Source organism: Myotis nattereri (genome assembly GCF_964212035.1).
Source record: "Myotis nattereri genome assembly, chromosome: 2".
In the NCBI taxonomy this organism is placed as follows: domain Eukaryota; kingdom Metazoa; phylum Chordata; class Mammalia; order Chiroptera; family Vespertilionidae; genus Myotis; species Myotis nattereri.
In genome coordinates this window covers 71553990-71626078 of record NC_138076.1, presented here as the reverse complement: position 1 = coordinate 71626078, position 72089 = coordinate 71553990, and the positions used below count along the sequence as shown (strand labels likewise).

The following is a 72089-nucleotide window of genomic DNA, read 5'->3' as shown; positions in this document are numbered from 1 at the left end:
TTCTCTCCAGCGAAGTTCTTCTGTCTCTAGAGAACGTTCTGTGTAGGTTCTGTGCCAATTTCTGTCTCTCTCTGTTCTGTCTTCTTACATCTGTATTTATACCAGTTGATTCCAATCCTATCAATCTCTATTTCAAAGGTTAGGGCGTTTCTTATCTCCATTCCAAGGAGTAAAGATTATGTAGCTTAAGCATGATTGTTCGTAGTTAAAGTGATTAATTTCCCACCTGGCACTTAGTTAAGAGGTTTTATTCCCTCCCTAACTTCAGGGGAAAATCCCTACCTGGGGAAACAACCTTTCTCAGAGACCTTGGTTAAAACACATAGTGCCAAGAAGGTGAGCAAACATATTAAGAACAGTGTGCCATATATGCCAGGTCCCTTGAAACAGCAAGCATGGACCGGCTCCCGGCATATTTATTTATTTATTTATTTATTTATTTATTTATTTATTTATTCATTCATTCATTCCTCACCTGAGAGAGTCAAAAAGTGAGGGAAAGACAGAGAGAAATATCGATGTGAGAGAAACACATCAATTGGTTGCCTCCTACACACAACTGGACCATGGCCCAAGCCATGGAGGAGCCTGCAACTGAGGTACGTGCCCTTGTCTGGAATATAACTCAGGAGCCCACCCTCTATCCACTGAGCCAAACTGGCTAGGGCTGGTATTTCTGCACCCCGACTATTTGATTTTTTTAAGAATTCCCAATATTTGTGTAAGCCTCTAAGTCCTGTATTGCATTTCTTCCTACTCATAAGAACCTCTTTTTGCTGCTGCTGCTCTTCCTCCTTCTTCTTCATCTTCATCATTTTTTATATTCTTTTTCATCTTCCTTTTTTGTCTTCATCATCTTTGTTTTTCTTTTATAAGAAGTCAAGACTAATTCAAAAGCTAATCCAGATTTTAATTGATTGCTCATAAGTGTTGGCACTTTGCCAATCACATATTTCTTGCAACTTTCCTTCCTTTGTTTTAGTTATTCAACAAGTAGATATTAAGTCCTTACTAAGTTTTTTAAATATCCTAGGCATCTGCAGTACAGGATAGTGCCATACAATGGTGTTTTGGTAATGACAGATCACATGTATGAGGTGGTCCCATAAGATCATAATGGAGTGAAAAAGTCCTGATGTCTTAGGCATCATAGCATCATAGTGTAACATATTATGGTACAATAATAATGTCTAATCATTCACATTTACACACCACTCACTCAAGGACTCACCCAGAGCAACTTCCAATCTTTCAAGCTCTGCTTATGATAAGTGTCCTATACAGGCATTCCATTTTTTATTGTTGAAAGTATTACATACATCCCCCTTTTCCCCCATTGACCTCTTCTAGCACTGCCCACGCCCCCTCACTCCAGGCTTCCCCACACTACTGTCTGTGTCCGTGGGTTATGCATATCTGCATACAAGTTCTCTCTTCCTACCCACCCACCCTGCTTTCCCTCTGAGATTCGCCAGTCTGTCTGGGCTTCTATGTCTCTGGATCTATTTTGTTCATCAGTTTATTTTGTTCATTAGATTCCACATATGAGTGAGATCATGTGATACTTGTCTTTGGCTTATTCCTGTGAAATATGAAATAATGACACTTTTATCAGACACTCTATCCTTTAATTCATCCATAGTCATTCCTAGTTCTGTTAATTGATCTCGAATGTATTACTTTGGGAAACTCCAGAGATCTCAATCTCTCCTTAAATTCTAGTCATAGAATCTCTTTCACTCTCATCCTGGAGGTCTTACCTCCTAAAATCATAAAATAACTAAGAAGGTAGAAAGACACAGTGAAAAATATGATTGCCATCTACTCATGCTCAATCTGTGTTCTAGCTCTTCCAAATTCCCAAATCTAAAATACAAAATCTTATTTTATATTCTATGGAATCTTTATTCAGATTCTGGTGTTGGTTTCCTTAGACACTTTTTCTTTATAAATCCTCACCTGAGTACATTTTTATTGAATTTTTTAGAGAGAAGGAGGGGGAGAGAGAGAGAGAGAGAGAGAGAGAGAGAGAGAGAGAGAGAGAGAGAGAGAGAGAAACAGACATTGATGTGAAATAGAAACATCAATCAATTGCCTTCCATATGCACCCTGTCCGGGGATTGAACTGCAGTTTAGGTATGTTCCCTAACCAGGAATTAAACCTGCAACCTTTTTGGTATACAGGACAATGCTCCAACCAACTGAGCAACCTGGCTAGTCTGTTTCCTTAAACACTTTAGCGGTTCTCAACCTGTGGGTCACAACCCCTTTGGCGGTCGAACGACCCTTTCACAGAGGTCACCTAAGACCATCCTGCATATCGGATATTTACATTATGATTCATAACAGTAGTAACATTACAGTTATGAAGTAGCAACGAAAATAATTTTATGGTTGGGTCACAACATGAGGAACTGTATTTAAAGGGCCAGAAGATTGAGAACCACTGAGATTATTTTTCTAATGACTGGAGCTTCCTATGCAATTCAGATAATCTATTACTCACCTAGGAAGATAAAAAGAGAAAGTGGTAAAGAGATAAATATATTACAGAATTTTCATTGAAATAAAAAATAATTTAAATGAATTAATTATCTAAGTCAAAGCAAACAAGGAAACAAACAAGCCAACAATAATCCTCTGCCCAGCAGCTGATGCTCAGTGGTTGAGCATGCATGGTTTGATTCTAGGTCAGGGCACATGCAGTCTCAATGCCCAGTAGGGGACATTCAGAAGACTGCTGATCCATTGATGTTTCTATCTTCCTATCCCTCACTCTTCTTCTCTAAAAATCAGTAAAAACATTTTTAAAATCCATCAACATACAGAAGGCCCTTTTTTCCAAAGAATTTATGTCTTCATTCTCATTTTTAAAATTAATCACTCTGCCATAGGTTTAATGTGATATATTTTTATTTTAACTACCTTTCAATAAAACACAATAAATTGTATAACCTTAGAATGAATTTCAAATGTATATGCATTTTAAAGTTTACCTAATTTAAAATTGTGATATTAGTTAATATAGCTTTTAATTTAATTTTTAGGAAATGTGAAATTTTGAAAAGATATAAAACAAATCATTGGGAAACATGAAAGAAATATATTCAATTTATGAGGAGTATCATGTGCCTCTTCTTTTCTGGAGTACAAAAAAATATTATATACTAACCTGCTCATCTTTACAGTTGTGGAACATGCATTGTAAAGAATCTTTCTGAGCAATGCCAGTTTGTTTAGAAATATTTGAATCTTAACCTCAAATGAACACAAACAATAAATAAAATTAAGAGTTTGTAATGTGTTTGTGAATGTTTGTACACATGTATGTACTTAAACTATTTTAACTCCCAGTTAGTTAATTCACATAGTCTTTAGTTCATCATTTTTCCATTCCTCTTATAGTAGACAATGGTGTTTGTCTATGCAGCTTCTATATCTAATTTCTTCTCCCTTAATAGATCTTATTTATTTGTTAAAATGAGTCTACTAGATAACTAAATCACTTACACAGTTTTTGAAAAGACACTCTAAGGGTTGGGAAGAGGGATGAAGGGGTAGAGCACCACTTTTTTTATGGCAGTGAAACTATTCTGCATGATACTTCAATGGTCGGTACAGGATATTATGCAGTTGGCAAAACCATAAATCTGTACAATAAAGAGTGAACACTAATACAAATAATGAAGTTATTAATAGTGTATCTATTAGTTTCTCAATTATAAAAACATTACACATAAATGCAAGATATAAAAATGAGAGAAACTGAGGATGAGCGGAGTATATGAGAACTATGAGTAGTCTTTGTTCAAGTTTTCATCATGGCTTCTTCAAATTCATTTTTTATATAATTCTTAATTTTATTATTTTTGTTTCATGTTTATTTTTACATATGTAGTAATATCAAATATCAACACAGAAAAATATACATAACATATCACACAAAATGGAGATAATACTAAATTTGTATGTAAAATCCATTAAATCATTATGTCATAAATTTATTACAAATAACATCCAATTTTTGTATAATTTTAAGTAATGCAATTTTTGCTTTCATTTATTTTTGCCATGTACAAAATTGTATCATGACTTCCATATTATCTACATTTATTTAGAAGCAGTAGAATATTTTCTATGAGTATATTTGCATTATTTAGATTTAAGATTGTGATAAGACAACTCCAGAATAGAATGTGCAGACAGGAAAGAAGAATTGTTTTGCTCAGCAAATTCTGCTTTCTTGAAAAGGCTTATTGAATACTTGGTGAAGTGAAAACTAAATTAAATAATTCACTGTCAGGTAACAGATGTTTAAAAAGATTAGGCACAGTAGTTAGATACACATATAGAAAACCCACATGCATAAAACTCTAATGATTCAGTGTCTATGTGCTCTTTTTGGTTAAAGATTCATATGCTTGTAGCCAAAGTAGCACTAAACAGAAAAAGCTAAAATGAAACGTGAAAAATAAAAGAAATAATATTAATTAACAAGAAATATGTCATATGCATATTCTTTTCTAGATTTGTATTTTGAATTAACCTGCTTGTTTCAACAGTCTGACGGATGCCCAATTTCCCAAAGGTAATCACATCATTCCTGCATTTAAGGTCAAATGAGTTTGATAGTAAACCCAGATTCAGAATCTTCAGATTTGGCCTGGGGGTCAAAAACTTTGCTGCCTCATGATGTGGAGAAACAAAATGAGGACTAAAACTAAATTGTGAGACAATCTCTTTGGGTTGACTCTTTTTTATAAGTTGTTTTGTTTTGTTTTGTTTTTTTCAATCCTCAGCTGAAGATATGTTTTTATTGATTTTTAGAGAGAGAAGAAGGGAGAGAAACATCAATGTGACAGAGAAACATCAATCAGCTGCTTTCCATGTGTACCCCAACTGAAAATCAATGGAATCCACAGTCTAGGTATGTGCCCTGACTTGGAATCGACCCTGCACCCTTGGTGTATACTGTATAGGATGACGCTCTGACTAACTTAGTCCCCTGGGCCAGGACTCTTTAAAAAAAAAAATGTTTTTAATGATTTGAGAGAGAGAGAGAGAGAGAGAGAGAGAGAGAGAGGAAGGAAGAAGGAAAGAGAACCATGGATCTTCTGCCTCTTGCATTCTCCCTACGGGGGATCAAGCCCACAGCACGGGCATGTGCCTTAACTGAGAATTGAACAGGAAACCTCTTGGTGTATAGGATGATGCTCAACCAACTGAACCACACTGGCCAGGACATGGGTTGACTCTTGATACACTGTCTGGGACAAGGGATTCTCATTCCCCTAAGTGGGTGCTTTGTAGCTGAACTTGTGATAGTACCAGAAGCTCCCAAGATATTCCAACAGCTAAGTATGAACATAATAACATCTTCCTTAGGGTTTTCAGTTGTTGGTGGCTGCAATCAACAGCAGTTGTGTAAGTGGCTACTACTAAATCTTAGATTCTCTGGAGTTGAAACATACCATATACCTAACCTGTTAATTCTTTCTTATATTTTCCCAAAGAAAATGAAAAAAAATAGGTGTTAGTCTACTGGACCATGGGACTCCTTTGAACAGAAGGTGGAAAAAATAGGGTCTCAGGTAGCCTATGCATTCAACATGTACAAAGCTGTTCTTGCTAGTAAGTGACCCAATCCAATGAATGACAACATTTTGAATGTGTTCTCTCAAAAAGACTTGGATATTATTTGGAAGTAACTTTTTCCTCACTGAAAAGTTATCGCTTTGGGTATATAATTATCCTTACAAAATTAACATTTAAAATTTAATGTATATATTGTTTACTTATTGGTCCTTACTTGATTTTCTTATAAAGTATGGAGAAGAATGCATTATAAATATTAGAGTCAAATATAAAAATGAGCCATAAGCTCATCTTTTTTAAAATAGTCACCTAAATTTTCAATTCAGGTTGACTGTTTATATATTATACCATTTGTACCATCCAGGAGATAGTTATTCTTTCCCAAATTACTAAAGTTGCCTGTGGCTTCATATACCTTGCAGACTTTTGCAATATAAAAAAAACATAAAATGCACTAGTGTGAACATAAACAAGTGAGTAAAATTAAGACCCAAATATGAAATGAACAAAAGAAAAATCACATATGATGCTCTATGACAATTATAAAATGTTTTATTTTGTATGTCCTTTAAATCATTATTTTATGTACATATTACACGATTATAAACATGTTTTGCATATAGTTGCATAATAGATTTTATTTAATATTCCATATGTATGTATGTGTGTGTGTGTATATATATATATATATATATATTCAGTGATGTGCATGCTAACAAAGACTGCATAGTACTCAAGAGAATAAATATATAAACATCATATTTTGTTCCTAATTCTACTTACAATTATCTTAGTATTGTATTAAATTTACTCATTTTTAACAAATTTCTCAATGCACATTCAAATGTATTTTGTAATTAATTTATATATTTTATCTGAGCAAGTAATTAAATGTTTACCTCAGGTTAAGAGCTTTCTGGGACTGAAGAATAACAGTTTGAACACTCTGACTTTTGTTCCCCTTATATGCTGTACAACCTGCCTAAACCATGACCTGTTTTCCCTCACTGTGAAAATGAAGTCATACAATATATACGTCTTTTGTGTGTGTGTTCTTCTCAGTCTAATGGCATGAAATCCATTCATGCTATTGCAATTTACTGTTGTTGTTTTTATTTTTTAACTGCTGAGTAGCGTTCCATGGTATAGATACCAGTTTGTTTATCTATTCATCTGTTGGTGGATATCTCAGTTATTTCCAGCCCGGGCTATTATAAATAAAGTTGTCATGACAGTTTGTATAAAAGTTTGTTGTGTTATTGTTGTTTCCTCTATGTATCTGTTTTCATTTCTCTTTGGTGAATGCCTGGGGTATACAATTTTTGCATTATATAATGGCTGTATATTTAACTAAAGAAAGTATCAAACTGTTTTTCCAAAGTTGTTGTTATAATTTAGGGGTTATAACAGTAATGTTTGAGAGATCCAATTATTCTAAAACCTAGCCAAATTTTGGTATTATGACTCTTTTAGTTATGACTCTTAAAATATTTTCTCAGTGTGCTTTTAATTTTCTTTGACCTCATGACAAATGACATTAAGAATTTTTATTGTATTTATTTGGCTTATAATTGTAGTTAATATACATTATAACTATTGTTAGAGTTGATTTATTAATATTTTTGTTAATATTTTTTGAGAATTTGTTGCCTATGTTCTTGAAGAATAACATTTGCTCACATGATTTCTGTCAGCTTTTGGTGTCCAGGTAATACTGTCTTTCTTTTTATAAAATGAATTGAAAAGGGCCTTGAAGGTGGGAGGGAGCGTCCGTGAGACGGTGTGTTTACTTGGTCAAGCGAGCTGGGGCTCTGAGACTCCGGTGAGGTGTCCTCCGTCTGACTTTTCCGAGGCCAAATTGTGTGGGACGATATGAGGACCGCACCACCCTGGTTGCACGCTACGTGGCAAAGTGCTGCCCCTTGCTCAGCCGTGCCAGTGTCGCCGTGTGCGGGAGCTCCAGCTGCAGGCGAGCACGGGGGTATGTGCCCTCTTCCGCATAACCCGCATCCGCATAACCCGCATCCGCATAACTGTCGGAGGATCTCAGCACCAGCTCAACCATGTGGACCCCGGATGAGATTGTGCGCCTGTGTTACGAGCACTGTGGGAGCAGCTGCCCAAGCCGGGGGAGCCTGAGCCCAGCCGGGAACGGACGTTCCTAGCAGCCGTGGTGAAGGTACAGCCTATAGCTGGCCAAGCCTGTGACTGTCCTGACAAACAGGTGCAAGTGACAAAGGAAGTTGTCTCAATGGGAACAGGAACAAATGCATAGGCCAGTCCAAAATGAGGAAAAGCAGAGAGATCCTCAATGATAGCTGAGGTCATAGCTAGAAGGAGTTTCCAAAGGTACCTTCTCCATCAACTTCACTTGGCAGCCACCCTGAAGGTAAAAGCATCTTTATCCCAGGAACTCAGAGAAGACGGTGGAAACTCAGACCAGACCTTTTGTTTTTAATTGTCTCCAGCCATACGCCCTGTGGGGATGCCTCCATCAGCCCAATGCTCGAGTTTGAAGATCAGCCTTGCTATCCTGTCAGTAGAGATTGGGCCCATAACTTATCAATGGAAGCCAGTGGTAACCTGGAAGCTACTGAAGATGAAAGGAAATGTGAAGACCCGGACAGTCCCGTGACCAAAAAAATGAGGCTTGAACCCGGAACTCCTGACAGAAAAGTCACCAACGGTGTGGCTCACCATCAGAGTTTTGGCAATCAGGGAAGTGGCCCCGTTCCACCAAGTGTCAGCAGCTCTAATGTCACCTCAGAGGAACTGGCCACTGTCACTGGGATGGTCCCCAGTGGTGCCAAAGTGGTGCATGTTTATAGGACAGGAGCCAAGTGTGTGCTTGGCCACGTTGGAGACTCAGGGAAGCCTGGTGCTGCGTATGACCGGGTACAGCTGCTCCGAGAGAAGCCAGGCGGGGAGACAGGACTTGCTCCATGTCCTGCAGGGACAAGTTGACACGGTGGAATGTCCACAGATGCCAGGGGTCACTGTTGATGCACTTCCTAGAAGAGCCTGTCTACCTGGCAGCTGTGGTCATCGGGAAGTGCCCATACAGCCAGGAAGCCATGCAGAGAGCACTAGTTAGGAGGTGTCAGAATGTCTCCTCTTTACCCAAAGGCTTTGGAGTTCAAGAAGTAAAAATACAGCAGTCGGATTGACTGTTTGAGCAGAGCTGCTGTGCAGTGCAGGCAAAAAGGGCTGACAGTCCAGGGCCACCTGTTCCTTGTGGAGCAGCCATCAGCTGGAGTGCAGTTCCTGAGCAGCCATTGGATGTTTCTGCCAATGGCTTTCCGCAGGGAACAACAAAGAAGGGAATCAGAAGCCTTCAGGCCAGATCTCGAATCGGCAAAGTGGAACTCTAGATTATTCCAGGAGCTGCTTAGCAGTATTTCAGAGGACAAGTGGCCAGATTCCCTCAGGGTGCGGAAGCTAGAAACATACCAGGAGTACAAGGAGGCTGTATCTGCTTACCAGGAAGCCTGGAGTGCACTCCTGAAGCAGGCATTTGGATCCTGGATCAGAAACCCCCCCAGATTACCACCAGTTTAAAGGAGAAGAGAAAGTCTGCAAAGAGCTTGCTGGTAGCAAGATATTTTCCAGCCCTTCATGCTGGACCGTATTTTTCCCTTTGTGCTGGATAAGCCTTAGCTTTTCTTGAGGCTGAATGAGGACAAAAAGTCTGCCTTCTACCAGAGCAACATCTCTCTTCTGTGCAAGAGGGATGGAACTCCGGAACATGGAACAATCTATACTTGACTGAAGCAGCTGTCTGCTAAAATGGAATCTCACTAATGACCTTCGCATCTCTCTGTCCTGGCTTGCTTTTGTTGCTTCTCTAAAATATGGACTAAGAATTTGAAATACTACAACACTTTAAAAGTGATGCTCTGCTTTCTATTCCTACATTAATTCAGCAAATGTACTGGGGCTGAGATGATGTTTTAATCTCTGCGAGTTCTAGAGCTTTGCCTCGCATAGTGGACGTATATTTCATATACCCAGCCTTTCTTCCTTCGGAGAGCCACCCTTTCCTGCTCAGTGGGAAACTCTATGCAACCATGAGACTTGGTTGAAGCAAACCTTATTCCTGGCTCCAGGAATGTGAGTTAGCCCTGGACAGTCCTGGAACTATTGCCAGAGCTATCAGGAAAGATTCTCTCTCCTCTTGTATCAGGAGCTGTAAGGGCCACATAATCTTGGAACTTGCCCTCCACATAAAGTCAGCCAGCTTGAGAATTAAGAATGAAAACAAAGAATGAAACAGCCAAGAGAATCAAAGCTCTGGTGACCTTGTTTGGATGCCTGAAGCTAGTGCCCACCGTGGACTTCAGTTATGTGAGATAAATTCCTATTGTTTTGAGTAGGCCTAGCTGATCCCAGAGAGACTGCTCCTCCCAGGACTAGCCTGTTCCTACAGATAGTAAGACTCATCTGTGAGTCTATCTTTTATATACAAACCAACCAATCCAGAGCTCACACTCAAACCAGCTGGGGTCTCACACTCTGGGCCACCTTCTACCTGCCCTAACCGCCCCCCGGGCCAGGTACCAGAAAGGTAGGGACAGCCTCTGTGCCTCAGCATACACTGAAATTAGTCAAACTAGCCACCCCCAAGCCTGCTTCTATGTCCTGCCCCATCTTTCCCCATCACATAATGACTCTTGCCCACACTTCCTTCTCACTCCCTCTGCCTCCTGGTGCCTCCCCATGTTGCTCCTTGTGCCACAGCATGCTGCCTCCTCCTACATTTTATTTATTTTTAATTTTTTTCTTTATTGATAAGGTATTACATATGTGTCTTTATCCCCCCCATTGCCGCCCCCACCCCCTCTCCTCAATTTTAAAACTCTCCCAGTGGAGTCACATGCATCCAGCAGTAAATTCTCCCAACAACAAAGTGTAACAGTACTTTCAAACTGTTGCCAATCAGGGAAGCTCACCTGAGCTTTGGGTGCTAATACCCTATGATGCACAAAGCATCCAACCTTCCACAACAAAGAGTTATCTGCCCTGAAAGGTCAACAGTGCTGAGGTTGAGACACTCTGCCACAGGGATTGTGTTTTAAAGTCACTTGGCATAGGTCCTCTAGTTATTACCCTAAATTTACACACAGTTAATTTTGTTTCATTTTATTTTCAGCTATTGGTGGACATTTCATTCTTTCCTTTGGAAATGCTTTGTGAATAAACTACATAAAATATTTTGTACTTTTGCCAATAGATTTAGAAGTGGGATTTGCTGAATCAAAGGGTAAATGAACATATAATTTTGCTTTACTTAAATATGTATTCAAAATTTTGTTTCTAAATATGAGTGCAAAAAATAAAGCAAAATGCAAGAAAGCATTATAACATTTCATTTGTACAAAAACAAACAAACAAACAAAAAAACAATGAGCCTTTGCTGGTTTGGCTCAATGGATAGGGTGTCAGCCTGTGGAATGAAGGGTCCCAGGTTCGATTCAGGTCAAGGGCACATGCCCGGATTGCGGGCTCCATCCCCAGTGGGGGGCGTGCAGGAGGCAGCCAATTAATGGTTCTCTCTCATCATTAATGTTTCTATCTCTCCCTCTCCCTTTCTCTCTGAAATCAATAAAAATATATATATTTTTATCGCTTCTCGGCCTTTTGGCTAAGATCAAGTGTAGTATCTGTTCTTATCAGTTTAATATATATATTTTTAAAAGAATGAATTTTTTTAAAAATATATATTTTTTTAAAAAATGAATTGAAAAGAATCTAATTTTATTTTTATTATCTGAAAGAATTTCTATGTTATCAATATTGTTTATTAACCCAAAATGTTTGCTAGAAGTCACCAGTGACACTATATAGGCATTGAATTTTCTTTATGAGAATATACTTGACTTAATAAATTTATTGGCTATAGGGATATTTATATTTTCTTTCTTCTTCATCTAGTTTTGTTGTGTTTTTTAAGGACTTATTCATTTCCTTTATGATGGCAATATTTTTAATATGGTTTTGATCATAGTATTTCTTTTTTGTGTTTTAATGTCTGTAGGGTTTTTAGTGGTAACCTCTTCCATTACTGATAATAGCACTTGATGGATGTGTGCACATGCATATGTGTGCTTCTCTTTTTCTTTATTTACTAGAGGCCCAGTGCACAAAATTTGTGCGGGGGGGGGGGGGCGCCCCTCAGCCCAGCCTGCCCCCTCTCACAATCCAGGAGCCCTCAGGAGATGTCCTACTGATGGCTTAGGCCTACTCCCTCTGGTAAGTGAGCCTAAGCCACAGTCTGACCTCCCTCTGGGGGAGGTGACTGGCTGCAGCCACCAAGGTGTTTTCATCAACACAAACTCCAGTCCTCTCACCACGAAGAAATGACAACTTTCTTTAGGCATTTTCAACATGTCTCTTTCATAGGATATGACATTTCTCACCTGAGAATATTTTTCCATTGACTTTTAGAGAGCATGGAAGAGAGAGGAAAAGATAGAAACATCAATGTGAGAGGCACACTTCAATTGGTTGCTTCCTACATGAGCCTTGACCTGGGGCCCGGCCAGGGAGAAGCCTGCAACCTAGGTACCTGCCCTTGATCAGAATCGAACCCGGACCCTGCATTGGGCAGGCTGAGGCTCAATCCACTGAGCCAAACCGGCTAGGGCAGGATATGACATTTCTTAGCCCCTCTAGCAGTGAACCTTCATTTTTTCCTCCTGGAGTGAGGTGGAAAAACCCTAGATAACCTTCTTGGATTCTTATTACCCGAGTTACCAAGAATACTGCAAGTGGCATATAGGGAGCTTAGCCAATGGTCGGTCAGAAAAGGTGTTTCCTCTGCAGCTCCCACGCAGAGGCAGGACTGCTGGCACGCCGCAGATGCTAGGGTTGGTGGCTGGTCCCCCTGCATGTTGTGTCTTTGCTCTGGCCCCCCTTCGTGTTTTGTCTCCACTCCGGCCCCAGCAGCCCAGTGCCACGGCCACTGGGGCTGGGGGCCGGCCCCTCTTCATGTTGTGTCTTCACTCCAGGCCACCACCCTCCTCCTGAGCCGGTCATGACTGCAATGGTGTTCTGGCTAATTTGCATATTACCTCTCTCTCTCTCTCTCTCTCTCTCTCTCTCTCTATATATATATATATATATATATATATAGAGAGAGAGAGAGAGAGAGAGAGAGAGAGAGGTAATAGAAATATATATATATATATATATATATATATATATATATATATATATATTTCTAGTTTATCTGTTTTATGGGATTTTTTCCAATAACTCAATTTTTGCTTTAAAATATTGCTTTTACTTATTTTGGTTTTAATTCACTTTTCTTTTTCTTATTATTAGCAATCCATTACATTATGAACTTTAAACCTTTCTACTTTCCCAAGATAGTTAAGGATATAATTTCTCCACTAAGTGTTGCTTTATCTATATCCTGTTTACCTTAGATGGGGGGGTTATAAAGGGGTAGGGCATATAAAGGACTCATTTCCTGCAAATAACTTGAGGAGGCCAGGCAAAAGTGAGGTGAAGGCCTGGGATGGGGCAGAAGCTGAGTGGAGTAGGGTAAAGCGAGGGGAAATGGGTGGCATCTTTAATGCTCTCAACAATAAAAATGTTGTGTGCTTTTTTTTAAGTGAAGGAGATACCTTGTCCTTTCACAGCGTTCCTAACAGAGCATAAATTAAAATCTGACCTTTATTATCTCTGTTCTATACTTCACTTTGTAGCAGGCACTTTTTGGTAAGTATTATGTAGTCTCACCCTGCCAATGTGTAGCAATCCTCTACTAAGAACTCACAGAGAATAGGTAAATACTTTTTTCTTTTGAACCTCTCCCTCCCTTTCATAGTTCCTTCTATTCTAGTCTCTGTCCCTTAGATTACAGATGTGTCTCCATCCCCAGCTCTGATCTGTGCCTCCTTTATTTAGTGAGACTGTTCTTTTGAGCTTGTAATTTTGAATCTAAAGATCTAAAATTTCTGCAGTTGGAGAGCCAGGGTAGTAATGGGGTTATTTTCATGAGTTTTCCTTCTTATGAATCACAATTTTATTGTTACTGTTGATTCAAAGCAGTTATATCAAATATTTTGTTCAGTTTTATGATTTTTTAGTTTGTGGTACTAGTCCAATATTATCTAGCCCATCATAGTGGGCCAATACCTGTTACTCTTTCGTAGCTGGAAGCAGATGTCTCTAAAAGACTTTAATTGCTTGATTTAAGGAAAATGAGGACATCTGTAATAGTTTAAACAATAAAAATAAAGTTAAAATTTTAAAAAGATCTAAAAGAAACTTAAGGCAGTGAGGTTAATTATGACTTATTATTACACATATTACAAAATTAGCAAGTAGATAATTATTACAATTCTATTGCAATTTATTTTTCCAATATCTAAATTTTTACACTTTCCCAACTGAACAAATACAATAATAGTACTGTAATGAACTAAACCCTCTGTTTCATTTTTTCCTCAGTGATATTATATAAATTGTATTATATAATATCACTGAGGAAAAAAATATACTCAAGGAGAAAGAAAACTTTCATACATTTAAGAAATGCACTAGTATGAAATGTTATAGGTTACATGAGTGGTGACTTTAATTTATACGTGGTAATTTGATTCACCTACAAAGACACTAAAATCTTTAATAGAACTTTCTCTGCCATTATTATTTATGATTCATAAAGTGATGTCAATGGAAATCATGTCTCAGAAAGGTTAACATGCAGATAAATTTATGCCTTGAAGAACTTATACTTTTAAATCTTTTCAACAAGCTTCCCACCACCCAACACCAGGGCACTCATTAGGACAGAAAGCTTGTGAACACTGTCCTATTTGGCCTTAACAGTATAAGGAAGTCTAACTAAATGATATCTTTAATATAAATAAAAGTGTATTTTTAAATATGAAAACAAAATTTATAATACTCTGATGGATCTACATTATCTTCTTAGGCTCAAAGTAGGATATAAATATTAACTGAATGGTTTATGGTACAGCAACAGAGGAATCTTTTTACGTTAAATCTTCTTTTCTTTCTTTTAACGATGACAACTAGAGCAGGAAGTAGAGAAAGAACAACTCCTCTGGTACATGCACATTGGACTGCAGTAAATGAATTTGATTTTTGCCTGCACTTATATAGCTTAATAAGGATCCTTTTGCCCTTTTACTTACTGCTGTTTTGAATTAATGCTGTCTTTGAGTAAATATAATGAATCAGAATAATTCAAAATTTCACAGAAACTAAAATTTTCTTGCCAAATATTGGAATCAATATGACAACTCTAAAGTTCAGAGTAAGTTGGAAAACACACTCTTAAAAAATACATTAAGAATGTGCAAAATCCTTTTTTCAATTTAATTCTTTTCAGTGAGTTGTATGAAAAATCCTACTTAATGCTTTATCACTTAAAATAATATGGCTTCTATTCTTTAAAATGTGTAAGTGGAGAGTCTAGTTTTCCCTGTAGCTACATGAAAAGTTCTCTTTCAAGAAAATATTAAACCATTTTTAGGAGTTACAAAGAGAGAACAAAATTATCTCACTCTACGGAGAGTTTCTTAGCCCATTGCCTTGAGGGTATGAAAAACCCTCTATCGCAGGCAACACAGGAAGGAGGCACAGAAGACAAGGTTTAGGAATCAGTGAAAAAAGCAGGCGTGTGGGCCATCTACTCTTGTTTCTACAAAGAGTGATCCACCTTTTTTTTAGGCATTCCAGGCTCCTATCTTCTTTATTCCCTGCTTAACATCATGGGACTAAGAACAGGGACCCTAGCACAACTAACTAGAGTTGGAGATACTAGTTTGATGATCAGAGATGTTAAATCTTGTGTTTCTTATTACATTTTGTAAAGTGAGATTTTTTAAAGAATACGTTTAATAAAATTACATTCTGTTCACGCTATCTTGACTTCACCTTTCTTCTGGAGTGCTTCCTCCCATTCGACTGGCATGGTAAATTGGAAATAAAGTATTCTTTAACTCAGGAGGGCTCTCTTAAGTAATGGGGGGGAATTTAGGCCAGCTGTGTGCTGGTATTTGGACAAAAAATTATCTTGGTGCTGTATTCCTGAAGTTCGTTATGCTGCCCTCCATTCTTTTTCTGTCCATATAGTTGTAAAACTTCAAGGGCCAATATTAAGATCTAGGACAGTGATGGTGAACCTATGACACACGTGTCAGAGGTGACACGCGAACTCATTTTTTTGGTTGATTTTTCTTTGTTAAATGGCATTTAAATATATAAAATAAATATCAAAAATATAAATCTTTATTTTACTATGGTTGAAAATATCAAAAAATTTCTATATGTGACACGACACCAGAGTTAAGTTAGGGTTTTTCAAAATGCTGACACGCCGAGCTCAAAAGGTTCGCCATCACTGATCTAGGACTAACTAAATGCTTAGAACATCAAGGTCAGAATTAGAATTGACTACACTTGAGTTTTCATTTCAAGGTTTAGGGATAAAGCATTCTAATAATGAACAGTATGCTTTTGTTTGGAAGATCCCCTATGCTGTTGTATTCCTATATCTGTGGTGGATGGAGGTAAATGGAGAATTTAGAGACTATAGGAACCTGACATTGCTAAAATTCTTTACTGTAGAAAAGCTAACAAGAGAAGTCAGTGCACATTATTAACTTTATGTTAATATCATGTTTTTTACATATGAGAATGTTTTTCTAAATTAGCTGTGAGAACTATGAAGTTAAATCTCCAGGATGGTAATGATATAAATTCTGAAACATAACACTTGCCAAAGTTTTAAAAAGCCCCATAATAAAACCTTATAATAAAAAAAAATGCTAAAATCTGTTTTATTTATTTTAATATATTGAGGCACATTCAAATAAAATATAAATGGCTACTATATGTTGCACAATGTAATATTAAATGTAGGTAAATTATAAAATATTTCATGCAATGTGATATTTTTAAAAATATAATTAAAATTTATGTGTGCTATGTATAACTATTAACGTCTTCAAAAGCCTTGCATACAGTGATATGTAAAATATTTAATGTATAGTATTTTGTTGATTTTTGAGCTCTACATTTTCTTACATTTTGCCATTCCTAATGTCAAGGTAAGTTTAATAATAGATAGTGTATCATAGTTTAATAGACAGAATTTTTCTTTTTTTAAGTCAATGGATCTCATAAAATATTATTCTCAATCAGAATTTTCCCATTTCCACCTGATAGCAAAACAATATCTAGTCACTTTTTCTAACTCAAGAACAATTCTCCTGTATTTCCTGTTTTAGGTATTCCTGTCCGTGCTTCTCATCCTGGAAGTGCTTGTGCTCCCCAGAGTTGTTTGTCAATGTCTGGAGGCATTTTGTTGGTCAATATGGTGTCCCAAATTATCTGTTCTCAAATGCCAATAATGCCAAGCTGGAGAAACCCTGGCAAGAAACTTCTCAGCAAACCTGTCCCAGGTAATCATTCAGACCTTGAGGTGTAGGTCGCATATGTGAGATTGTTGTTTGTACCACTCCAGACCAGAACGAACAAATGAAACAACAACACAACCTTCTCAACTCATTGGAAGTGGTAAGGTAAAACATACCAACTGCGACACAATTTTTACTGAAATGGGGGATTTTTAACTTTGTTTCTTTGGATCACCTGGGTGGGTATGACAATGCTGATGCCTTAGTCCCCCCTCCAGGCATTCTGAGGTAGTTCGCCTGGAGAATGTAGTCATTCTGGGCCTTAGGATATTTTAAAGCTCCCCAAGTGACAATGTGGTCAAGATTAAGAAGCACTTCCATATTGATACTGAATTTTTGGACTGGAACCTGGATTCTTTGTCCGCCGGAATAGAAGAATGAGTCCACGGACAGAAAGTGGTATAGCAAAGGTGAAAATTTATTGAAGAACAAGTACAGACTCCCACGTAGGGAGGGGGAAAAGGGTCTAACTGAGTCCCTTTTCTCTACAGCTTATAAAGGCTGCAGTTTCTGTCCTGATATCCCCTCTGATTGGTCAATATTCCCCTTCAAATTGGTCACTATAGCAACCCCTGAGCTCAAAGGTCAAACCTCACTTGGGACATGTGAGGCTCTTCTCCCTCATTGTTCTAATTCTTTCTGGGCTGTCTTCCTTCTCTTCATTTTGTAAATATAGACCTTTCTTGGCTACTTCAGTTCCCTTGTTTTATGGAAATATGCCTATTGCTGCTTCCTTGTTTTATGAAGATGTAACTGTACCTGGCTTCCTTGTGTTATGGAAATGTACCTCCTCCCAGTCTGCAGCCCCATACTTTTCCATGGACCCCAATTCTACAAAACCCCTAAGCCTGCCTATCTTACCCCAAAATTCCTGCTACACTATGGTCTATTTTTGATAACCATCTGGAAAACATGTTTCAGCAGAGTCAACTGACTTTTGAATTTCTTTATTATGAAGATGATGACTTTTGAACCTGTAAGCTTAATCAAATGGCTTTTATCCACTAATTTTTTGAAAACTTCATAGTGGAAGAAATAGTGATCCCAATTCTTATAGTCTGGGTGAAACGCTTAAAAAAGAAAATATTGGGGATTTGATGCTATATATGTTGCTGCTCACAAATGTCACACAGTTAGTGGAGGATAAAAAAAAAACATATCTTATTTTTTTTAAAAATGCCCAATTCCTAAGAGGTTACTATGATTTTGGGTAGTGCAATTATTTTTCATTATGGTTTTTGTAATGGAAAGTTATAAAAATAATATAATAGTTTTAGTGATTCTTGTAATTAAAGAATTTTTTCTTATAGTTTTTGTATATTTCAATTTTTATTTTGTTTTCGTATAGTCATTTTCCATGTAATAACAGCTTTTGAATAAAAATAATGATATATATAGTCATTCAAAAGCTGCTATGTTTACACAGAAAATGATTCAGTGTTTTATGCATCTATATCAGAGTGAATGACAGTGTTATTAGTTGAAAGGTAGAAATGTGATAAATTATTTGAGGAATTAATTGATTAATTTGAAGTAAGTTATATTGTCTTACTTGCTAGTAAGATATTTTAGTGGATGGCACCATTAGACAGTTAGAAATTTGCTTGTAATGTTTATATGATTAATGTAAATTTGGTAATCTTGTGAAGCCAAATGGTGTTAAAGATTTAACAATAAGAGATAATATATTCTTCAGTGGAAAACATAAAATGAGAGAAGAGAAATGGTAAGAAACATGATTTGGAGTATTCTGCATTTGTGTAGTGGGAGGTGGAGGAGGAAGTAAACATACTTAAGGAACAATCAGAATTTATGGAGCATGGTTGTCACTTGCTACAGAGGTAATTGGCAAATTCTACAAGGAAATTTAAAATGATGACAAAATAAGTTAGGGGATTGACTTTGGTATATAGAAAGTTGTTGGTGACATTTTTTTTAATCCTCACCTGAGGGCATGAATTTTATAGATTTTAGAGAAAGAGGAAGGGAGATGGAGAGAGAGAGGAAAAGACATAGATGTGAGAGTGAAACATTGATTACCTTCCTCACATGTCTGGGCTAGGGCTGGATCCCACAACCTAGGTATGTGTTCCCACTGAAATCAAGCCCACAACCTTTACTGTGTACAAGATGACGCTCCAAACACTTGAGCCACACCAGCCAGGGCAGTTGTTGGTGACTTTTGAGACAATAGTTCTATAAATGGGTGAGTAAATTGAAAAAGCAAGAGAAAATGAGTGACTAAATTGAGTTCCTATGTACATGTGTGTTCTATAATACGAAAGGGAAAAGGCAAAGCAGTTTGAGATGATTTGTATGCAAATAGAATATACATTTCCTTTTACACTTGTTTTAGTCCCAATTTTAATATATATATATATATATATATATATATATATATATATATATATATATATATTATAGTGTACACAGGGCATATTTGTGAGAAAAAGGCAAGGGGCCAGTAAAAGCTATAAAAATGAAGATTAAAAAATTAGGCAAATATGTGATATGTATATCCCAAATACATATTTAATATCAAGAGTTACTAGTGCAGGTTTGTGAGAAGCATTGGGGATTCCTCAGCTTTGTTTAGAAATTGGCTGGCCACTGTGGAGGTCATGCATGGCTCCATTCCCATCCCCATAGGGGGCATTCAGGAAGCAAGAAGCACCTGATCTATGATTCTCTTTCATCACAGATGTTTCTATCTCTCTCCCTCTCCTTTCTTCTCTGAAATCAATAAAAAAATATTTTAAAAAATTTTTAAGTAAATTTACTTCCTTGGAAGATAAAAATATGGTGAAGATGCAATTTTAAATGTTATTTTAGAGGCAATATAATCTAAAAGTGAATATCTTTTATGGAATTCATTTTAAGTTTATCTGCATTAAATGCCTACCACAACCCAGACGAAGTATGAATACTGGGGATACAATGTAATGCTTATTTGTCCACAAATGCCATGTAGTTCAGCAGAGGATGCCAAGAAGTTCTATTTTTTTAAGATAAAGTTTCAATGTGTGGACTGATACTATGATTTTGCATTTAAGATGGACTTAAATTTACTTTTATGTATTCAAATCTGTTCTTCACAATTGTTATTTGTTCTTGTATATGAATGAAAAGGTTTAACAAATTTTTGGAGGAAAAACTAAATGTTTATGCTCATGGCATTTTTAACTTGCCAAAAATCTAATATTTCAAAACTAGAAAGTAAATGATGAATCTTAATATATTTTCTCTCTTGGCAAATAATGAGAAATACAGCTCTGAAATGTTTTCCTGCTGTGTGAAGCAAAGGCTTTCCTCCCAGGTGGGATCATGGCTGAGGTTTTCAGAAATGCATAATTAACTCCAAACACTTTAAAGGGGAAGCCAAAGTACATTTTGATAGACTTGTTCATGGTATTTTTCCCTTATGAGCCCCATTCTCCTACCATCTGAATACTACTTATTATTTCCTCTGTTGCCTATGGGAAATAACACTCAGCTGTTGATCAAACTGAAACTAATTAAACATTTCTGTGTGAAATGTTATGTCTATAGAATCAAAGAAAAATTAGACAAGACAGATGATATTGCAAAGTACGAAGTCTCCAAAATATGTCAAAATACACAAAAAATGTCTAAAATATCAAATACATTTACTTCCTAAATTTAATATTTAATTGATTTAATTTGCTATTTTTTTTAATCTTGCCGCAACCATGATTTAAGATTACACATAATCTATCAATGGGGATGAAAACAGTAGAGAACAATGAAAACCAGACTCTTCATAATTTAAAAAAGAAGCAAGCAGTGGTACTTAGAAAGGTTTTGAAGTCAGAGTAACTGGAAGGTAAACATTGTCTTTCCACATTACTATTGGTTGTAGGTGTTGGGCAATTTTTATAAGTTTTTTCACAAAAGAAAATATGAGATGGTAGTGAACATCAAGGACATTTTTTTTTGTATTGTTTATATAATCAACAGTGTAAGTAAATATTGGTTGTTAATCCTATATAATAAAGCCTAATATGCTAAGTGTCTGGTTGACCAGTTGGCCGTTCAACCAAAGCATAATATGCTAATGATATGCTAAGGCTGCTCAACCACTCACTATGACGTTCACTGACCACCTGTGCAGAAAGTTGACCAACCAGTCACTATGGCATGAACTGACCACCAGGGGCAGGTGCTCTGACTGGTAGGTTAGCTTGCTGCCAATCGGAACTGAGCGAGATGAGCCAGATATGTCCTGGACCCCTTCCTCAGTCCCTTCCTGGCTGGCCAATTTCCCGTGTCCCTCCTTTGTCCCAATTGTGCACCGGTGGAGTCCCTTGGCCTGGCTGCACCCTCTCGCAATCTGGAACCCCTCGGGGGATGTCGGAGAGCTGGTTTTGGCCCTATCCTTTCTGCATTGAATTGCCCTGACATTTTTGTCAAAAATCAATTGACCATATATGTGTGAGTCTATTTCTGAAGTGTCTATTCAATTACATTGAATGATTTGTGTACCCTTTCAACAATAATACACTATATTGATTTCGGCAGATTGAGATTAAATCTCTCAATTTTCCCTTATTTTTAAAATGTTAGGTCACAACCTCCTCAGGAGCTTTGCAGTATAATCCAAAACTGGCCCCTACGTGCTGAGGGCAGGGTGAGATCAAATAAAAAGGCAGATCATTTCAGATTTGTAGGTGGCAATTTAATAAGCAAGGAGATTTACTTAGAAGACTTGTCTTGGCAACCACAAGATGAATAGTTGTCTGCACCCACATGCCAAATCTCACAGGCATGTAGAGGCCTTATATAGAGGTCATGTACACATGGGGACTTAACTGGGTTCAACTATCACACAGGGACTTAGTCTCATACCCAATCTAGATGGTCTCATCACTGTAATTTCTATCTTGAGGCTGTGTCTGTGGGCAACTTCTAGCCTATTGGAGCAAACAATTGCTTGAATTCAATTAACAGGTCAAACTGTTACGTCTTCTGATGACCTTTCCAACACAAAATTATTTACATTTTCCTTGTTCATTTGTTTTTCCACGCAAATTTTGTAATTAAATGTCAATGCCCACAAATCCTGCTGGCAACTTGACTGTTTGTAGAGCAGGGAGCATCACAGAGTGTCGTGGAGCCTCATGGGGTGGCATGGGGCATCACGGAGCATCAGACATGGCCCTGACCGCAGGCTAGGCTTAGGGACCCTACTTGAGCATGATTTCGTGTGCTGGGCCTCTAATATATATATTTATATTAGGGGCCCGGTGCACGAAATTCGTGCACTGGGTGTGTGTGTGGGGGGTGTCCCTCAGCCCAGCCTGCCCCCTCTCACATACTGGGAGCCCTCAGGCGTTGACCCCCATCACCCTCCGATCGCCTGATCGGCCCCTTGACCAGGCCTGAGGCCTCCGGCAGAGGTGTCAGGCCTGGGCAGGGGACCCCCAGCTCCCCGAGGTTGCAGGCTCCGCCCCTGCCCAGGCCTAACGCCTCTGGCCTAGGCATCCGGCCCAGGCAGCGGGGACCTGCAGTGGCAACGGGGGGCGCCGCGATCGTGGGCTTCGCTTTAGGCCCAGGCAAGGGACCCCTAGCTCCTGGGACTGCCAGCCTCGACTGTGCCCAGCTCCCATCGCTGGCTCCACCCCTACTTCCTGCTATCACTGGCCAGGGCGGCAAAGGCGCCTAATTCTCCGATCATGGCTGGGGGGCATGGCCCTGCCCCCCAGCTCTTAGCTCCCCCCTGGGTTTCAGATCACTGTCAGTGGCAGGGGGCTTCTTCCTGCTTTCCCTTTCGCCTCCCTACATTGTGCCTACATATGCAAATTAGCCTCCATCTTGTTGGCAGTTAACTGCCAATCTTATTTGGCAGTTAACTGCCAATCTTAGTTGGCAGTTAACTGCCAATCTTAGTTGGCAGTTAATTTGCATATAGCCCTGATTAGCCAATGAAAACGGTATCGCCGTACGCCAATTACCATTTTTCTCTTTTATTAGTGTAGATATATATATATATATATATTTATATAGCCAGCAACAAGAATGCCGTAATGACCAGAATGACCAGTTGCTATGATGCCCACTGCGGCCAGCAAACCGGCCTCATGGGGAAGGTGGGGCCTCTGGCCAACCTCCTGCAGCCCCTCCCCCACGCTTGCCCTGCCCCTGATCAGCCTCTCCCACTGCATCGAGGGCAAAGCAGCTGGCCAACCCTCCCCACAGTCCCTCCCCCTGGCTGGCCCCACCCCTCATTGCCCCCACCCTAATAGGGGGTGGGGCCAGATGTCAAACCTCCTGCATCCCCTCATCTCACCCCGACCCACCCCAATTTGTTCCCCCAACCCAAATCAGGGGCAAGGCCACTGGCCAACCACCTGCAGCCCCTCCCCCAGCTGGCCTCTCCCCCAGTGGACTCCAACCACCCCAATCAGCCTGTGGTCCTTCCCCCCAGTCAGCTCCACCTCCAATCGCCCTCTCCCACTCCAATCAGGAACAGGACCAGCCGGCCAACCACTCATAGCCCCTACCCCAGGCTGCTGACAACCACCCCTCCCTCAGCCCACCACCCACAATCCCTCCCCAGGACCGGCCCCACCACTGAGTAGCCACCACCACCCAAATAGGCCCACAGCCTCTCCCCCCAGCCAGGTCTGCCCACAATGGGCCACACCACACCAATCAGGGGTGGGGCTGGCTGCCAACCTCCCACAGTCTCCTCCCCTAAACAGGCCCTGCCTCGGTCCGCACCAATTGGGACTGGGCCAGCCAGACCCCACCTGTACACGAATTCGTGTACTGGGCCTCTAGTCTACTAATAAACCATAGTTCATCTTTTCTAGTACAGGTTGGAGAAGGATCTTATTTTGCATCCTGTATTACCACCCAAAATATAACTTCATTAAACATCAGCACTATTATGGTAGTTAGGAGACAAGCAGAAATCCTACCTGTTAATCTCACCAGGAAATGGCAAGGCTCATCAACTATCAAAGTCTTAGAAAGAGCATTGAGCCAATTACGGCCCAAAAGATTTTTGGGAATGCTCATTGTAGCCATCATTTCAGCTGTTGTTATTCTTACTACTGCCAGCTTTGCTGTGGCAGCCCTTCTGAGTCTGTGCAGATGGCCACATTTATAGACAATATGGCCTATAACATAACTAGGGAATTCACTATATAACAGCACATAGATCAAAATATATTAGCTACACTACAGGCAATAGAGGCAGCCATTGAATATCTGGGGGAAATACAGGACACCATAGCATACAGGCAAGTGCTTAATTGCAATTAGAAGCATAAGCACCTATGTATCATCCCTTTAAAATGGAACAGTAGTCACCATTAGTAGATTGATGTTAAAAAGCATCTATGGGGAATCTTTCATGATAAATTTACTGAAGAAGTAAACATGTTGCAAAGGCAAATTAGAGAGTCCTACTTGCTATCAACATGAAAAATAGACTACTGCTCGGAATATGGTAAAGGAGCATTTGGAGGGGATAAACACCACCACATGGTTTCCTAAAATCAATTGGTACCTGATTGGATTAACCATTGCTGTCATTGTAATTCTCTTTGTTTTTCTTATAGTCTGCAAAATCAGAACTCAAGCAGTGAACGTGCTTCAGACTCGAACATTTCAAAGCAGAAAACTCGTCATCTCCCTCTGTCTTCTGCAGCCAGCAAAACCAAAAGGGGAAAGATGTGGGGAAGCACAGGACTTGGGTAGAAAGTCTGTAAGGAGGATTCTCTGAATGGTCAGGGACCTCTGGGGTGAACTTGCCGAAGGCGGCAGCTCCTGCCTTGCCTTTTCCAAACAAGTCCAAGCCCCCCAGGTTGTTTTGCTGGAATCTCTGTTTAGGCTTTAAGACCCGACCTTGCAGAAGCATGTGCTTTCTCAAGGATACTTACGTTGCTGATTGTATCTAGAGGTTAATTTTAATTCAAGCTGTTGTTACAATAAAAGCCTAAGGAGGCAGGCAATCAGGCTGTTTTGGTGCCTCCTGCCAAGCAGCCCCTTAGCCCTCTCTTTCACAGGAATGTGTGTCAGAGTAATCCAGTCATCCATCATTCAGGGTCTGCAGGTCATTCCCTGCATTTCACAAACCATTTTAGAAGAGATTTGGGTAGTGGTGAGGAGTGGTTACCAACACCACAAATCTGACAGATGTACATTCAAAAACAATATCATTATTGACAGATAATAATTATTTTCATAAACATCATATGCTATTGAAGTGATTATAGTTAACAATACTTGTATAAATAGGAGATTGATACATTAAAAAGTAGCAATGAGGAGGTAACCCTAGAGGGACTGCATTTACACAGCTCTGCCAACTATAAGCATTTTTTATTCTTTCTTCTTTTTTTCTTATTTCCTTCTTTCTTTCCTTTCCTCCTTACTTCCTTCTACCTTTTTTCTTTATTTCTTTCTTTTTTCCTTTAGTCCCTTTTTCATGTTACATTACTCCCCTTCATTCTACTATCTAATATATTTCTGAAATTATATTATATTTCTGTATTTATATTATAAATACTCCCTTAAATGTTAGATATACAAACATGTTATAATGTTTTCAATAACAAGTAGCTTGCAAGCTAATAAATTAAAACTTATAATTAATATGATAAATTTCACAACAGAGATATGAATAATATGTTTGGAAACACAGAACATACAAGAGCAATTATCTTGAAGTTGGATGTAGATTGACAGAGATAATTATATATTGAGGAATTTCCAGGGTTTGCTACATGGAGATTTTGGAATATGAAATATAGGAAGTTATATATTTAGGAGCTAAATTAAGGAATGTAATATGAATACGAATTATATGGTTATAAAAGTGGTAAGCTAGATATTCTTGATGCTTCTCACTAAAATATCCCTGCAAATATATCAAAATGGAGACCAAACCTGAACTTGTAGTTTAGCTAGAAAAGCTTTTTTCAATAGCCAAGAAAAAATGTAGAAGTGTCAATGACTATGAATTCTAAAAAGGTACACAAATTTTATTTTTTTTCACAAGTTATATTCTTATCAAATTAGGTCACCGTGTTGCATAAGTTAACTTTGATGCTGCTCTTCAATTTGATTAAGAAACTATTTTGTTTTTAATTATACAAATGGCATCATACTAATCCCTTCTAATAATTACCAGATTTCTCATTTCTATATCTCTAAAATTTATGACTATATTTTATTCAAGTATTTTAATTAAATGTTGTAACTTCAATTTTGCCTAAGAATTGGAGTGAATTTTCAAACAATAATCTTAATACGTTCATTGTCTAAAGCAATATGTCTGTCTATCATGTCTAGTTACATTTCTTCAAATGTAGATAATATAAATCAGATATAGTTTTCAATTCTTAAAATTTGATAGAATGAGTGCTAGATATTTAAGAATAAAAGACAGATAATAGATGGGGTTGGTATATTTAGCATCAATTTCAATATTAATATAATATTCCTTAAAGCATTTCATATAGCTAGAGCTTATTTTGCAGACATCTTTTATACAAATACATCTAACCATAATGGCCTCAATATGATTTATGCATTTTTTCAAAAAAGTTAAGTGATTATTTGAATTGCCTCAGCTTGTAAATGATGGAGAAGACTTAGAAATAGTGATTCAGAGTCTAAACTATAAGGTGATGAGTAGCAAAGAGACAAGCAAAAGATAAATAAGCAAAGAGAGTTTGAGACAAATGGGGTCTAATATGGGGTGATTTGTACATAGTAGATAAAAAAAAACTATGTCATTATAGAAGTCTTATTGAAATCAGACCTGCTTCTAATTTGTCTTTAGGAATATATTTATGCTAGGCTAACCATATAATATTATTTTAAATAAGACAAATGAGCAAAGTAAAACAAAAAATAATTTGCAGGAAGGACAAATATAAAATTTAATCTGTTAATAATTATGAGGATCTAACCTTTAGTGTTCCTTAAATATCAAATAAGTTGTGGTGTGTAGACTCATATATGAAAGGCCATGACTCTTTGTTTATTTTATTCACAGTTTAAATTTTCAATTTTATTTTGTACACAATGAACACAGATGGTTCCAAATTTGGTTGACTGCTTCTAAGCTATTTTCATGTTCATATCTATACTAATAAAACGGTAATATGCTAATTAGACAGGATAGACCGGACATCCTGCCGGACAAAGCCATGGTGGCAGGGGCCAAAGCAGAGGTGGTTAAGGGCAATCAGGCTGGCAGGCAGAGGTAGTTAGGGGTGATCAGGCTGGCAGAGGAGCACTTGAGGGCATCAGACAGGCAGGCAGAGAGGTTAGTGGTGATCAGGAAGACAGGTGAGTGGTTAGGAGCCAGTGGTCCCGGATTGCAAGAGGGATGTCCAACTGCCTGTTTAGACAGGGATCAGGCCTAAACCAGCAGTCGGACATCCCCCGAGGGGACCCAGATTACAGAGGGTGCAGTCTAGACTGAGGGGACCCCCCCATGCACAAATTTTGTACACTGGGCCTCTAGTAATTTTGTTAAAAATTGTATCCCATTAGAGTGATGAATATGTCAATTTTGCAGATATGTGTCTGTGTTTGTCATATATATATATGTGTGTATATATATATATATATATATATATATATATATATATGACTGTCTCTGTATGTGAGGTTAATTATCTTTGGTATATTCATTTAGATAGAAAGATTGTCACTCATAATAATAATCTAGTAGTATTTGACAATCTGTTGAGAAATCATATGTTTTGCTTTATTAATCTTTAACTGTTTGATATTAAAAATGCTAGCTATCAATGAAGATTTATTATTATTTCTTATATTTTTAAGAAATATATTTCTTATATTAGAGTCATTATATAAGTAGAACCCATCATAGACACTTTTATGCTCTGAAAGGAAGAGTAAATTCCTCACAGGAAGTATAAACTGGAATTGAAAGAGCATCCTGTGGACTCAGTTTCAACACTTAATCACTTTGACATTCTAAAGAAGTTATATAAATTCTTAGTACTGCAGTTGTCTCATTGGGGAGGGGAGGAGCAGTAAATTTGTACACTGGGCAGTTTTTATAATATACTCTACATGTTTTGGAGTTGAGTCTTATTCCTTCCAACCCAAAATCATTTGATTGTATCACAATTGCATGATAACTCTCAGGATTTCTTAAAGTATTTGATGGTTTTGGTTTAAAATATGAAGTTTTTAAATGACAGTAAGATTAAACTGCATTACTCTATGTATACTCTCAATTAGAATTATTTAGAAAAATTATACAAAATATGAGAAAACCTGTTCTTATGTAGGTTACTTGCACTAGTTAGAATTATTTTCATTCAATGAAAGTACATCAGTGTATCCTATATAATAAAGAGGTAATATGCAAATTTATCATCACACCCTCACACAAGATGGCTGCCCCCATGTGGTCACAAGATGGCCATCACAAGATGAACAGCAGGGGAGGGCAGTTGGGGCCGACTGGGTGTGCAGGGGAGGGAGGACAGTTGGGGGGGACCAGGACTGCTGGGTAGGGCAGTTTGGGGTGACCAGGCCAGCAGGGGAGCAGTTAGGTGTCGATCAAGCTGGCTGGGGAATGGTTAGGGGGTGACCAGGCTGGCAGGCAGAGTGGTTGGGGCAATTAGGCAGGCAGGTGAGCAGTTGGGAGCCAGCAGTCCTGGATTGTAAGAGGGATGTCCACAGGGATCGGGCCTAAACTGGCAGTCAGACATCCCCTGAGGGGTCCCAGATTGGATAGGGTTTAGACTGGGCTGAGGGAACCCCCCCAGTGCACGAATTTCATGCACTGGGCCTCTAGTCTTTTTATATAAAGCCAGAGGCCCAGTGCATAGGGAGGGTCCCTCAGCCCAACCTGCACCCTCTCGCAATCCAGGAAACTGCCCTCTCGCAATCCGGGATGCTGCATACACCAGTGACCATACTTTTCATACAGGTGAAAAGCATCTTGCTGTTGTATAGGCAGCTACATTTTTTTTGTCCTGATTTAAAAAAGTAGTACATAACATGATCCTTCTGAGGCAGTAGTACTATTTTCCCCATCTTATGGGTGGAAAAACTGAGCAGAGAAAAGTTAAGTAATTGGCTTTGTCACACAGTTATAAGTGTCAGAATTAGGGCTGATTACAAAATGTGCAAGCCAGAGTATATGTGTATCATCGCTGCATCATCCTATTTTTTCAGTGTTAGAGTAGCCTTAGCAGGTTTTAATTTTTAAATCTAAGAGACTGTTCCCAATATATAGGTTAGGGTTCCTAGGCCTGGCTGGCAATCAGGGCCAATCTGTGGGGCAACTGGCAGGGCGATCTTGGGGCCCCCACTGGCTACCTGCTTGCTGGCCCCGACCTGGGGCAGCTCTGCATTGAATGTCTGCCCCCTGGTGGTCAGTGTGCATCATAGTAACTGGTCATTCCGCTGTTTGGTCAATTTGCATATTAGGGTTTTATTATATAGGACTAGAGGCCTGGTACACGAAATTCGTGCACGGGGGGAGGGGTCAGGTCCCACAGGTTGGGCTGCACCCTCTCGAAATCTGGGACCCCCTTGGACATCCCTCTCGCAATCTGGGACCACTGGCTCCTAACCACTCACCTGCCTGCCTGATTGCCCCTAACCGCCTCTGCGTCAGCCCCCGCTACAGCGACTTTGTCCAGAAGGACAACCTGAATGACATCTGGAAAGTCGTTCAGCTGTCTGGTCTAATTAGCATATTACACTTTTATTATTATAGATGTTAAGCATGTCTGTCTTCTGAAATACTTAGGAAGTCACTTATTCTATATAAAGCAAATTATAAAATTGCATTTAGGCCTATAAGGATTCACCTTTGTACATAAAATATTACTATTACTTTTTTAACATTGTTACATATTTACATTGAAATTACTTTTTCACATTGGGGCAAGGAGAAAGCAATGGCATTGTTGTAAAAGTCCAACTTTTATTTCACTCATCTTTAAGAAAAAAAATGATGCCCATAATTGTTGTTAATGTAATACATGTACCAATATTGTATTTTTGCTATCTGTTTCTAGGCCATAATAAAGATAAATAGGCAGCTGAAACAGCTTTGAAGATACTATTCCAAATGTCTGGTTTATAAAAAATTCATCATACTGTCTAATACTTACCAATGAAAGTAATTCAAGGACAGTGCACTCTGTCCCAGCAGTTCATCATTTCGAAAAGCTTACAGCCAAAGGATAGTTTTAATTGTTTATGTGATAAATGGCTTGGTCATCTCCTTCACTCTGCATCTGGGAAGAACAGAGTAAATTATGAATAAATTTAGGTATACTGCAAAAAAATAACTGCAAGGGGAATTCAAGTGATTTATAGTATCTGTGATGATGCTTGGACATTAGATAAATAAATAAGCAATATTAATGTTCTTCTATTTCTGAAGTCAGAATCTAAATGTAGGTTTTCAAAATTCCAGTTGAAACAATAGTCTTTGAACTATGAAGGTTAGGAAGAATACCATCATGTGTTAACATTGATAGGAAAATAGCAGATGAAAATTGAACGACTTTTTATACTGTGTTTTTTAACTTTGTCACATTTATATGGAGCAGCAGGTACTGAATTCCTATAAGGAAGCAATAATGAAAAGTAATACAGACAGAAATAGCTTGCTTCCAGTTAGCTAGACTAATGGCAAGGGCAGCTTATATCAATTAAATCAGTAACTCTCCAAGATAAAGTTCACTAACACACTCAGAGGTTTTATTTTCCCCACATAAATGTCTGCTTTAATAAGTAGAGAAATTTCACTGTAGTTTCCTATTGATAATAAAATAAGGTGCAAAATGTTAAAGAAAAGCAACAACAGTGATATGTATGAATATATATATTCTCTAATTTTTGTAAAATAGTTTTTCCAGGAAGCTAAAATTTAGGATACACTAAACATTTTAGTAAATATATAATTACATTAATTGATACCATTATGGCATTTCTAATAATAGTTGAGTATTATTGCTTTAATTTTTCTTTTAAAAATTAATAATAAGAAAATGATACTAAATCTTTGCCATAAAATTATAATTAACACTTTTTTTAACATACAAAAATCTATATAAACTCATGTATACAACTTCATAAATTTGGAGATAAATATGTATCTATGAAACCAGCACTACTAGATATCCCCTAAATATATGTTTCCTCCTGCCTTATTTATTTTACTATTATAATTTTGTGATAACATTTAAGCTATGAACCCCCCTCCCCTCTTAGAAAAATTTAGGTATGTAATAACATACTATTACTATAGGTAATATACTTTACAATAAAGTTCTAGGACTCTTTCATCTTGCACAACCAAAATCTTGCATCCTTTGCCTAGTATTTCCCTGTTTTCTCTCCTCCTGGCCCCTGACAGCCACTATTCTACTCTCTGCTTTTAGGAGTTTTACTATTTTATATGTCTCATCTTGATAGTATCATGTAGTACTTGTCCTTCATGTCTGGGTCATGTCACTTAGTATAATGTCCTCCAGGTTCCTCCATATTGTTACAAATGCTTGGATTTCCTTCTTTTTTGTGACTGAATGATATTTCATTTTATGTGCACACCACATATTCTTTATTCATTCATCTGTTAATGGACATTAAGGTTACAGCTATATCTTAGGTATTGTTAACTTGAGGAGTATTGTAGCCCAGTCATTTAAAAAATGTATTTTCTTTTTTAATATTGCTTTAAATCACATCAATCATTTGAAACTTCCTATACAGAGCTAAAAAATTGAGTGTAGACAAAAATAGTAAGTCTACTTGGAAAGTGAGCTTGAGTAATAAAAATAAATATTTTTACTCAAAAATAAGTATTTTTACTATTTTCTTTAATTAAAAACAACACATCACTTTTATAACACAGGAAATAAAGTAAGAGGATTTCTGAAATTATGTTTTATTAACAAATCCCTCTAATTATCTACTGTATGCAACCTGTATGATTGTCTACTGTAAGCAAAGCAGAATAAATAAAGATGAACTCTTACTGTGGCTATCAAATAGCTTACAAAGCAGTGAGCAAAAGAGACAAGTACACAAATAGCTATTCTACAACATAAAGCAGAGGTTTCAAGATTAAGGATTGTTAGAAGTGATGATTTTCAATCAAATCATATGTGAGAAGGATGTACCAATTAGATAACAATTTCTATGAATTTGGAGCCGAGAATATGATACTCCAGCATTGTCATACTAGAGTGTGGAAAGATAACCCATGAAACCTTCAATGTACACAACTTAAAAAATCGGTACTCAAAATTTTAAATAGGAAAAAAATAATCAATTTATCTTTATAAAATAAAAGGGAAGTTATAGAGATGTTTAGTGACTTGAATAATATATTTGAAAGCCATCACCACAGAGAAGAGATGTACGCATTATAACAAAGTACATTTACAATCTTCTATCTCTTTATAGCTTTCTGTGTCGTGGCTCTCCATAAGTTTAGGGTATAATAAATGAATTTTGAATCTCAATGTCTAATCTAAGAAATTGTATACTCTTTTGTCATGGTAGCTTTAATATTTTTTTGAACTTATCTTCAGCAAAAATATTGCAAAGGCAGATTAATCCTAAAAACAAAAGTGTAGGACTAGACATCAGATCAGTATTTGCCAGGGACCAGGGATGGGGGGATGGGTTTGACAGCAAAAGAACTTAAGAAAGCTATTTGCTATGGTGGGAAAGTTTTATATCTGATTATGGTGGGCATTAAATGACTATGCATTTGTTACAATGAATAGAAGTATATTAAAAAAGGGAAAGCTTATTAAATGAGTAATATATCTCAGTAAGTATGACTTAAGTGGGTATAATCAAGGCTAGGGCTAAATTTGTTATGCACTTTAAATTTCTGAATATATTACATCATGAGAAATCAGTTCCAATTTTTGTGTAGTGTACCCTTAAGCCAGTGTATAGGAGAAGATAAGCAGATATTGATGATAATGTAGCACAGTATTGTCTACATGGCATGGGATTTAAGATCTTTATGTGTCGAGTGTTTCCTTCCACGACCCGCGTGGAGTAGGGTTCGGTACCTGAAAGAGGAGCCGCACAACAAATGAGAGAAAAGACAGGAGATAATTTTGCAATATCAGAGGTCCAGGCGGGCAAGTCCAACTCAAGGAGAGGGACTTCCACCCATGCTCAGGCTGCTCCAATCTTTTATTGATCTGGAGTAGCCCTTAGGGTAAGGAAGTTTCAATGACACACAGATCAGCAAACAATTTCCAGGAATAGACAAAAGTATCTGATTAACTCATCAATAGATTTCCGAGTGTAGGCAGAGTAACTGATTAGCTCATCAATAGATTTCCGGGAGTATCTGATTAACAATAATCAACAAGGATCTACATAAGTATCTAAGGAATTAAGGGAACTAAGGTGGGGATGCCTCAACTATTATTACCTAAATTAACTGAGTGGTTCCTAGATTAACTGGGTGGTGCACAGCCCTGACCTTTGCTAGGACTTTCAAGCCCTGACCTTTACTAGGACTTTCAAGGGCTACTAGCTTTTGGGGGGTCTCTGTCTAAACTCAGCTAGTGAAGACAATGAATGGACTCCGGCATTTATGTATTACGGAATGTAGCCATAATTCCACTAAGAATACAGAGAATCATACTTTCTAAAGTTAGAGATACTTTACCAAATACACTTTTCTAATTATACTGTCTTTTTAAAATATTTTAAAAATCCATAGTTTTCATTATCAGTTTCTTATGATATATCTTAAAGGTTGGATAACTATCTACTTCAGGGTATGATATACAGTTTGACCTTTAAGAAGTTCCTTCATTTATTAGAAAAATCTATGAAAGCACTGACACTCACAAAAATATTTACTTTACAGTTGATCTGAAATAGCTGGTTGATTATAATACCCCCTATAGAATAAATGCTTACACACACACACACACACACACACACACACACACACATTTCTTTTTAAGTGGATTAGAGATTAAGAATACATTAGTAGGGAAAAACATCAATCAGACCATCAAACCTCAGAGGGAAGGTAAGAGAGGGTGGGGGTAAGGGGGAAAGATCAACCAAAGGACTTATATGCATGCATATAAGCATAACCAATGGACACAGACAACAGGGGAGTGAGGGCATGAGTGGAGGGGATGGGGGGGGTAATGTGGGGATAAGGACACATATGTAATAACATAATCGATAAAGAAATTTAAAAAAAATATATTAGTAGGGGAGGGAAACAAATATAGTAGTTCCTACCCTAGATTCTCAATGCCTTTATAACTTAACTTGGACCCTAAATTAAACAAAATAATACCTACTGAGCATAAAATCTGGAAAAAAAGCACAAATGAATAATTAAATGGCCAACATTTAGATTATCTAAGGACAATTAGGCACTTATAAACTATTTCTAATATTCCAGAGGACACACATTTCTAGTTATGCACTATTTTTTATCTGTTAAGGTACATGTGTAGCTTTCTTTTTCTCTAAAATAATGAGTTATACAAAAACTTTTATTATCCTCTCATTTAGTGGTCTGAAAGAACATTTCCTTTGCATTGGAAAGCAGTTTCGATATCAACCTACATGAAGCATGAAGTCCACCAAAAGATTATATAATATTTATCATTTTCATTGGTTTTTGCTGTCACTTATATAATAAAACAAGGTATAATCATTATGTTATTGAAACTGTTTAAAATTCAATTATAGACTCACATTGTAAAGTTTAAGTATTGATGTCTTTTGTCTGTGATTTGGAGATTATTGTTTATATCTGTTATTAAGGTTGGCATTTTCCAATTTTTTACTTTAACAAAAACATTTGGAGGTAACACTGGCAGCTTCACCTCTTGTGTTAAAAGTGTTTTTAAGTAGCCAAAACCGGTTTGGCTCAGTGGATAGAGTGTCGGCCTGCGGACTGAAGGGTCCCAGGTTTGATTCCGGTCAAGGGCATGTACCTGGGTTGCAGGCAAACCCCAGTAGGGGGTGTGCAAGAGGCAGCTGATCAACGTTTCTCTCTCATCAATGTTTCTAACTCTCTATCTCTCTCCCTTCCTCTCTGTAAAAAATCAATAAAATATATATTTTTTTTAAAAAAGTGTTTTTAAGTAGGTTATTTTAAGTAAATATTAGTTGAATAAATACCTAAGCATTTACTATCGTATATGTTACAATATTTTAAAATGTTTTATTAAAATTGATCATCAATTTTCTAAACACAGAATCAAATCAGAGTATCTATCAAAAGCCTGACAATATTTATTTTTTGTTCTTGTTGCCTAAGTTTTGAAATTTTGTTTCCTTCAAAGGTTGAATATTCAAGTCTGTGTTTTTAATATTTAAAAGTAAAAATAAGTGTTAGTCCCATGAGAACTTAATTTTCAATTATTTTTCTCAGGCACTAACAATAACAATAATGAAGGTGACAATGTCAATTCCTCCTTTATTTTGCCCCTCCTCCTTTCTTTCTTTCTTTCTTTCTTTCTTTCTTTCTTTCTTTCTTTCTTTCTTTCTTTCTTTCTTTCTTTTTAATATCTTTTATTGCTTTTTTTACAGAGAGGAAGGGAGAGGGATAGAGAGTTAGAAACATCTATGAGAGAGAAACATCGATCAGCTGCCTCCTGCACACTCCCTACTGGGGATGTGCCCGCAACCAAGGTACATGCCCTTGACCAAAATCGAAACTGGGACCTTTCAGTCCGCAGGCCGACACTCTATCCACTGAGCCAAACCGGTTAGAGCCCCTCCTCCTTCTTTCTGTAAATATTTAAGATTTACTGATTCAATAGTAAAAGTTTAAATGATTAAGGAAACAAAAATTATATTAGAAAGATATTTCAGTATTCATGCTGTGTTATAAATTTATATTTATGCATATTTTTAGTTTGCTTTTTTTGCTTTCTGAAAGAACCACATTAACAATGTTTGAATATAGAAGATAGTTTCTGCCACTTTGCCTTTTAAGCATATCTCATAGTGTTACATTCGGTCATAATGTAGTCAGAAATCATTCACATAGTGTATGAATCAGATAAGGCCTCTGGCTTAACTATTGCATTTGACCCCTATGTGCAGAGAAAAGTATATGTAGCAAATGGTTTATGTTACAAAGACAGAGGTTATTCTGTATGCTGTGTTATTCCTGAAATATTTACTGGATTTGTTTCTTTCTGGGAATTCACAGCTACATAATTTGCCTATGGTGGAAAATAAAGAAGATAACACTAGTTGAACAGAGCCTCGCATGCTTCAAATAAATTCTGTTTGTATTATTTAATAGGTCAATCAAGTTTAGTATTTTTTTTTAATTTAAATCTTTATTGTTCAGATTATTACATTTGTTCCTCTTTTTTTTTCCCCCGTAACTCCCCTCCTCCCAGTTCCCGCCCCACCCTCTGCCCTCACTCCCCACCCACTGTCCTCATCCATAGGTGCACGATTGTTGTCCAGTCTCTTCCCGCATCTCCCACACCCCTTTCCCCCCCAAGAATAGTCAGTCCATTCCCTTTCTATGTCCCTGATTCTATTATAATCAACAGTTCATTCTGTTCATCAGATTATTTATTCACTTGATTCTTAGATTCACTTGTTGATAGATGCATATTTGTTGTTCATAATTTGTATCTTTACCTTTTTCTTCCTCTTCCTCTTCTTAAAGGATACCTTTCAGCATTTCATATAATCCTGGTTTGGTGGTGATGAACTCCTTTAGCTTTTCCTTATCTGTGAAGCTCTTTATCTGACCTTCAATTCTGAATGATAGCTTTGCTGGATAAAGTAATCTTGGTTGTAGGTTCTTGGTATTCATCACTTTTAATATTTGTTGCCACTCCCTTCTGGCCTGCAAAGTTTCTGTTGAGAAATCAGCTGACAGTCATATGGGTATTCCCTTGAAGGTAACTGAGTTTCTTTCTCTTGCTGTTTTTAAGATTCTCTTTTTAACTTTTGCTCTTGGCATTTTAATTATGATGTGTCTTGGTGTTGTCCTCTTTGGATTCCTTTTGTTTGGGGTTCTCCGCGCTTCTTGGACCTGTAAGTCCATTTCTTTCACCAGGTGGGGGAAATTTTCTGTCATTATTTCTTCAAATAGGTTTTTAATATCTTGCTCTCTCTCATCTTCTGGCACCCCTATAATTCTGATGTTGGTACGCTTGAAGCTGTCCCAGAGGCTCCTTACACTATCCTCGCATTTTTGGATTCTTTTTTCATTTTGCTTTTCCGGTTGGGTGTTTTTTGCTTCCTCGCATTTCAAATCATTGACTTGATTCTTGCGCTCCTCTGGTTTGCTGTCGGGAGTCTGTATAATATTCGTTATTTCAGTCCGTGTATGCTTAATTTCTAGTTGGTTCTTTATCATAACATCGAGGGTCTCATTAGTTTTCTTGAGGATCTCACTACATTTATCGGCAGCTTCTAGAGAGTTCTTAAGAGACCTTAAAAGTGTGGTTCTGAACTCTATATCTTCCATTGACAATTTTGTCCTGTTTCTTTGTCTCCGCATTTTGTTATGCTTCCTTGGTGCACCCCCTAGTGGTCTTTGTTCGCAGTCTTATAGTTAAATCTTGATTGTTGTAGCTAATTCCAGGGAGGGTTTGACCTCCAGGCCAAGTGGCTATCAAGTTTAGTATTATAGAAAAATAAGTACTATTAAGAGATTTTTAACTGTTGTCTGAAGATAGACAACAGTTCTATCCAAATAGAACTAAATCCATTTGAACTGCCATGTTTTTTGGTGAACACTTTCAATTCAGAGAGACTAATACTCAACTCATTCTTTTTTTTCTTTTTTTTTTATAAATATATATTTTATTGATTTTTTACAGAGAGGAAGGGAGAGAGATAGTTAGAAACATCGATGAGAGAGAATCATCAATCAGCCGCCTCCTGCACATCTCCCACTGGGGATATGCCCACAACCCAGGTACATGCCCTTGACCGGAATCGAACCTGGGACCTCTCAGTCCGCAGGCCGACGCTCTATCCACTGAGCCAAACCGGTTTCGGCCAACTCATTCTTAAATAAACCAAGGAGTCTCATTTTTCTTTCAAGAGAAGTGTCAGCATTTTAAAAATTACAGATAATAGAAAAATATTGTTCATTCTGTTGACATAACTGGAGTAAATAATATTAATCCATAAGAATCAATTGGGATAACTTGCAATTATTAATTATCACAATATTAACTAATTTTAATATTTAGATGCATAAGTAAAAAATGCCATAAACTCTTCTTTGGTATTGCTTCCATTTATAGGGTTGTAAGCTTATAAAAACTGCTGAGAGAATAAAATATTTACTATTTCTAATAAAAGAAATGTATTTAACCCAGCCAGTGTGGCTCTAGGGTTGAGCGTCTACCTATGAGCCAGGATGTCACAGTTCAATTCCCAGTCAGGGCATATGACTGGGATGAGGGTTCGGTCCCCATGATTCTATCTCTCTCCCCTCTCCTTTCCTCTCTGAAATCAATCAAAAAGTATTTTTAAAAAATAAATTGAAAAAGAAATGTATTTAAAGGTCTTTTACTTTTCATCAAACATGTGGTTATCATTAATAATAATGGAAATATGTTTTTAAGAGTTACTGCAGAGTCCTTCAAATTCTCTTCATTTGGGGGCAGAAGTCCTAAAGTTTGTATTTTATCTGTTTGTATTTTATCTGTAGTTATTCTTACAATGGTTTTCTATTGATGATACTTTTTGAGCTTGCAAGTTAAAGAAAAGAAGAAATATATAAAACACTTTTCTATATATAAATTACATGCTCTTGTGAGATAAAATCTTAGTAAAAATTCAGTTGTGATTTTAAATAAAAACACTTGCAAGATTGGTAAGCAGGAGGAAATTCAAGGTGTCTTCAATGTTTTGAACAAATAGATGAGTAATGATGAATTACCAGTAATAACAGGAAGAGATGATCTTCTAACAATTTTCTGCTGTCTCCCAAGTAATAATTTTGTTTTATTGTGTGTGTTGCTCAGTTTTTATATCATGTTAAGTGGATATCATTTCTCTTTCGGAAACATTAAATGGTTTCAGAGTGGAATAAATGGCTAGTTTTCATTGAGTTTTCATATTGCCCTTGACCATAGCAGGAGGTAGAGCTGAAGTCATACACAAACTAGAATGGGTTAAATATTGAATTTAAATAAAATTACAATCCCTATTAATATATTTGCAAAATACAAATATTTCATTCCATCCACACCTTTAGAGTATGTTTTCAATTTTCACTAAACTTGTTTCTCAATTTCTTTCAAAATGAAATGGTACTTGTCTTCAAAAAGGAAAGAGACCCAAATCTCTGCTCTCCATCTCACTGCTTCTTTATGCAACCATGCTTACAGGGGGCTTTTAGTGCTTTAAATATAACTATATCACTTTGGTTTGCAAAAGAAGTATATTAAGGATGGCACAGTGCATGCTTCAGGCCTATAAGCTCATAGTATGTTAATATTTTCTATTTTTAATGTATAACAGATGCTTTTCAGTATGGGATGGAGTAAATATATTTTCTAAGACTGAATATTAACCTTGGAATTTAGTCTACTTTAATCTAATATTGCTTTATTTTTATCTTCAGACCTACATATTTTACTTTTTAATTTGTCTTATATTCATTTGAATTCAAATAGTTCCATGATACTGGAATTATATGGAAGGTATGCTAGAAACTTATAATCTAAATAAGCAGGTTAAGCAGGTTAATTGGGTTTTCACTTTCCAATTACATTCCTGCTTATTTTAATGAATATGGTTAAAGTATATTGATATTATATTAGCATCTGCTATATAATTTTCTTTCATTCATGTGCAATTTATAATGTTTGCCCTTTACTTTGGAGAAGCCACTCTTCAAGTCAAATACATTTCACAACTATGGATGCCTTTTTTTTTTTTTTCTTTACGCCTCTTTTAAAATGTGTCTCAGATCTAATTAAATGTCTTAGAAAGTTGTGTTCTCTGTTTAAACACAATTGACTGCATAAACAGTGCTACCCAGTGATTTATTGGCCAAAATTTCCCCAGTTTCCTGTTATCTCTTACTGATCCTGAGGAAATTCAAGACAATAAGTATAGAACCAATAATGGATGTCCCACTTAATGTAAAAAAATTAAATAAAAAAAGGATTCAGTATCTCTTTCTAACAGCTTATTTTTTTTTTAATTTTTCATATCAAAATGGTCTAAATTATACAATTGATACTATTGTCCTATGTCATAGATGAACTCTTCATAGTAGACAATTTAGTAGGTGTGCATTTGTTTATGTTTTGATAAATACTTTATTAAGTGCATAAGAAAAATGTCTAAGCATCTTTCCCTCACTTCCATTATTCTCACCACAGTTTTTCATACATAGGCCGTTCAAATTTATTTGATGCTAGCTCTTCACATTTAATTAATATTATTGATGATCACTAAGAAAGGTCACACACACACACACACACACACACACACACACACACACACACCAAACATAATGTTGAAGCTCAGTATTAGAGTAACAAATTTCACCCAAACACAGTACTATGTAGTTGTTAAGAATATACACTTAACCCTAACCAGTTTGGCTCAGTGGATAGACTCAGCAGTGACGGCGAACCTTTTGAGCTTGGTGTGTCAGCATTTTGAAAAACCCTAACTTAACTCTGGTGCTTTGTCACATATAGAATTTTTTTGATATTTGCAACCATAGTAAAACAAAGACTTATATTTTTGATATTTATTTTATACTAGAGGCCCGGTGCACAAAAATTTGTGCACTCGGTGCCCTCTCGCAGTCTGGGACCCCTCAGGGGATGACCACATGATGGCTTAGGCCCGCTCCCCAAGGGATTGGGCCTAAGATGGCAATCAGACATCCCTCTGGCAGCCCAGCAGCCCTCGGGGGATGTCCACTTGCCAGCGGGGAGCAGGTTTAAACTGCAGTCAGACATCCTTAGCGCTGCTGAGGAGGCAGAAGAGGCTCCCACCACCACCACTATACTGGCTGCCATCAGCCTGGCTTGTGGCTGAGCAGAGCTCCTCCCATGTGAGAGCGCCCTGACCACCAAAGGGCAGCTTCTGCATTGAGCATCTGCCCCCTGGTGGTCAGTGTGGGTCATAGTGATCAGTCATTCCCAGTCCTTCTGCTGTTAGGGTCAGCTTACATATTACCCATTTACTATATAGGATAGAGGCCTGGTGTATGGGTAGGGGCTGGCTGGATTGCCTGAAGGGTGTCCCAGATCAGGGTGGGAATCCCGCTTGGGTACCTGGCCAGCCTGGCTGAGGGGCTGATGGCTGTTTGCAGCTGGTCACACCCTATCAGGGTGGGGGTCCCCACTGGGGTGCCTGGCCAGTCTGGGTGAAGGGCTGAGGGCTGTTTTCAGGCTGGTGGGCGACTGAAGCTCCCAGCCTCTCCTTTTTTCTTTTTCTTTTTTATTCTGGGATTTATTTACCTTCTATGGCTGTCACTGGAGCTGAGAGCCGGCTCTAGCTCAGAGGCTGTTGCCAGCTGAAAGCAGGTATCTGGGTTTGTTTAGATTCTATAATTGAAACTTTGTTGCCATCACTGGCCGCTCTAAGCTCTGAGGCCACACTGGCTGAAAGCTGGTACCTGGGGTTTGTTTAGGTTCTATAATTGCAACATTGCTGCATCCAGAGCTCAGAGCTGGGCTGCAGCAGGCGGGGAACCTTGGCTTCCTCCTTCACTGGAGCAAGCAAGCCTCATGTTCACTTCAGCTGCCTGGCTGCCAGCCGCCATCTTGGCTGGCAGTTAATTTGCATATCTCACTGATTAGCCAATGGGAAAGGTAGCGAAGTTATGGTTAATTACCATGTTTCTCTATTATTAGATAGGATATTTCAATGCCATTTAACAAAGAAAAATCAACCAAAAAAATAAGTTCGCATGTCACCTCTGACATGCTTGTCATAGGTTCACCATCACTGGGATAGAGCATCAGCCTACGGACTGAAAGGTCCCAGACTCGATTCCGGTCAAGGGCATGTACATTGGTTGCAGGCACATCCCCAGTAGGAGGTGTGTAGGAGGCAGCTGATTGATGTTTCTAACTCTCTATCCCTCTCCCTTCCTCTCTGTAAAAAAATTAATAAAATATATTTTTTTTAAAAGAAAAAGAATATACACTTAGTAACTAAGTGTAGCAGTTCAAAATCCTGACTCTTCTTTATAGCTATGGGATTTTAGGCCATTTACTTAACCACACTGTGTCTTAATTTCCTCTTTAAGAATATCATAAGAATATTACCTATACTTTGGATATTATGAGGACAGGATGAGCTGTTATATGTTAAATGATCAGAAGAATGTCTGTGATTAAGTTCTTCATAAGTGTGAACTTCTATCAAAACCACAGAACATTTGTAGTGAAAGGATCAGTTATCTAATACTTTATGTTATCTGGGTAATTTTTTTCTTGGGAACACCATAAATTCTAGTTTTCTTGAGAAATTTTTAGTTTCTCCCTGTGGTTTTCCTTTAATAATTTGTTCATATGGTAATAATGCAGGGCTGCTTTTTTTACTCTCAGAAATGCCAAAAGTCACCCTGTGGGAACTCAACTTCTTCTACATAGAACTTACTAATTTCCTATACTTCTCCAGTAAAGCTATCCTGACTTGCTATGCTACTCAAATTTTACATTTTGTGTTCTTAGCCTATAACATCACTGACTACTTCATTTTTAAAGTCATTTCCTCTCTCAGATTCTGTGTCTTAACTATTTATTGGATGTTCAATCTCATTTTCTTAAGTATGATTCATTTTCTTCCTCATCAAGTGTATGTTTTCATTAGTACTAGATTTTCTCTAAGGTTCCATTTTCTTTACATCCTGTGTCTTGTCCCCAGGCAACTTTTTATTAAAGGAGCTATCTGGACTAAGTGAAAAGCCAGTCACTGATGGACTACATGATATTCCACTTTTATAAGACATCTAAAAATAGCTGAAATCAAAGAACATAATAGTGGTGGTGGGTGAATGGGGGTGGGGAAATGGAGAGTCTTTCAATGGGTATTAAGTTTCTGTTATGCTAGATGAATAAATTATAGACATCTGCTGAACATAAATAAGTGCCTATAGTGAACAATACAGCATTGTGCACATCAGAATATGCTGAGGATAGATCTCATGTTAAGAGCTATAAAAAAGCAACCCTGCTGCCCCCCCCCCAAAAAAAAAAAACAACAACAAACTAAAAAGATAAAACAACAACAAAAAAAGCAAAAACAAAGAGTCATAAGAAAATTCTGGTTGGTATTGGATATGTCTACTATTTTGCTTGTGGTAAGGGTATTATGGGTGTTTGTAAATTTCCAAATCAATTAAATAAGTGTAGTTTTTTGTATGTCAATTATGTCTCTACTAGAGTCCTGGCGCATGAAATTCATGCATGGGGGGAGATCCCCTCAGCCCAGGTTGCACCCTCTTCAATCTTGGACACCTCGGAAGATGTCCGACCACCAATTTAGGCCCGGGCCTAAACCGGCGGTTGGACTTCCCTCTCACAATCTAGGACCACTGGCTCCTAACTGCTCACCTGCCTGCCTGCCTGATTGCCCCAAACTGCTCCCCCTGCCAGCCTGATCACCCCTAACTGCCTCTGCCGGCTGAACTGATCACCCTTAACTGCCCCCACTGCCAGCCTGGTCGCCCCAACTGCCCCTTCTGCCAGGCTGGTTGTCCCTAACTGCTCCTCCCTGCCAGCAAGGTAGCCTCTTACTGCCCCCTCTGCTGACCTAGTTGCCCCTAACTGCCCCCTCACCAGCCTGGTCACTCCTTACTGCCCCCCTGCCAGCCTGGTCGCCACCAACTGCCACCCCTGCCAGCTTGGACACCCCTCACAGCTCCCCCTACTGGCCTAGTCCCTCCAACTGCACCCCCTGCTGGCCTGGTCTTCCCGCACTGGACCCCTCTGCTAGCCTGGTTGCCCCTCACTAACCCCTTGCAGGCCTGGTCGCCCCACGCAACCTGTTGGGTCATCTGTTCAGTTGTTTTGGATGTGACGGCCCCTGTTTTTAAAACTGTTTTTAAAAAGGGCCTGGCATATAGGAAGTGCTATATAAGCATTTGTTCATATTATTGTTTATTATTTGTATTTTTCTGATAATTATCTGCATACTTTTTGTGATTTTTGCCTAATTGGCCTTAATAATTTTATCTTCAATTTGTATGAGTAATTTATATATTAAAGATATTAACTTTCATAAAACATATTAGGATAATAGAATTTTAAACTACTATCCCCAGCACAGTCTTTTTTAAAGCTTAAAACCCAGATATACTACAGCTCATTTGAATATACCACAGATATCACAACTATAATTTGTTGATAATTTAATGTTTTTATTTACCTGCTTCATATATATCTCTTCTATGTTAATTAAAACAATGTTTCATATTTTTATTCTACCCAATGCCCTTAGCCATGACTATGCAAAACATTTTAAATCCACCTTTTATCTTATTTAAACAAAATATGAAATTATTTCTCTCTCTCTCTCTCTCTCTCTCTCTCTCTATATATATATATATATATATATATATATATATATATATACACATACATTTTTAATACATTATTTGAATGTATATTCTATCTGAAATTAACATTACCTCTTATTACCTAGTCTCTCAGTTTCTATTATTGCCCTTACATGGCGCATACTTTGCTGCATAATTTGTCTTTCCAAATGACAATTTATTAATATTATTCTTCTGTTCATTTTACTAATTTCCATTATTTTTAGAATCTAATAAAAATGACCTAACTGGATTGAAAGGCCTTCTGCTCATCCTCTCAGTTTACCTGTAACCCACCTCTTTATAAAAGTAGTGTGTTGCAACTGTGTGACCAATTTTGTTTATCATTAACTAGAGGTCCAGTGCACAAAAATTTGTGCACTAGGGTTGAGGGGGGTCCCTCAGCTCGGCCTGTGCACTCTCGCAGTCTGGGACCTTTCGGGGGATGTCCACCTGCTGGCTTGGGCCCGCTCCCCGGGGGATCAGGCTTAAACTGGCAGTCAGACACCACTCTGGCAGCCCAGGAGCCCTCAGAAGTTGTCCACTTGCCAGCTGGGAGTAGGCCTAAGCTGCAGTCGGACATCCTGAGCGCTGCTGAGGAGGTTCCCACCATCACTGCTGTGTTTGCAGCTGTTAGCATGGCTTGTGGCTGAGCAGAGCTCCCTCTGTGGGAGTGCACTGACCACCAGGGGGCATCTCCTGCATTGAGCATCTGCCCTGGTGGTCAGTGTGTGTCATAGTGACCAGTCATTCCCGGTTGTTCTGCTGTTAGGGTCAATTTGCATATTACCCTTTTATTATATAGGACAGAGGCCTGGTGCACGGGTGAGGGCTGGCTGGTTTGCCCTGAAGGGGGTTGTGGATCAGGGTAGGGTTCTGCTTTAGGGTCAATTTGCATATTACCTTTTTATTACATAGGACAGAGGCCTAGTGCACGGGTGGGGGCCGGCTGGTTTGCCCTTCAGGGTGGGGGTCCCCACTGGGGTGCCTGGCCACCCTGGGTGAGGGGCTGATGGCGGTTTGCAGGCTTGTCAAGCCCCCCAGCAGGGACCCTCACCCCATGGGGGTGTGGCCAGCCTGGGTGAGGGGCTGATGGTTGTTTGCATGCTGGTCACACCCCCTTCAGTGTGGGGGTCCCCACTGGGGTAATTGACCAGCCTGGGTGAGGGGCTGATGGCCATTTTCAGGTTGGCCATGTCTGCGGGCTGGAAGAAGGTATGTGGAATTTATTTATCTTTAATAATTGAAACTTTGTAGCCTTGAACGGAGCTCAGGGCCAGCCAGGGCAGGCGGGAAGCTTGGCTTCCTCCATCGCCAGGGGCAACCCAAGCCTCCTGCTCGCTCCAGCTCTGTGGCCGGCACAATCTTTGTGAAGGAGTGATGGAATGAGGGAGTGATGGTTAATTTGCATATTACTCTTTTATTAGATAGGATTGCTCTGATGCAAGGCTGAAATTGTACTAGTATTTAGCACAAATGAAATATTTTCTCTTGTATTCCAAATTTACATTTTAGTCTTACATCAAAATTTAATGGTCTATCCCATTAACCAATGTAACTCCAATGCATTTATTTTAAAAAAATGGTCTACCTTTTTTTCAAAGCTATCTCTCTCTCATAATTTTTCTTTACATACATGTGTGCATTTTTCATATTGTGACATTCTGAACTTCGTGACCCATATGAGCTTTACTACTCCTTTCCAGTACAATTTAGAAGGACAAAAATGTATGGGACTAAGAATAATTGTATCAAGATGATTAGAAGTGATTCTTAGAAGCCTTTATTTTACATTCTTTAATTCCCTGTACAAATAATTGTAGAGTTTCTAACATTAGTCTTCAGGTCCTTGTTATTGTATCAATTCAATTTTTCAAAAGGATAGCACAGCAGGACAGCTTAACTTAAATATGTAATTTTCAGAGAAGATACTTTTCATAAAAAGTACTGAAAATATTTCTCATATATCATCAACAGATTGCTTTTGTTGATTCACTGCAGCCATATCTAATAAAGTGCACAAGTATTTGTCAAACATCACTTAATTTGAAGTGCACATCCGGAAAACTTAATTTCTTCAAGAGTTTCTCATTTATAAATTCCCTCAGGTATTAAATAAACAACAGAACAACATAAATGATCAGCAACGAGTCTTCACATCACTCACCAATACTCAAAAGATAGATTTTGTTATAGGATTATGTGCTATTTTCTTCTAAAATTAGTGAATTCATTGACCTGGCTGAGTGTCTCAGTTGGTTGGAGCATTATCAGGTACACCAAAAAAATTTCTGGTTCAGTTCCCAGTCAAGACACATAACTAGGTTGAAGTTCCATCCGCAGCTGGCAGGGCATGTATGGAAGGCAACCAATAGATGTTTCATGTTTCTCTCTCACATAGGTCTCTCTCTCTCTCTCTCTCTCTCTCTCTCTCTCTCTCTCTCTCTCTCTCTCTCTGAAATCAATAAACATATCCTCTGGTGAGGATTAAAATATAAATAAATAACTAAATAAATAGATAGATAGACAAAGTTAGTAAACTCATATAACTTTTTCACATTATAAAGGTCTTTGTATCTCACAGAAATATTATTTTATTATTTTAGATAAATCTATTTTCCTCCAAAAAAATGAAATCACATCTCACTATAAAAATCTCCATGACCTAAATTATTTTAAATTATTTTTCTTCTTCAATGCAATAGAACCTAAGCCAATTACAGAAAATGCCAGCATCAATCCATAACTTATGGGAAAAATATATTACATAGGTCCACTTTACACATCAACAAAATTATACTGAAATATTTAATTATTCTGTGATTATTATGTCATGATTTTGAAAAATTGCTCAATTTTATTACATTTAGCTATGTACATATGTGCTATCAGAAAAAAATTCTTATACATGGACATGATTATTGAATACAGAGAAGAAATGAAGAAAAGAAAAGAAAGAAAGAGAAAGAAAGAAGAAAGAAAGAAAGAAAGAAAGAAAGAAAGAAAGAAAGAAAGAAAGAAGAAAGGAAGAAAACAGAAGGAAGGAAGGAAGGAAGGAAGGAAGGAAGGAAGGAAGGAAGGAAGGAAGGAAGGAAGGAAGGAAGGGAGGAAGGGAGGAAGGGAGGAAGGGAGGAAGGAAGAAGTAATTAAGGAAAGATAGAAAGAATAAAGGAGCCCTAGCTGGTTTGGCTCAGTGGATAGAGTGTTGGCCTGCAGACTGAAGGGTCCTAGGTTCGATTCCAGTCAAGGGCATATACCTCGGTTGCAGGGTCCTCCCTGCCGGGGTCCTGGTTGGGGCATGTGCAGGAGGCCATCAATCGATGTATTTCTCTCACATCAATATTTCTCTCAGTCCTTCCCTCTCTCTTCCACTCTTAAATTCATTTGAAAAATATCCTTGAGAAAGGGTTAAAAAAAAATAAGAATAAAGGAAGGAAGGAAAGATTGAAAGAAGGAAGGTTGAGTGTAGCAGAAATAACACACTCTAAGCAATACTACTTGGATATTGACCCTTAGAAATGCTTCTGGGCAAAAATGTCATAGAATTCTAGCTATTTTCACAAAAGATTGATATGTTTGTACTTCCTTCACTTAAAGAATAATCTAACATAAACAATGCCAATGATAAAAATAAATATAAAAATAAATAAAATGAGTAATGTACTTACTTAAAAACCAAATTTTGGAGGAATACTTAACTTCACATGATAATTGTGTGAGAAAATACTAGTAATTCTAATTGTATAACTCATTTTTTATAAGAATATATATACATATAGACTACAGCTTATTGTGGATGAGTATGTATATTGCATATATAGGGTTATTATTATTATTTAATATACTTTTATTGATTTCAGAGAGGAAGGGAGATGGAGAGGAAGATAGAAACATCAATGATGAGAGAGAATAATTGATCAGCTGCCTCCTGCATATCCCTCACTGGGGATCCAGCGGGCAACCTGGGCATGTGCTCCGACCAGCAATGGAACTCTGTTGTCCCGGCTCATAGTTTGACACTGAACAACTGAACCACACAGGCTGGGATATTTTTTTTTTTCTGTAATTTTTTTTTTATACTAGTCACTTCTCTAGTATGGCATTTTATGTATCCTGCTTTTGTTTTTAATTATTAGTAAAATCCTGAACATTGTTTAGGTATAATGCAAAGTATTTTACTATGTAGAGGGCCTTATTTAATGCAAATTAGTAAGTCAAATTTGAAGAATAGCCATTGAGCATAAACAAGTCACAACTCTTTTCTGTCAAAAAATAATAGTGGCCATTTCGTGGACGCCAGGGAGGTGAGGGGACCTGTGGAGCCGGAGGTGGGTGTGTGTGTGGACGTCAGCTTCAGCATTCCTAACTCAAGATCTTGAAGTGCATCGTGATTCCTGTCCGTTGGATTGTAAGGTTTATGTAGGCAATCTTGGGAACAACTGTAACAAGACTGAACTGGAACGAGCCTTTGACTATTATGGACCACTCCAAAGTGTAGGGGTTGCTAGAAACCCTCCGGGCTTTGTTTTTGTTGAATTTGAAGATCCCCGAGATGCAGCTGAGAGCTACCGTGGATGGGAGGACACTATGTGGCTGCCGAGTAAGAGTGGAACTGTCAGACGGCGAAAGGAGAAGTCGAAATCAAGGCCCACCCACCTCTTGGGAGAGGGAGAAGCTTCCAAGACGGAGAAGCTTCTCCCGTAGCGGAGCAGGTCCCTTTCTAGAGTTAGGAGAAGAGAGATCATAAGCCGTCCTGATCCTTCTCTAGGTCTCACAGCCGATCTAGGTCAAATGAAAGGAAAGAGACCAGTTTGCAAGACGAGTGGTGTACAGGAAACAACTCCATTTGAAAGGATGCACAGAAAATTCAAGTTTTGTTTGAGACTTCATAAGCTTGGTGCATTTTTAAGATGTTTTTGCTGTTCACATTTGTTTGTCTTGGAACAGTGACACATAAAGATATAATTCTCGATGGTTTGAAATGGATCATAGGAGGCATGTAATATCAAGAATTGTTACTTTATAATGTTCCCTTAAGCAAAATTGGATTTGCTTTGAACTTCAGTCTTGCATAGACTGATAATGAACTTCCAGCTAAAGTGTGATATTGAATATTGTGGAAACAAAACTTGCAAAATTGAATACTTTCCATAGCTGGGATGGAATATGGAGCTGTAGTTGAACAAGCAGTCTTCTAAAGCTGCTATCAACTCAAGCCAGCAGCTAAAAATTAAAGCTGGGCCCTTAAACTAGATTAGGGTTTTAAAAAAAATCCAGCCAGCCTTTACACTGAACTGATATTGCCCACTTAGTGTAACATCTAAGAAGTTTTAAGAAAGTCAGTTTACTTTCTTTGCTTTAGGTCATAAATTTCTTGTGATCGCTATATGTGAATACATAGCTCTTTGTAACATTCTTCACTTGGAAGATTGAGACTCTTCAAGATACCAGTGTCCTGCCAGTTTAAGGGTACATTGTAGAGCTGAACTTTGAGTTACTGTCCAATTTTTTAAATATATTTTATTGATTTTTTTTTTATAGAGAGGAAGGAAGAGAGATAGAGTTAGAAATATTGATGAGAGAAACATCGACAGCTGCCTCCTGCACAGCCCCTACTGGGGATGTGCCCACAACCAAGGTCCTAGCCCTTGACCAGAATCAAACCTGGGACCCTTCAGTCCACAGGCCGACGCTCTCTTCTTTGAGCCAAACTGGTTAGGGCCAAATTTTTTTTTCATGCTGTCATTTGTAATATGTTTTGTAAGAATCCCTGGGATTAAAGTTTTGGTTACAAATTGTTAAAAAAAAAAAATGACGGTGTACTGGTATTTCCCCTTTTCTTATATGACTGTATTATAGATGCTCAAGGTATATGTGTTTTAAATAATGTAATGCCATTTTTACAAATAATATATTTCACAATAGCTAACAATGAATTCAAGAACTAAAACTATAAAACTAAACTACATAGCTTTATTATCCTGCTGTTTCCTGGTCACCACCATGGAATGTGGGCATCAAAACCAGGTATAATTGACATGAAAGGTTCTTGTACTCATCGTATTCAGCAGTCTCTATAATAACCTGACTAATCTTGTTTGTAAGTCTTCAAAAGTATTAAAAATTATTCTTTCTTCTATGAACCAGAAATTATGATGTTATCACCAATTTAAGCATTTTTGGATCTTATCATTGATCTCTTATTCCTCTAGGACTTTTATTTACCTCACAAATTGGCTTTGCTCCCTGTGACTCACGGTTTATTTTCCTATTATCTTATGGTTTAAGTTCTAAACCCAACATTATAACAAATGTTATTATGAGCCCTGCAGCACTAAAGATCAATTATCATGTTTTAACTGTTATTATTGGACTAATTTCAGTTGTCCTCTGGGTACAAACAAATTAAGATTTTAAAATATGCTACTTTCTTCCAATAGCAGATGTTTTGAGGCTGCCAGCTGTATAGTAGTTGCTCTACTGAAAGTAGTATGCAAAATAAATATAATATATATTTATTATAGTGCTTTTCCTATTGTTAAGTTGTTGCAATAAAAAAAATAGAGTTAGTCCTGTCAGGTTTGGATAGAGCGTCAGCCTGTGGATTGAGGGTCCTGGGTTCGATTCTGGTCAAGGGCATATGCCTGGGTTGTGGGCTCAATTCCCAGTAGGGGGCATACAGGAGGCAGCCAATCAATGATCTCTCTCAACATTGATGTTTCAATCTCTCCCTCTCCCTTCCTCTCTCTGAAATCATAAAAATACTTTTAAAAAGATAGAGTTGAGTGGAGCGGGGAGGGGCGCAGAAGAAAAATATTTTAAAAATTTTAAAAATAGAGTTAATTTAATAAAGAACTATGAACATGAAAAACATCAGCTGATGGCATAAGGGTTATAAAACAATTATACTGAGAATGGTAAATTTGGGAGTGGAATATGGATAGATAGAATAGATGATAGATGGAGATGAATGAGATAGATGCACATACATATAAATACATATAGTAGTTTTCTGATAAGAAAAATAATTAGGATCATAATGATATAAAAGGAGACTGATGCTACTTAATTTAAACAGAGGTTGTGTCATCAGAATGTAAAATAGAATCACAGTAGCAGAAATGGGAAAATATGACCTAATATAGAAATAAAACTGTGAGTTTTTTTAATATTTTATTGATTTTTTACAGAGAGGAAGGGAGAGAGATAGAGAGCAGAAACATCGATGAGAGAGAACCATCGATCAGTCGCCTCCTGCACATCCCCCACCGGAGATGTTCCCGCAACCCAGGTACTTGCCCTTGACCGGAATCGAACCTGGGACCTTTCAGCCCGCAGGCCGATGCTCTGTCCACTGAGCCAAACCGGTTTCAGCAAAACTGTGAGTTTTGAAAACACTCATAGAGTTTAAGGGCAATATACAGGAAAAGCTAGGGATAGATGATTTGTTGTGCTATAAAAGTGATATATTTTAAGATTAATTCAGTTCTTATTTAAATAATAGTGCATTTGCCCAAAAATATGTCATTTATCAAATATTTATCAAGAACCAGCTGCCGTTGTGTTATCCTGCATCTACAAGCTTTCAGGAATCTGGAAAAGAGGCTGTGCACAAATGGATTAAAGAGACTTGACAAGAAATATGAATTTGGAAGGCATTTTGGCGGGCCAGAAAGAAACTTAGCTGTAGTGGCTAAGCTCCTCCAATCTCCACACCCAGGGCTTTTTATTCACACATTTTGCCCTCTAGCAAAGCAGATATACATATCAAAGGTAAGGCCTGGTAAACAATAAAAAGATGATCTGGTTGGGGGAACTGCCTTCAGCTGTTCCAGCAGCAGGTAATAACATGCAGATTTTCAGTCCTGCTAAAGGTGTCCATCAACATTTTGATGGACCTCCTGCACTTATTATGCTAACTACTGTTCCTAGCCTCCAGCATATCCCCCTTCTTGTTTTAATAAATTTAACAAGAATGTATGCCATTTGCAGAGCTCAGGTCCTTTTAAGATTTTTAAATTCAATGGAAAGGCTAGAGTTCTATCAGGTCCCTTTAAATTGTTGCCAAGCATCAAAGGAACCAGTCTGCAGTAAGCTCCTTTCTGGGCCAACAGTTCTTTGAGTCCTTCCTAATCACTGTCCAAAAGTTTTTTATTGGTACATGACATTCCAGTTCTGGATGGTGGACAAACGGTGAGCAAATGCAGGTCCAACCTTCTTTGGTTTTGTCCTGGGCAACCTGCAGCGACACACAGTTGCTGGCTGTTAGCATGGTAAGGAGTCTTCACCATCCCCATCTTTGGACTGTTTCTTCTCTCGTCAGCATGCTGCTTGGGGCCACCACTATCTGTGACTGGAGTAGTCTGGTTAGTTCCTCTCCCAGATCCGTTGTTGCAGGAATTGACATGGGCTTGGAGGAGTTTTCTGGAAATATATAAGCATCTCAACGAAAGGTTAATAAAGGAATCCTTTCTATAAACTAGACTTGGTATTCTTTCATTCTTGCCCAAACTATTTTCCTTTGGCTTATTCTAACACCTGTGTGTTTTGCCATCAGCATTACAAGTGAAAAATAATTTTAATGTAAAAAATTTAAGTAATTAAGGCTTGATGTGATGTACTTTACTTACAGGATATTACTGCACCACCTCCCCCCTGCCCCCTTTTTGATTTAAATAATATTAAGAGGCTTTTGGAAATCCTATAATGCAGTCTTGATAGCTTTTTAAAAAAATTTTAGATGCTCTTTTTTTTTTTTGATGGCTTTTAATTTCAATTTTTTGCACAGAAATATGACTGGTCTGGATTCATTGCATGTTAAGCAGTTTTTATGATGAGATGAACCATCAGTAAAAAAATTAGTTAATGCTCCCGGAATAGTTTTCTGCCTAGTACAACTAGGTTCTCCTGAATATTATTTTAATTTGCCAATTTAACTTAGTCTGAAATAAGGTTTATTTTCTAACTTTATTTGTTCTTGGCTGTGGATCGTAAATGACACTAATTGAATTTCTACTATTAGTCTTTGAGCATAATGACAAAAGTTTGTTTAAGGAGGCAAAAACACAAGTTACTTATTTTACTTTTTGAGGTTTAATACATTGATTTTTAATTACAGTTTTCCAGACATTTGAAGAAAACCTCTCTTTATTTCCTTCAGAGTAATTTCTAGGCCACTTTTATAGAGCTTTCTTTAAAAGCCTTTTTCTTTTTTTCACTAAACAACCTACATGGCTGTTTTTCAGATGCTGTCTGATATGGCCATGCTTATATATTTTAAGTGACTCTCTTTGAATTTATGTTGACTTTATTTATTATGAGATTTAATGCTTGAATAATAGCCTTTAGTTTACCCTGTAAATATTAGCTGAAGAGATTTTAAAATTTCTCCTTTTTATTAAGCTTAAAATTTACTTTTAAACAGTATTCCCTTTGGCTCATTTGAATATGCAGAGGGATTATGGGAAGCCTGAGTAACTTTCTGAGGATTGGCTTGTAAGGTAAAAGCAAATTTTTACTTTGGCTTTTGGTAAACCTAATTGCTTATAAAAATATTGGCTTCTCATATAACTGAAGTTATATGAGACCTTGATTATAATTTAAAAAACTAATTTATTAAGTAATTAAAGTAGGTATCTTTATTGAAAAAACAAAGCAAACAAATTTATACATCTGATCCATGAGGTACAAGCATTGCCCCACCCCCAGCCCTTCCGAAGTGTAGTCTGTCTCAGAGCTTTTTGTCTTAAAATTTCGTTGCCTTTTTTTTTATTCTGCTGCTGAAAAATTTAGCTTTACTTAAGAAATATTTTAGCAACCTTCCCTTGCTCTCAGAGGTTAAAACTTTATAATATTTAAATATATGTATATAAATAAAATATATTTATTAATTTTTATTTGACAAAGTTTTCCACATGATTTCAAGTATATTAGATCAGCCTAATTCAAAAGTATTTCTTTTACGAAGAGAGAATAAATTCTTTGAATCACTCCAGGGCCCATGAAATGTTTCAAAAGTCATCCCTCAATTAGAGTCTTGAAATTTCACTTGGAAAAATCATCAAATATACATATAAGATTATATTATATACTTTTTATAATTATTCTAAAATAGATCAATTAAATTTAAACTGGTTTTTATATTAAAAATTTAGTTGAGACCACAGAATTAATCCTCTTTATTAATTAGACCATCTAAAATATTATATTTTAGGTTGACATTTTACCACACTTGGTATATCAATATATTTTAAACTATTAATTTCTCCAGAGAAAATACAAAAATTATTTTCTCAAAAATAAATTTCTATACTTTATACATTTTGTTACCACAACCATATAATTTCTCCTAACTTAATTTGAACTTTAAACTCTTAAAAGTTTAAATTTTAGCTGGTAAGTTAAATACGTAGCATTTCCAAGATTAGTAATAACTTCACATTTTTTAAAAATATATTTCAAAAATACAAGACATATTTAATTAATAGATTCAATTCTGTCCTCTAGATTCTTCATGTGAGGCAAACTCAGATTAACATTTTAATATTTTGTCTTTTCAAAATACCTATATATTCAACAAGTTTTTTATTATTTAATTCAGTAAACTCCAAAGTTTTAAGTTGCCAAGATTTTGGAGGGAAGCCTGTAGCTATTTAAAAGCAAAATAGCCACATTCTTTCCTTAGAGATAACAATATAAGGGTTGCTGCTGTGGGGGTGAAAGGGCGAGGGCTATGCCCTCTATCTTGCCCTGGATCCTCCATGTTGGGGCGGAGGCCATGTGCTCGGAGGAGTGCCTTCTTCCCGGAGGTCCAGGCCTCTCCTGGCCACGCCCGGGATTTCTTTGAACTAACCAATGGCAAGCAAGGGATGTGCGCGCCATAGAGATGACCACATCCTGTGTAACAAGACCCGACTTGGCGCCTGGCCAATTGGAGGGCCCACAGTCAGCTCCCCTCCCCTCACTATTAAAAGCCCTGATTTTCTCGTGAGTAGCACTCGGTTTCCGGTCGCTGCGTCGACTGGATGCTCGGGTCGGGTTAGCTAACTCAATAAAGGACCTTCTGCTTTTGCATCGGACTGGCTCCCTGGCATGGTTTCTTGGGGATCTTGAATTCTGGGCATAACATTTTGGGGGCTCGTCCGGGATCCCCAACACCAGCAATGGGACTCCCAGTCCGGAGGGCCTGACTGACCGCGGTAGGTCTCTTGTTTTGTTCGTGTCGTGTGTTTTGTTTTGTGTCTATCCCGTGTGAGCTCACTTCTGAAATCTGTAAATGCCTGTAAATGCCTGTAATAATGATCTGAGTGAATGCACGGGATCAACAGGCAGGAGGAGACGGGGGACGCTCCGTTCCTCCATGTGAAGGGGTATAGCTTTGCTTCCGCGGATTCGGAAGTTCTGTAGGAATCCCCTTAATCTGAGACAGGCAAGGAGGAGCCGGGGGGCGCCCCGATCCTCCATCTGAAGAGGGGAAATTTTGCTTCTGCGGAGTCGGAAGGCCTGTAAGGAACCCCTCAATCTGAGGAAAGGCAGGTCGCTCCTGCTGGTTGGCGCGCAGCCATCGTCTAGCTTTCGGTTTTTGCTTCCATGGAGTTGGAAGCTTGTTTTGGTTTCCCTTCCATGGAGTTGGAATACTATATTTTCGGGCCCCTTAGTTGTCTGTGTTTGTGTTTTTTCGGTTTTATTTTGTGGATTAACTGGATGGACATTATGGAACAGGCTCAAACTACTCCTTTAAGCATTATGGTCGATCATTTTAAAGAGGTAAAGGGAAGGGCCAGCAACCTCAGTGCGGAGGTCCAGAAGGACCGGTGGCGGACTTTTTGTTCTAGGGAGTGGCCGACTTTTAATGTTGGGTAGCCGCCGGAGGAGACTTTTGATCTCCCCACCATTCGCCGGGTTAGGGATGTCGTCTCCCAGCCCAAAGAGGGACATCCTGGTCAACTCTCTTACATTGTTACTTGGCAGGACCTCGTGGAAAATCCACCACCTTGGCTTAGGCCCTTCCTACCTCCACACCCTCCGGAGCCAGAACCCATTTTTGCCTTGCAGGAAGCGGAGAAGAAGAAGGAGAAGAAAGCCACCCTGCCGTCAGCTCCAGCTCCCCCCTACCCGGTTTTGCAGGGGGGAACTGGAGAAGAGTTAATTTTTCCTCCCCCATATCATTTCCACAGGACGCCAGAGAGATTCGATCCTACCCCGTCGCGGGAAGCTGACGCAGTTCCGGGAATGGCTGGGGGCAGGGTTCCGGGAATGGCTGGGGGCGGGGTTCCGGGAATGGCTGGGGGCGGGGTTCCGGGAATGGCTGGGGGCGGGGTTCCGGGAATGGCTGGGGGCGGGGTTCTGGGAATGGCCGTGGTTCCGGTTCCGGTAGGAGGCCCGCCACTCACCCGGCAGAGAGCTCAGCGGGAGCTGTCTGTCACAGCACCCGACTCCACTATCAAGACCCTGCCCTTACGAGCCGCTGGACCTCCGGATGCGGACGGCAACCAGCCCCATATTTATTGGCCTTTCGCAACTAGCGACCTCTATAACTGGAAGGCACAGAACCCTAAGTTCTCCGAGAAACCGGGGAGACTTATTGACTTGCTAGATTCTGTTCTTTTCACCCATCAGCCCACATGGGACGACTGTCAGCAGCTTTTACAGGTTCTGTTCACGACGGAAGAGAGAGAAAGGATCCTCAATGAGGCCCGAAAGATGGTTCCCGGTGTAGATGGAAATCCGACCACAAACCAGGCCCAGATAGATGTCTCTTTTCCCTTAACTAGGCCTGAATGGGACTTCAACACGGCAGAAGGTAAGGAGAGGCTCTTGGTCTACTGTCAGACTCTAATGGGAGGTCTCCGCAGGGCTGCTAGAAAGCCCACCAATTTGACCAAGGTAGGGAACATACAGCAGGAAAGAGATGAGTCTCCAGCTGCCTTTCTAGAACGGATCATGGAGGCATATCGCACCTATACCCCCATGGATCCAGAAGCCTCTGAGAATAAGGCAGCTGTAATCATGAGTTTTATAAACCAGTCAGCCATGGACATTAGAAAGAAACTACAGAGAATAGATAGATTAGGAGAAAAGAGTTTACAGGATTTACTGTTAGTAGCAGAGAAGGTGTTCAATAACCGAGAGCCCCCTGAGGATAGGCAAGCCCGCGCCATGGTGGCTGCCAGTGACAAGCAGACTCGAAACCTGGCCAAGATTCTGCTAGCCACCACCATGGAGTCCCCTGGGGAGCGGTCCCGCCACCTTCGCCAGCTTGCTGATGGCCAAGAAAGAGGTAAGAGAACTGCCCGGGACGGGAAAAGGAAGCTGCAACAGAACCAGTGTGCTTACTGCAAAGAGATAGGGCACTGGGTCCGAGAATGCCCAAGGAAGGCCGGTAAAAAGGGGAACAAGACAGACCGGGTGGAGGTCTTGGAGCTGGAAGGACTGAGTGATTAGGGAAGTCGGGGTTCGGATCCCCTCCCCGAGCCCAGGGTAACTCTTAAAATGGAGGGGACGCCTATTGACTTCCTTGTCGACACTGGAGCACAACATTCGGTTCTCCGCACACCTCAGGGGAAGCTAGCCAGTAAAAAGTTCTGGGTGTAAGGGGCAACTGGCATGAGCCAGTATTCATGGACTACCCGAAGAACAGTAGACCTAGGAACGGGCCGGGTATCCCATTCCTTCATGGTAATACCAGAACGCCCCTACCCCCTATTAGGACGAGACTTGCTAACCAAGATTGGAGCCCAAATAACCTTCAGACAAGGGGGGGCCTCAAGTCACCGATGGCGGAGGCCACCCCATCCAGGTTCTGACTCTGAGACTGGAGGATGAATATCGCCTCCACCAGGGGGCGCCCCCAGTAGAGAACAATATGGACAGGTGGCTGCGAGAATTCCCCACAGCCTGGGCAGAGACAGGGGAAGTAGGGCTGGCCGCCCACAGGGCCCCAACGCTGGTAGAACTAAAACCAGGAGAAAGCCCGATGAGAGTCAAACAGTACCCTATGTCCCAGGAGGCTCGGAAGGGAATCCAGCTTCACATCCGGAGACTGCGAAGCCTAGGGGTACTGGTTCCATGCCAATCTGCCTGGAACACCCCCCTCCTGCCAGTCAGAAAGCCCCATACAAATGACTATCGGCCAGTTCAGGACCTCCGGGAAGTAAATAAAAGAGTCCTGGATATACACCCAACCGTTCCTAACCCATACACTCTCCTAAGCTCTCTGGCACCCTCTAGAATCTGGTATACTGTATTAGACTTGAAGGATGCCTTTTTCAGCCTGCCGCTAGCGCCTCAAAGCCAACCCCTGTTTGCCTTCGAATGGCACGACCCCGAGGAAGGTTACAGTGGACAATTAACCTGGACGCGATTGCCCCAAGGTTTCAAGAATTCGCCCACCATCTTCGACGAGGCGCTGCATGAAGACCTCGGTGAGTACAGGAGGGAACACCCCAATCTCACCCTTCTTCAATACGTAGATGACATCCTGATTGCTGCCGATACCGCCAAAGATTGTGAGCAAGGGACCAAAGATCTGCTGGCCACCTTAGGAACCTTAGGGTACCGGGCCTCGGCGAAGAAGGCTCAGATATGCCAAAAGAGGGTGAGTTACCTGGGATACATACTGGAGGGCGGACAGCGGCGGTTGTCAGATGCTAGAAAAGAGACAGTCTTGAAAATCCCTGCTCCCACCTCCCAGAGGGAGGTGAGGGAATTCCTAGGATTGGCTGGTTATTGCCGCCTCTGGATACCGAGTTTTGCTGAGATCACCAGGCCCCTATACGAAGCCACCAAGGAGGGGAAGGCCTTTAAATGGACTGAGACAGAAGAAATTGCCTTTAATCAGATAAAGAAAGCTCTTTTGGCTGCTCCAGCCCTGGGCCTACCAGACATTACAAAACCCTTTCGCCTCTTTGTAGACGAGCGCAAAGGAGTAGCAAAAGGAGTTTTAACCCAGGCTTTAGGCCCCTGGAGTCGCCCAGTAGCATATTTGTCTAAAAAGCTGGATCCCGTAGCCGCCGGCTGGCCACCGTGCCTCAGAATCATTGCAGCAACCACGCTCTTAGTCAAGGATGCTGACAAACTGACCCTGGGACAGGAGATCTGGATCACAACCCCGCATGCCATTGAAGGGGTCCTAAAACAACCTCCCGGTAGGTGGATGAGCAATGCTCGCATGACCCACTATCAAAGCTTGCTGCTCAACCCCCCTAGAGTACGGTTTCATCCCAGTGCGGCCCTCAACCCTGCTACCCTGCTACCTGACCCTGACCTAGATGCCCCACTGCATGACTGTGCGGGAATCCTGGAGCAGGTACATGGACTTCGGAAGGACTTGACCGATCGGCCCCTCCCGGATGCAGAGGCCACCTGGTTCACGGATGGAAGCAGCTTCGTGCGGAACGGGTGCAGGTACGCGGGTGCAGCGGTGGTCACAGACACGAACACCGTGTGGGCGGAGGCTCTGCCCCCTGGGACATCAGCTCAGAGAGCAGAACTCATTGCACTCACCAAGGCACTGACACTGGGGGCTGGAAAACGGCTTAATGTTTACACAGACAGCCGTTATGCATTTGCTACAGCTCATGTTCACGGGGCAATCTACCAGGAAAGAGGGCTGTTGACAGCAGAAGGATGGACAATAAAAAATAAGCAGGAAATTCTCGACCTGCTCGCGGCCTTATGGCCACAGAACCTATGGACAGAACTAGAGACAGAACATGGCAAAAGATCCTGCTTTTGCATCAAGTTTCGGTCTCCGCGTTTGACTTGGGGTCGTCGCCCCCTCCATCGGACTCACCGTGGGTCTTGGGACCTTACACGACATTTTAATTTCTTTATTCTTTTGTTGTAACATACTGAAGTATGGTACCTATTTGCTTTTTTAACAATGGACAGGTTACTTTGATTTTCTAAATTGTATAAGTCATCCCATTTGATTGAATGCCTTATCGATTGAATGACTATTCCATTGATTGTTATCATACTGGTTGAAAGGGCGAGTCGTCGCGGGGCCTACGTGGGCCGGCCGCCAGGCCCCATGAGGCACAGCCTGACCACGCTGCTGGCGGCCTCGGGCACCGACTCCCCAGCCCACGGCGGGAGCCCAGTGCAGGCCGCCACCCGCCCACCGCCCCTGGACCGGACCCACGCGGCAGCGGAGAGGAGATGGAGGAGGAGGCGATTGCCGGCGCCCCTGGGGACGAGACAGAGGACGTGGACTTCCTGTCTGGGCTGGAACTGGTCGATCTGATGGACCCCCGGCTACCGGACTGGCCCCTGGAGCCCGGGCTCAGCTCGCCCTGGGGGGGGCTAGGACTGCGCCCTCCATCTTGCCCTGGGTCCTCCATTTCTGGGGCAGCTGCCATGTGCTCAGGAGAGTACCTTCTTCCCGGAAGCCCAGGCCCCTGCTGACCATGCCCGGGATGTCTTTAAACTAACCAATGACAATCAAGGGATGTACGCGCCATAGAGATGACCACATCCTGTGTAACAAGACCCAACTCGCGCCTGGCCAATCGGCAGGGCCCACAGTCCCCTCCCCTGCCCTTACTATAAAACCCACAATCCCATCAGGCCTCGCGCTCTCTCTCTGCCACTGGGCTTACCGTTGCATCGGTGAGTGTGGTCAGGGAGCCGAACTAGTTCGAAATGAAGGACTCTTTGCTTTTGCATCGGACTGGCTGGCTCCCTGGTGGGCCCTTGGGAATTTTGAAATCTGGGCACAACGCTGGTCTTAGACAGCACATTCTTCTGTACCTGGGAAATAGGGCAGCACAATTACCCTAAATTGTTTTAGTGGCCACAGGTGGTACATTCCAGCTGACTTAGTGGTCCCGAAACCAGGACAGCGCAATTACTCTAAATTGTCCTGACAACTCAGTGGTCGGGAGACCCAAGGGCTCTAGATAATGTGTTTCTATCAACTCAGTGATCCAGAGACCCAAAACTGTAATTTAGATAACATGCCTAAGTTTAACCCAGGTTACCCAAGGGTTCTAGATAATGTATATCTGTCAATTCAGTGACCCTGAGACCTGAAACTGTAATTAACATGCTTAATTCTGCTTCTGTAATCTGCTTTTTGCTGGGGTCCAGCCCCAGCAGGTCCAGGGGTCCCCAAAGGTGTGGACAGAGTCGGTAAAGAAGGAATGACATGGAGGCAGCGTTCAGTTGATCAGCAGCCTAGCCAGGAACTCTAGCCAAGTTCTGGTCAGGATCTCCAGTGAAGTTCTGGTTAGGATCTCCAGCCAGGTTCTGTGTCCATATTCTCTTGCTAGGTTCTCCAGCCAGGTTCTCCAGCCAGGTTCTGTAGCCATGTTCCCTCGCTAGGTTCTCCAGCCAGGTTCTGTCACCAGGTTCTAGTCAGGTTCTCTTGCCATGTTCTATCCAGGTTCTGTAGCCAGGTTCTGTCTCTAGGTTCTTCAGCCAGGTTCTCTCGCTAGGTTCTGTCTCTAGGTTCTGTGGCCAGTTTCTGTCCAGGATCTTTTGCCATGTTCTGTCTCTAGTTCTGTCCATAGGTTCTGTGGCCAGGTTCTGTCCAGGATCTTTTGCCATGTTCTCTCCAGCAAAGTTCTTCTGTCTCTAGATTCTGTGTAGGTTCTGTGTCTAGGTTCTGTCTAGGTTCTGTGTCCTGTTGTCTTGTTACATCTGTATTTATACCAGTTGATTCCAATCCTATCAATCTCTATTCCAAAGGTTAGGGCGTTTCTTATCTCCATTCCAGGGAGTAAAGATTATGTAGCTTAAGCATGATTGTTCGTAGTTAAAGTGATTAATTACCCGCCTGGAACTTAGTTAAGGGGTTTTATTCCCTCCCTGACTTCAGGGGAAAATCCCTACCTGGGGAAACAACCTTTCTCAGAGAGGTGACCTTGGTTAAAACACATAGTGCCAAGAAGGTGAGCAAACATATTAAGAACAGTATGCCATATATGCCAGGTCCCTTGAAACAGCAAGGATGGACTGGCTCCCGGCAGCTTTTTTGCGAGCCAGATGCCTCATCCCAAACCCTGGGATGTAATCAATACCTTTGTGATTTTTGCCTATAAGTCTGGTTTTGCCACCATCTTATTGCTATGAGATTTGGGAATGGCCCCTCATAGTCCCGGATTGCAATAAATGTGACTCTAATTCGACTTCTTGAGGCGTCCTTCTGTGATTCGCGGGGTACGTTACAACAATACCCCGCGAATCACAGAAGGATGCTTCAAGAAGTCGAATTAAAGAGTCACATTTATTACAATCCAGGACTATGAGGGGTCATTCCCAAATCTCATAGTGATCAGATGGTCGTAACTTCAGGTTTATATAGGCAAAAATTACAAAGGTATTGATTATATCCCAGGGTTTGGAATGAGGAACCTGGTTTGCAAAAAAGCAGTTTACAGAAGCAGAATTAAACCTTTTAATTATAGTTTTGGGTCTCGGGGTCACGGAATTGACAGAAACACCTTATCTAGAGCCCTCGGGTCTTGATACCACTGAGTTGCCAGGAACTCATTATCTAGAGCCATTGAGGTAATTTAGAGTAATTGTGCTGTCCTGGTCTTGGGACCACTGAGTCAACTGGAATGCATTATCTGTGGCCACTAAAACAATTTAGGATAATTGTACTGTCCTGTTTCCCAGGTACAGAAGAATGTGCTTTCTAAAACCAGTAAGATAACAATCAATGGGATAGTCATTCAATCGAATGGGATGCTTTATACAATTTAGAAAATCAAAATAACCTGTCTATTGTTAAAAAAAGCAAATAGGTACCATACTTCACTTTAGCATGGAAGCTAAAAATTTACAATGATATTTTTGCCTTTAAACCGAATTCTTCCCCATTATAGTCTGGCTAGAAAAAGATGTTCCCTCCCAGTCTGGATTCCCGACTTCCAGAGCTGGTGCAGGCTTTATGCACAGTGAATCTCCCTACGAAATTTACCGGTGACCCCTCACCTATTACCGGTGACCCCCACCTTTACTGGTGGAAAACTTCTTTTCTCCACTCAGGCAAATAATCTTCTTCTCCAGATGTCCTTGTCTTGGACGCCATAAATGCCAGGATCGTTCTCAGCATCGAGAAGGGTTCAGGAATCTGGAAAAGGAGCTGTGCATAAATGGATTAAAGAGACTAGACAAGAAATATGAATTTGGAAGGCATTTTGGCGGGCCAGACGGAAACTTAGTTCTAGTGGCTAAGCTCCTCCAATCTCCACACCCAGGGCTTTTTATTCACACATTTTGCCCTCCAGCAAAGCAGATATACATATCAAAGGTAAGGCCTGGTAAACAATAAAAAGATGATCAGGTTGGGGGAACTGCCTTCAGCTGTTCCAGCAGCAGGTAATAACATGCCGATTTTCAGTCCTGCTGAAGGTGCCCATGAACCTTTTGATGTATCTCCTGCATTTATTATACTAACTACTGTTCCTAGCCTCCAGCAACCAGCTATGGCCAACTATAGACAGGCACTAAGATCTGTGGTTACAGTGATTAGCAAAACCACAAGGCTTCTGTTGAAATGCAACTTATAGACCAGCCATGAGCAAATTATGGCCCGCGGGCCAGATCCAGCCAGTTTGAAATGAATAAAACTATTGAAAAAAAAGATCTTACCCTTTTATGTAATGATGTTTACTTTGAATTTATATTAGTTCACACAAACACTCCATCCATGCTTTTGTTCCGGCCCTCTGATCCAGTTTAAGAACCCATTGTGGTCCTGGAGTCAAAAAGTTTGTCCACCCCTGTTATAGACTATTAGAGGCCCGGTGCACAAAAATTTGTGCACTCAGGGTGGGGGGGGGGGGGGGCGGGCCTGAGCCTGGCCTGTGCCCTCTCGCAGTCTGGGACCCCTTGGGAGATAATGACCTGCTGGCTTAGGCCTGCTCCCGGGTGGCAGAGAGCAGGCCCAATCCCTAGGTGCAGCCCCTGGTGGGGCTCAGAGCAGGGCCGATTGGGGAGTTCAGGTGCCGCCCCCTGTCATACACAGAGCAGGGTGATCAGGAGGTTGTGATTCCACCCTCAGTCACGCTCAGGGTAGGGCCGATTGGGGGGTTGGGGCACCATCCCCTGTCATACTCAAGGCAGGGTGGATGGGGAGGTTGCGGCGCCACCCCCTGTCATGCACAGAGCAGGGCCAATCAGGGGGTTGGGGCTCTGTACCCTGTCACTCACAGAGCAGGGCCCATCAGGGGGTTGGGGTGCCGCCACTCTCACACTCAGGGCAGGGCTGATGGGGAGGTTATGGCTCTACCCCGTCACACACAGAGCAGGGCCCGTGGCGGGGGGGGGGGGTCGTTTGGGCTCCATACCCTGTCAAACACAGAGAAGGGCCAATCAGGGGGTTGGGGCGCCACACCCTGTCACACACAGAGCCGCAGGGCCATCAGGGGGTTTGGGTGCTGCCCCCTGTCACGCTGATCCTGGTGCTGGGAGGCATATTACCCTTTTACTATATAGCATAGAGGCCTGGTACATGGGTGGGGGCTGGCTGGTTTGCCCTGAAGGGTGTCCTGGATCAGGGTGGGGGTCCCCACTGGGGTGCCTGGCCAGGCTGGGTGAGGGGATGATGGCTGTTTGCATCTGGTCACACACCCTTCAGGGTGGGGGTCCTCACTGGGGTGCCTGGCCAGTCTGGGTGAGGATCTGAGGGCTGTTTTCAGGCTGGGGGTGACTGAAGCTCCCAACCGCTCCTTTTTTTCTTTTTTTTTTTTTTATTCTGGGCCAGCTTTAACTTTGAGGCTTGGCTCCAGCTCTTAGACCTCCACTGCTGAAAGTTGGTTTCTGGCCTTTGCTTACAATGTTGCCATCCTGCTGGCTGAAGCCCAGCAGGTTTCTGGGGTTTTGTTTAGCTTCTATGTTTGTTACATAGTTGCTTGCAGCTCAGAGGCCTGCAGTCGCAGGCGGGGAACGTTGGAGTCCTCCATCACTGAAGCAAGCAAGCCTCATGTTAGTTTCAAGCTGCTTGGCTGCCGGCCGCCATCTTGGCTGGCAGTTAATTTGCATATCACCCTGATTAGCCAATGGGAAGGGTAGCGGTCGTACACCAATTACCATGTTTCTCTTTTATTAGATCGGATTGTGGAGAGACAGATAAATTTTAACAATACACTGAAAATATAGTAGATGGTCTTTAAATAATAATTAAAAAGGGGTTACTTATAGTGGTTCATCTCTAATATGGTAACATTTGAGCAAAACATAAATGAAGTTAAGTAGCAAGTGTGTAGACATCTGGCAGGTGTAAAGGGGAAAGATCCTGTCTGGAACATGTTTTGAATTTTTAAGAAGCAAAAAGAGGGTCATTAATATTTTATTTTAATATTGCTAAGAAAGGAAAAGGTCAGAGAGAGAGTGTGAGAAGGATCATGTAATACTTTGTAGGCCACTGAAAGATCTTTGGATTTTATTCTGAAATGTAAAGATATTTGTGCTTCTGAGTATAGGAGTGGTGTCATCAAATTTGTCATTTAAATAAATCACTCTGGATGACTTGTTGAGAATAACCTGGTATAAGAGCAAGGTTGATGGAGATATACCAGGAAGGAAACCATTGAATGGTTTGGATTTGAGGGGAAGGACACAACTAGTGAGATGTGGTCAGATTCTGAATATACTTCAAACAGAAGTTGCAATTTTGCTAATGAATTGCTTGTCTGTGTGTATGAGCATGAAAAGTTCAGAAAAAATTGAGCCTAGAGATTATTTGGAAACCATGATAATATTTGAAACCATTGCATTGTATTAAAAATAACATTCATAGAGTTCAGGGTATAGACATAATTGTAGACATTTATCCATGTTAAGTATTGTGGTAGCTATTGAAGATGTTCTGAGAATTAGTTTTGAACTCCTATCTGAGTTATATAAGGATACATCTATTTAAAAAACTGAGGTTACTGTATTAGAGTGGAAACAACAGATAATAATGGGCTAGCCCACTGATCGGCAAACTCATTAGTCAACAGAGCCAAATATTAACAGTACAACGAATGAAATTTCTTCTGAGAGCCAAATTTTTTAAACTTAAACTATATAGGTAGGTACATTGTTATTAACTTAATTAGGGTACTCCTAAGCTGGCCTTTGCTAAAAACATCCTCAATCTGATTGAGGTACGTTCGCTGAGGTTGACCCCTTCCAACTCTCCCATCCACACTCATCGTGTATACTTGTTTCAATAGACAAGTGTGGATGGGAGAGTTGGAAGGGGTCGACCTCAGTGAATGTGACTCAAAACAATGTACCTCCCCTGCGCTGTGTATCCTGAGGCCCGCCTGCACCACATCTCCAGTCGCCTGACCGACCGACATCCCCGATTTCTTCGAACTCCACTTCTTCAAAATACACTCGCCCAGGCCGAAAACTGACTTCTGTGCATGGGCCACGAAGTTTCAATCCCACTGTACATGGGCGCACGCACGTGGTATTTTGTGGAAGAGCCACACTCAAGGGGCCAAAGAGGTGCATGTGGCTTGTGAGCCATGGTTTGCCAACCACTGGGCTAGGGTGAATCCCTACGTATGCTAGTTTGTTATTTGATGCCAGTAATTTACCTAATCTCTTGCTTTAGTGTTCCTATTTGGAGATTGAGCAGACATTAATATACATTTCATATATCATATACAATTTAAGTAATATAAATAAAATTTATATTACAAATGGAAAATATATACTTTTTTCTTAAATAACAAAAATATATGCGAATATATTTGACAGTGTAATCTGTCAAATCACCACCGCAGGTATTAAAAGAGTCCTGTTTTCTAAGGAAGGAGAGGCTTTTTGAATAGATTGAACTTAAAGGTAGCTTTGACATGCTGGAAAAGAATGTATGTCAAGCTTCAACTTGATAGATGCAAAGCACAAATCTGGTTCAAAGAAACATCATTTATGTTTTCTATTTTTAATTTATCCAGTACTTGTATATTTATCTTGTGGATGAAAGGGGCCACATGCTAACCTGACAAGGTCAGGGAAGGCCTGCATGGCAGTCTTGCAAACTCAGAGACCTAAAGTAACCACAAAAGATGGTCTGAAATTGAACTTTAACTAAAAGCAGTTATGGTGGGTAGTTAAATCCTAGGCCAGTATCTTCATTGACAAGGTCAACCTTTACCTTAACTGAGCCGATCTGTCTTTTTGCATCTATGATAACATACCCTTGAAATGTCTGGGTAACTTGTAATTTCCCTTTTTCTGGACCCCTTGGAGCACAACCTAATGTGCTGGGCGCCAGGAGAGATACCACAAATTCCTTCATTATCATGTTAATTGTTCCTGCACCCACCTAAGTTTGTGTTCATCATTTTACTTTTTATCCAATCCCAGGGGTTTCCCTGTTTTGCTTTCTCCTGCTTCTCTAGTCTATCACCAATGGATTTCATGTAACACACCTATGTCCCTTTCCTTTGATTGCAATGTATAAATACAGATGTAACCCACCATTCTCCAGAGCAATATCTCAATTTGTTAAGGTCCTGCTTCCTGGCATATGTTGAAAGTTTGGCTCAAATAAACTCAAAAAAATTCTTTACAGGTTTCAATGGTTTTTTACATTAACAATCTTATTTTATATATTTGCCTCAAAATTCTTTTTAAAAAAGTTAACAACTCATATAACCAGAGTACAATGGTCAAAACCAGGCAATCAACATTGGTACATAATTTTTAATGAAACTACAGACTTTAATGATTCTGTAGAAGTGTGGGCACGGGTGCTTAGTAAATTAATAACCGAGGGTTTACTTAGGAACTTTGCCAATTGCTATGCTATTCTTTCATCATCAAACCCACTCTTCTTAAACTAGTTGGTGATGCTGGTGCTGAGACCCTGAAATCCACATGTCTGGTGTCACAGCAGGTTCCTTTTAAAACTATTCGTAGAGGGTGGTAAAGGATGTGAATGGAGGTTGCCAAGGTCGAGTCATTCATGTCATGTCAGGGGAACTAAAATGCCAGGGGCCGTGAAGAAGTTTGTCTTCTGTGTTCCAACCAGAACTTTCTCCCTCTGTACAAAAAAAGGGGCTACACTTTAAACATGACAAGCTCAGGGGAGGCCTACATGGTGGCCTTACAAATGCAGAGACTAAAAGTAACCACATAGGATGGTCTGAAATTAAAACTTCCTAATGAAAGTTAGGCCTTGGTGGGTTGTCAAGGACAAAGGTCAATCTTTACCTTCCCTGAGCCTGTCTATTGTCTTTTTGCATCTAGGATAACATACCTTTGGAATGTCAGGGTAATTTCCTTTCTTTTCTGGGCTCCTCAGGGCACCAGAGCAGAGATCACAAATCCACACATTGTTATTGTCATCTTGTTAATTATTGACTGTTATCTATCCTATACCCATAAATGTGAAGAAGTATGTATCTATTTGTTTCACTTTTTATCCAAACAGTGATTTCCCCTTTGCTTTCTCCCGTCTCCCTAACCTATCGCCAATGAATTGCATGTAACCCCTTAACACCTTCCCCTTTGATTCTCATGTATAAAATAAGTGGTAAAACTAACATTGTCAGGAGCAAAGTATCAACAGTTGTGATTTTGCTTCCTAGCAATTGTCATCAGTTTGGCTCAAACAAGCTCGTAAAAATTCTCTAAAGGTTTGAACGTTTCTTAAGGGACATCCCTGAACTTTTGAACTTTCCAGCTGTGCCTGATCTTTAATATTCTCTTCGCCATGACAACCAGGCCATCTGCATACTTTACTTTAAAAGGAGCCAACTCATTTAGCCAAGCAGCATCCTTTGTTTGCATATTGCGCTCAAACAGCCCTACTCACTTAGTGAGAATCCTTCATTTACATAAAGAGAATTGTAGAGGCAGCCTGAGCCTTTACAAACCCTGCCTTTCTTTGTTCTCCCAGGAGCCCACTTTAAGGTGCTACCTGAATCTGTGTCTCTTGGTTGCAATCTCCTCTGACCTCAGATAAATGTTTTTTATTTCTCTTTCAGATTTTGTTCTATTTATGTTAACAAAGAAAGCTAGAAGGCTAGAGGAGGATTTATTCCTTTGATGTGTTTCTTATTCCTGTTTAGTTTCTGGTTTTCTGGACCTGTGGTAGATGGTTAGGCAGACATGAGCAGAACAAGGAAGAGGGGCCAGGAACAGAAGTCAACAGGGTGAAAAGCTCCAGGTGCCCAGCAACAGGCAAAACTTGGAAAATAAGAACTTCAACCCAGAGTAATTTGTCCTACCCTAGCATATCCCTGGGGATGCAGTTTGGAGCCCCTGACATTTTCTCCCTAGAGATAACATGTAGGCCTTAGTTCTATTTCAGCTTCAGGGCAAGAAAAGTAGCAAAACCAGACAAGCTACCCCAAGGCTGAACTCAGGTTCCGCTGCATTGACTAATGACCCCCTGCACAGGTGAAGCATCCATCTTATATAAAAAACTGCTGTTTGAAATTTTAACACTGCTATTCTGGCTTCTGTAAATGCTTGCTTTCTTAAATAATAAGGAAAATAAGACTACTCCCATTCCAGAGAGGCCGTAAACTATGCCCCAGACAGAGTTGTCAGTGCTGGCACCAGGCCAGGCCTTGAGATAGGGTCTCATGGCCCCTTCCCAGCACACAGGCCTTCTTTCTCAGAAGGTCCAGAAGTCTCATTCCAAATTTGGCAGACAAAGGAGCTAGAAAAAGTATAAATAAAGAGAGTTTCCTCCATGTGGGGGGTGAGGGTGGGGTTAGAATTTGAAAGACACATTTTTCTCTGGGCCTGCGCAGAATTTAATAATAAAATGTAACTCCCTTTCTCTAAGTGTGGCTTGGTTTTTCCCTGTCTTCTGTAACACAGGTACTGACCAATCAGTAGAGAACCTGACCCTGAAAGGACTCATCTATAAAGCTGATGAATATTCTATTGAGATCCTCTCCTGGGACCACTCCTAAAATTCCTGACCTTAAAAGCCCTTAGGATGGGGGACTCAGCATGTTCTCTCTCCCAGGAGCACACCCATGCCTTTCCCCTCCCCTTCTCTTCTTCCCCCAGGCACTTTACCTTCCTCTGTTGTCTATCCTATACCCATAAATGTGAAGAAGTATGTATCCAAGGGACCCTTCTTTTGCCTCTATAACTTGTTTCCTAAGACCGTTTCTTCTACGAATTACTTCTTCTATCTCTGTGACTTTCTAAATAAAATTTCTCTTATAGTTTGAGTTTTGACTCTAAATTCTTTCTTGGTATAGACCAGCGGTTCTCAACCTGTGGGTCGTGACCCCTTTAGGGGTTGAACGACCCTTTCACAGGGGTCGCCTAAGACCATCGGAAAACACATATATAATTACATATTGTTTTTGTGATGAATCACTATGCTTTAAATTATGTTCAATTTGTAACAACGAAAATACATCCTGCATATCAGATATTTACATTATGATTCATAACAGTAGCAAAATTACAGTTATGAAGTAGCAACGAAAATAATTTTATGGTTAGGGTCACCACAACATGAGGAACTGTATTAGGAAGGTTGAGAACCACTGGTATAGACATTGCTGAACCAAGGTCTGGTATGATCCCACCCATCTAACACCTGGTGCCATTCTGGATGCCACCAACAGTCCTATGAACACCACCCTAGCAATTCTTGTTCTGACAGTGGTGATGTGTTTTTGTAACATAACTTGAATCCAGTTTTTAGTGTTTCCCAACACTTAAAGGAGCAGCTCAGCAAAACTAGCCTCAGCTGGCCAGTGCTCCTCTCAAAGGTCTGGGTTTTCTTGGCTCCTCCTTTGAGTTCAAAGGCAAAAGCCTCAGCAGAGAAGCACCCTGACTCAGATGTGTGAGTAACAACTTTACGTGAATCTCCCTTCAAGCTTATGAAAGGAGATTTTAGGGGTAAAATAGGCAGGTTTAGGGAGCTTTAGGAATCAGGGGGCCCATGGGGGAGGGAGGCACAGTGGGTTGGGGACTTGGAGCTGGCAAAAGGTATACATTCACGAAGAACTAAAGGTGCCACAGCCTAAGGGGAGAGGAAGATACCCATTCACAGAAGACAGCGGAAAGCCACAGGAAGTAGAAAAACAAAAGGAAGAAAGAAAAAAACAGATTTTCACAGGGAATAGAGAATTCTACCACAGGAGGGGGGGAAAGAAGAGGACAACACATGGGCTTTGAGCTTTGAAGGGGCTATAATGACCAATAAGAAGGGAGCATCAAAAGACAAAGAACTGCAGCCTTTGTAAACCTTAGGAAAAGGGGGCTTAGTGGGTCACTTCCTTGGGACCCCCTCCCTACGTGGGAGTCTCTGCTTGTTTCCAATACATTCCCACCTTTCCATATGCCACCTTTTCTCCCTGGCTTCATTCTTGGAATCCACCTGGACAAGAACCTGGGAAAAGAAGTCACCTTTGCAGCCTGCCCAGAGGAAAACCACGCATATCAGTTTGCTTTCCGCATTTCATTTATAACTATTAATAATATCAAATACAGACACTTTTCCTAGGACGGGTAGCAGCTTCCTTGGGTTGGTACTAAGATACCTT

At 39.8% G+C, this 72089-nt stretch overlaps 2 pseudogenes across 2 annotated transcripts; both read left to right on the top strand.

Moving 5' to 3' along the window:
- The first annotated feature begins 7658 nt into the window (after positions 1–7658).
- Positions 7659–9262, top strand: LOC308513745 (tRNA-specific adenosine deaminase 1-like; annotated as a pseudogene). The gene has a single exon. The product of its transcript is annotated as a tRNA-specific adenosine deaminase 1-like (transcript).
- Positions 9263–16300: 7038 nt separating this feature from the next.
- On the top strand, positions 16301–49460 carry LOC308513744 (annotated as a pseudogene). The gene is made up of 4 exons: positions 16301–16322; positions 16866–17039; positions 24641–24775; positions 48983–49460. The product of its transcript is annotated as an uncharacterized misc_RNA (transcript).
- Positions 49461–72089: the final 22629 nt, after the last annotated feature.